This window comes from Lepidochelys olivacea (assembly GCF_965140295.1).
Source record: "Lepidochelys olivacea isolate rLepOli2 genome assembly, chromosome: 24".
In the NCBI taxonomy this organism is placed as follows: domain Eukaryota; kingdom Metazoa; phylum Chordata; order Testudines; family Cheloniidae; genus Lepidochelys; species Lepidochelys olivacea.
In genome coordinates this window covers 7629318-7695029 of record NC_140434.1, presented here as the reverse complement: position 1 = coordinate 7695029, position 65712 = coordinate 7629318, and the positions used below count along the sequence as shown (strand labels likewise).

Below are 65712 nucleotides of genomic sequence, written 5' to 3'. Positions count from 1 at the left end.
ACCTGAGCCCTGGGTTTGCCCGCCGCGTGGGGCATATTTCACCCTGAGGCCCTAATCATGCAGCCGCTTATGTACATGCTTCATTTTAAGTTAGCAATCTCAGATGGGCTAGTCGCCCAGGTACAAGCCCATGCCGCCATGTCTTGACTACTATAGTGACCTGTGCATTAGAGAAAAAATAATTTTAAAACAATAAAGCAAACAATTACTTGCATATTTACTCTCATCTAATTCAGAACTGGTAAAAGTTTTTTTCACATCTGTGATTAGACTGTGGAACTCTTTGCAACAGGAAGTCATTGGGGTTAAACCCTTCACAGGATTCAACAAGGGATTGGACATTTATATGGATAACAAGAACAGCCAGAGTTAGAATTTATGCTGACATACATTTTGGAGGAGATATTACACTTCATGTTTCATGCCTTAAGAATGTGGTCTACTGAAAACTAGGGTAAAATTACAAGCTATCACTAACCCATAAGGGTTTTCCTGGGTTTGGTGACATGCTAAGGGGCTCAATAGAGAAGCGGAAGATCAGAGTCTGTCTGCAGCCAGGTAGCTTCCTTAGAGTAAGGTGGGTTGAGTTGTTGCTCTTGGTTTTTTTGGGTCCTTGTGTGTTATCATTCTGAAATCTAAGATGTAAGGAATGTTACGTTGCAACCTTCTAGCAAGAGGAGTTCTTTGTGTTTCTTTAACTTCTGTGTGCATCTGCCAGGGGTGGCCAACCTGTGGCTCTGGAGCCTCATGCAGCTCTTCAGAAGTTAATATGCAGCTCCTTGTCTAGGCACCGACTCCGGGGCTGGAGCTTCAGGCTCCAACTTTCCAATGGGCTGGGGGGGGTGCTTGCTGCTCAACCCCTGGCTCTGCTCCCACTCCACCCCTTCCCGCCCCCTCCCCTAAGGCTGCCATGCCCTCGCTCCTCGCAGAGCCTCCTGCACACCACGAAACAGCTGATTGGTAGGTGTGAGGAGGGAGGGGGTGGTGCTGATCGGCAGGGCTGCCAGAGGACAGGAGGCGCTGGGAGCGGGGGGGGGGGGGAGTAGGGAGCTGATGGGGGGTTGCTGACGTATTACTGTGGCTCTTTGGCAATGTACATCGGTAAATTGTGGCTCCTTCTCAGGCTCAGGTTGGCCACCCCTGGCATATGTCATGAATGTAACAAAGACAATCTCTAACCACTAGGGATTAGGAAATTTCTTGCACCTTTCCGTGAAGCAGCTGGTTCTGGCCACTGTCAGAGACAGGCTACTGGGCGAGATGAGTCTGGCGACTCTAGAATACAGTGTTTCATTTCCCCCTTTGCCATGTGGTAACTTTATCAAAGTGGAGGGAGTCTGAACAAGTTACAGAGTGGTGAAAAAAAAAGTTTGCGAGGGGCAGGGGTGTATGGGTAAAACCCTTGACATCTGTCGTTCTGTGGCACTGTGTAGCTGAAAAAGGAAAAGGGGGGAGGGGGACAAAATTTCCCATTTTGAACACTTTTTGGAAACTCAAATGAAATTTGCCATCAAAAATGCCCTTTTCCAGTGAAAAAAATAATTTTTGATTAAATCCATTTTTCAGTGGGACTTTTTTTTGGGGGGGGGGGTCAAAACATGTTGACCATTTCTAGTTTATCGGGGGGAAAACCGGGACATGGTGCTTATGGGAATAAGAATGGCAGCTGGAGTGACAACAGCTAGGATGAAAATGACAAGGCAGTCTCATGCTCCAGGCCATAATTTGATCTCCATCTGAGCTGCCAGGAAGAAATGCCCTTTGTCCCACACACCCCAGTCATAGGACATCATTTTTAAAGTTCTGCACCAGGAGCCGTGGGAAAGGTGGCTTTAGCACCAGCTTCGGAACAGATTCCCATGAGCCTCCTCTTTTCTGATCCAGTTGCAAAAAGGATTTAGGGGCCGATGGCTGAGAGGTGAGGAGCCCCTTTGTTGAGAGCACTGAGACCCTTCCCAGAGAGGATCAGAACCCTTGCAAGACCAAGTCCTATCTAGGCAAGGACATTTTTATCACATCCATTTGGGAGAAGTCTCCAGTGTAATCCAGGGTCAAGCCAGGTCCCCAATGAGGGATCTGATTATATGAACTCTGCTAGATAAGCGGATTACATAAACCTTACCGGATAAGCAGAAGCAAAGGTCACTTTATCAACAGGGACAAACACCCTCTTGAGCGGCTGGGAAATTGTCACTTGCTCCTCAGAAGCATTCAGAGCATGGGTAAAGCCAGCTCTAGGGGAGCTGAGCTCGCTGTTCATTGTGCTGGCATGGACAGAACAAGAACAGCTTCCCAGCTTTCTCTGCTCTGACTTGCCATGTTTAGTCGAGCACCATTCAGAGAGCAGAGAAAAGCAGCAGCAAGAAAATCCCAGGATTATTCGGAAGCACTTGGAGGCCCCACCCAAGATTGGAGCTCCATTGTGTCACGCACTGGCAAATCCTCATGGTGAGAGGTGAGACAGGGCCTGCCCCAAAGAGTTTATAGCCTGAATGGACAAAGGAGAGGAGGAGAACCAGAAGTGCCTTTCTCAAGGTCACACAGCAGAGCTGGAATTAGAATCCAGGCCTCCCAAATTGGTGCTTTAACCACTGGACCACAGCAGATTAAACAGCCACAGCCGATCCTGATGCCCTATGTAGGAACTGCCACATCAGATCAGACCAATTGCCCACCTCAGCCTGTGTCCTACCGCCAACAATGGCCAGTACCAGCTGCTTCATAGGAAGGTGCAAGAATTCTCCTACAATGGACAATTACTGGGCCTAATCCAGCACCCACTGATGTCCATACAAAGACTCCCATTGACCTGAATGGGCACTGGATTTGGCCCAGAGAGACTGAGCCCTAAATATCTTGGTCCCGGTCCTGCATCCCTTGAAGTCAACGGGGGTTTTGGTGTGGACTTTTCTGGAGCAGGGCTGGCTCCATTATGTAGAGAGGTAAGGACACCACACCAGAACAGATGATAGGTCTGTCTGATCTGATGATATGACAATACCCAATGTTTTGGAGGAAGGCGAACAAAACCTTAATGAGGCACCTAACCAGCTGGGCAAGTCTTTACTTTGGTGAGAGGGATATTTTCATGGCCATGACTGGAAATCAGCATGGGTCTGCTTGTCACCTTGAGAGCACCTAGAAAGGACCCTCTGTGCATGGATCTCCCCTCTTCTCTGGGGAAGGGAGGTCAGCCACCTGCAAGGCACTCTCCCACTGTTCCTGGGTCCCACTCAGCCTCTGCACATGTTTCAGAGTAACAGCCATGTTAGTCTGTATTCGCAAAAAGAAAAGGAGGACTTGTGGCACCTTAGAGACTAACCAATTTATTAGAGCATAAGCTTTCGTGAGCTACAGCTCACTTCATCGGATGCATACTGTGGAAAGTGTAGAAGATCTTTTTATATACACACAAAGCATGAAAAAATACCTCCTCCCACCCCACTCTCCTGCTGGTAATAGCTTATCTAAAGTGATCACTCTCCTTACAATGTGTATGATAACCAAGGCGAGTGATCACTTTAGATAAGCTATTACCAGCAGGAGAGTGGGGTGGGGGGGAGAGAGAACCTTTTGTAGTGATAAACACCCATTTTTTCGTGGTCTGTGTGTATAAAAACCACTATTCCTACCTACATGCCTCCAGCTTTCACCCTGACCACACCACAGGATCCATCGTCTACAGCCAAGCTCTGCGATACAACCGCATTTGCTCCAACCCCTCAGACAGAGACAAACACCTACAAGATCTCTATCAAGCATTCTTACAACTACAATACCCACCTGCGGAAGTGAAGAAACAGATTGATAGAGCCAGAACAGTTCCCAGAAGTCACCTACTACAGGACAGGCCCAACAAAGAAAATAACAGAACGCCACTAGCCGTCACCTTCAGCCCCCAACTAAAACCCCTCCAATGCATTATCAAGGATCTACAACCTATCCTGAAGGACGACCCATCACTCTCACAAATCTTGGGAGACAGGCCAGTCCTTGTCTACAGACAACCCCCCAACCTGAAGCAAATACTCACCAGCAACCACATACCACACAACAGAACCACTAACCCAGGAACCTGTCCTTGCAACAAAGCCCATTGCCAACTGTGCCCACATATCTATTCAGGGGACACCATCACAGGGCCTAATATCAGCCACACTATCAGAGGCTCGTTCACCTGCACATCCACCAATGTGATATATGCCATCATGTGCCAGCAATGCCCCTTTGCCATGTACATTGGTCAAACTGGACAGTCTCTACATAAAAGAATAAATGGACACAAATCAGATGTCAAGAATTATAACATTCATAAACCAGTCAGAGAACACTTCAATCTCCCTGGTCACTCGATTACAGACATGAAAGTTGCTATATTACAACAAAAAAACTTCAAATCCAGACTCCAGCGAGAAACTGTTGAATTGGAATTCATTTGCAAATTGGATACAATTAACTTAGGTTACCTTGCATAATGACTTAGCCACTCCCAGTCTCTATTCAAGCCTGTTTCCCCTTGTTTTTTCCTACCCCCCCTCCCCCCCGCCCCTCAGACGTTCTTGTTAAACCCTGGATTTGTGCTGGAAATGGCCCACCTTGATTATCATACACATTGTAAGGAGAATGGTCACTTTAGATAAGCTATTACCAGCAGGAGAGTGGGTTTGTGTGTGTGTGGGGGGGGGGGGGGGTGAGAGAACCTGGATTTGTGCTGGAAATGGCCCAACTTGATTATCATACACATTGTAAGGAGAGGTTTCAGAGTAACAGCCATGTTAGTCTGTATTCGCAAAAAGAAAAGGAGTACTTGTGGCACCTTAGAGACTAACCAATTTATTAGAGCATAAGCTTTCGTGAGCTACAGCTCACTTCATTGGATGCATACTGTGGAAAGTGTAGAAGATCTTTTTATATACACACAAAGCATGAAAAAATACCTCCTCCCACCCCACTCTCCTGCTGGTAATAGCTTATCTAAAGTGATCACTCTCCTTACAATGTGTATGATAATCAAGTTGGGCCATTTCCAGCACAAATCCAGGTTTTCTCACCCCCCCCCCTTTTTTTTTTTTCAAAAACCACACCCACAAACTCTCTCTCCTGCTGGTAATAGCTTATCCAAAGTGACCACTCTCCTTACAATGTGTATGATAATCAAGGTGGGCCATTTCCAGCACAAATCCAGGTTTTCTCACCCCCCCCCCCACAAACTCACTTTCCTGCTGGTAATAGCTCATCCAAACTGACCACTCTCCTTACAATGTGTATGATAATCAAGGTGGGCCATTTCCAGCATAATTCCAAGTTTAACCAGAATGTCTCACGGGGGGGGGGGGGAGTAGGAAAAAACAAGGGGAAATAGGCTACCTTGCATAATGACTTAACCACTCCCAGTCTCTATTTAAGCCTAAATTAATAGTATCCAATTTGCAAATGAATTCCAATTCAGCAGTTTCTCGCTGGAGTCTGGATTTGAAGTTTTTTTGTTTTAAGATAGCGACCTTCATGTCTGTAATTGCGTGACCAGAGAGATTGAAGTGTTCTCTGACTGGTTTATGAATGTTATAATTCTTGACATCTGATTTGTGTCCATTTATTCTTTTATGTAGAGACTGTAAGGAGAGTGATCACTTTAGATAAGCTATTACCAGTGGGAGAGTGGGGTGGGAGGAGGTATTTTTTCATGCTTTGTGTGTATATAAAAAGATCTTCTACACTTTCCATAGTATGCATCCGATGAAGTGAGCTGTAGCTCACGAAAGCTTATGCTCAAATAAATTGGTTAGTGTCTAAGGTGCCACAAGTACTCCTTTCCCTCTGCACATGGGAAATGTTGGAGGGAAGGTGGAGAAAGGCAGAGGGAAGGTGAGGGGGAGTTGATGCTTCAGTGCCCCAGGCTACCGGCAGTATATCAATGTAAATGCCATCTGAATGAGGTACCAGGGCATTGGTGTATGCAGAAATCCTTGAAGCCATGCTGTCTGTGAGCTGGAAAGATCATAAGCCCTGGAGCTGATGCACTGCATAGACAGGTCTGGCTTTCTGGGATCTGCAGGTTTGTGCGTCTGATTGCATGTGTCTGGGTGCCTATGTTCTTGCACATCACTGCAAAGACCTGTGTTTGCTGCGAGTGTCTCATCCCTCTCGCACTTGCCTTCTTTTGTGTCTCAAAGATTTTAATCTTCCTGGGGGGGTGAACACCTGCTTAAGGACTTTTCAGGGTCATGCCAGAGGGCTGATCACTTTGCAGGGTTGAGCCCTTAGCCTATACAGTGCTTTGGGAGTGCAGAAGACGCTGCAGAAATGGAAGGGTTATTTCTTTTGTAGTAACCAAAGGCGGAGTTAAAAATAACCTCCCACACAAAAGCCCAGGGGGAGCCAGTTTCCCCTCCTCCCTCTGCCCCAGGCTCACATAATTTATGTTAAAAGAAAAGGAGGACTTGTGGCACCTTAGAGACCAACCAATTTATTTGAGCATAAGCTTTCCTGAGCTACAGCTCACTTCATCAGATGCATGCTCAAATAAATTGGTTCGTCTCTAAGGTGCCACAAGTACTCCTTTTCTTTTTGCGAATACAGACTAACACGGCAGCTACTCTGAAACCTATAAAAGCTAAGGCTTTATTTACAAAATTAAAAACACCCCTCCATCACGGAAGGTCTCCCCCCCCCCCATACTGCCTCACTCAAATACATCATTGCAGCAGCTGCCAGCAGCAATAGTAGCGGCCTCGCTGTCAGGGGAAAAACCTGACAAAAGAACGAAGACAAATCCCTCCAAAGCTAAACCAAAGAAATGTGCCTGAGCAGATGACAAACTCAGGCACCAGCAGCCGCCTCACCAAGGGCTGAGAACTCCCAGGCTGGAGCCCTCCACTGAGAGCAGCCTGCTACCACTGCTGGGGTGGGTGCAAAGGTTGTCACATGAATCCTTGCCTGGGACAGCTCGGTCCCTAGCTGGTGCGTGTGCGTGCACTGAGTCCCACATTGTCGGAGGGGAAGCACTCGAAGCGGGGGAAGGAAGGGCTCGGCCCCAGGTGTGGGGAGAAGCACGCCATGGGGGGGGGAAGGGCTCGGCCCCAGGTGTGGGGGAAGCACGCCGTGGGGGGGGAAGGGCTCGGCCCCAGGTGTGGGGGAAGCACGCCATGGGGGTGGGGGGGGGAAGGGCTCGGCCCCAGGTGTGGGGGAAGCACGCCATGGGGGTGGGGGGGGAAGGGCTCGGCCCCAGGTGTGGGGGAAGCACGCCATGGGGGTGGGGGGGGAAGGGCTCGGCCCCAGGTGTGGGGGAAGCACGCCATGGGGGTGGGGGGGAAGGGCTCGGCCCCAGGTGTGGGGGAAGCACGCCATGGGGGTGGGGGGGGGAAGGGCTCGGCCCCAGGTGTGGGGGAAGCACGCCATGGGGGTGGGGGGGGGGAAGGGCTCGGCCCCAGGTGTGGGGGAAGCACGCCATGGGGGTGGGGGGGGGGAAGGGCTCGGCCCCAGGTGTGGGGGAAGCACGCCATGGGGGTGGGGGGGGGGAAGGGCTCGGCCCCAGGTGTGGGGGAAGCACGCCATGGGGGTGGGGGGGGGGAAGGGCTCGGCCCCAGGTGTGGGGGAAGCACGCCATGGGGGTGGGGGGGGAAAGGGCTCGTCCCCAGGTGTGGGGGAAGCACGCCATGGGGGTAGGGGGGGAAGGGCTCGGCCCCAGGTGTGGGGAGAAGCACATGATCAACAGGTGGGGGCCATGAAGAGCTCAATCCCGGGTGGAAGGGGGGGGCTCAGCTCCAGGCTCGCGCATAGGACACCCCCCCCAGGGGGGAGGGTAAAACCCGGCTCCTGGCCCTTTAAACCCTGCCTTACGCCATCCCAGTGACGTCACCCAACTACACACCCTCACAACAAACGCGCCCTTTAAATCTTTCCCAGCAGAACGCCCCTCTCTGGCCACGCCCCTCGTGTGCGGGTGGGGGCGGAGCCTGCGGAGACAGCCTCACTTATGCTCCGGGTGACTCCGCCCTTTTCCCCTCTCTGCCCAATGGGAAAGGGTCAGGGAGCGGCTCCCGCCCCCGCTGCCCGCCCTCCCTCCGATGCTGAGCGGGCAAGCTCGGTTGCGCCGCAACGGGGCGGGTTTTCCTGCGCCGCCATCTTGGAAGTGGCGGTGGGACTGAGCGAGCGGGCCGGCGGGGGGGCGGTCCCGGGCCCATGGCAGCCGCCGCCGCCGCCAACCCGGGTGAGTGCAGGGCCCGCCCGCGCGTGGCAAGGGGGCCGGGGACCCTACGGGGGCCGGGGCAGGGGGATGAGAGAGGGGCCTGACGGAGGGGGGGGGGGTGACTGATGAGGGACCTAATGGGCAAGTCTTGGGAGAGGAGGGGAAGGGGTGACCGGGGGGGAGAGGGGAGGTAAGCTTGGGAGGGAAGGGGTGATCGGGGGAGGGGGGGAAGCTTGGGAGGGGAGACCGGGGAGCTTGGGGGGGGAGGGTGGACTGGAGGGGGCGGGCTGGGTGCCAGGGATGTTTGTGCTGAACTCAAGGTAGTGGAATTTAGAAACTCTAGGTCTGAGAGCTGGGGTTGGGGTGGGTCTCCCCTCATATTTAAACTTGGGGGGGGGAAGGCTTAGCTGGGGCCTTTAATGGGGAATACATGAGGTGGGGCTGAACCTACTCCTCTTCTCCCCCCCCCCCATGAATCCTCCCCTATTTTTTCCTTCTGCACTTCAGTTTTGTGCACCAGGTTGTGTTGTGTTGCTGGCTAGCATGTGCCTAAGCATACCCCGCTTCCCTTCAAGGTCCACATGTGCATACAGCCCAGGCTGTATGCTCCTGTGTCTCTCTTTATTCTTTATTTGTAAAATGATTGCTGGTTGGCGTGCCGTAGGTGCACTCCAGAGAATTCTAATGTTTTATTTGTGTTTTTTTTAACGGCTAATATTGGGGTGTTATTTCCAGATCTTTTATTTTGTATGTTGACTTGTTTTTGCCCTGGCAAGGCACAAAATCTACTCTTGCTAATTGCTCAAAATGTAAGGACTTTGTAATTTATAGCAATAAAAACAATATCCCATTTCATCATTTCTAAACTGATTGTCAAAACTAACAGCACACAAGGGCATGAGTGGAGTGTGTACTCTGCTTCTAGCTTTCTCTCTTTGTAAACTATAGCTCAGTGGTTTGAGCATTGGCCTGCTAAACCCAGGGTTGTGAGTTCAATCCTTGAGGGGGCCATTTAAGGATCTGGGGCAAAAATTGGGGATTGGTCCTGCTTTGAGCAGGGGGTTGGACTAGATGACCTCCTGAGGTCCCTTCCAACCCTGATATTCTATGATTCTATGATTTACAACAGGAGCTCTTTTTGTCTGAGTGTAGGGGGAAATCTGGTACTTCTGATACTTGCTGATTTAAAATGGAATCTTTCACATCTCATTGTAGATTACTGGCTAAAATCTTCTCATTTGTATTGTTGTATATCTGTCACAAGTTCCTTGATGTCAGTGAAGTTATTGTTGATTTACAGTGTTGTAACTGGTTTACAGTGTTGTAACTGAGATCAGAATTTTGGCCTCTGCTTGTGTTCCTTTGTGGTGTTTTCTGTTTATTCTCATTTGTGTCTTGAGGCTGATTAGGGGTCTTGGGCTGAGAGAGTTCAGGTTCATCTAGTACTGTTCCATAGAATTTTGAAGGATGAAATTTTCATTCTAACTAAACATAATTTGCATATAGTAACCTTTTGTGGCTTTCAAGATCAAGAAAGCATCTTGGGTCTTTAGCTTGTGGTGAGCTTGAGGCGAGGGCGCAGCACTGACGTCTAGAAATACGTGGTTGTGGTTTCACATATAAAGAACTGAAATTTTACAACAACCTTAAGCTAGAGTTGCCCATAATTGAGTCATTGGTGCTTGTGTTGCAATTCAGTCAGAATATGGCAACTGAGATTGAAATGGAGACCCCGATCATGCAAATACTTACATATGTGCTTAACTAATCAATGAGACTCCTCAAAGTAGTAAAAAGTTAAGCATGTACATGTTTGCAGGGTTGGGGCCTTATTAAAGATATTGCTCCTTTCTTGTCTGCTTGGACTGTTTTATTTTAGTGTTGAATTTTGTTTTCTCTTGCAATTTCATGAGCAAAAGAGGTGTAGTTAAATCCACGGCAATAATTTCTTGATGCAGTAAAGCTAGAGAAAAAACATTTTGTAAACCAGACTTTGTAGCACAATAACATTTCTTTGAACTACAAAGGAAATACTCAAATGAGTGTTTTTTATTGTTCACACATGACACAATGTTTATGCAACTTCATCCTGCTGAGTTGCATGATATTTAGCATTATAGAGGCACTCTTTAAACATTGCTAAATTCACATGTCAAGAACAAGTTTTCCATCTGTGGTTAATGTTTATAACTGCATGGCTGCAGTGTGACAAGCAGAGCAATAATAGCTTGGTTCTCTAAACAGGAAAAATTATTTACTCTCTGCATAAGCATTCATTATATACACAAGGATAATGTTTGTAAGATAAATTATTTATCAGCTGCTGTCCTTGCAATCTTTGACCCCCTTTTTCCCCTTTGGTCTTAAAAAGTGGACTACAAAGTTCAGGTGAGTCAGTGCATATTTCTGGGCTTAACTCAATGTCCTCCTATTAAGGAGGCTGTGAGTGTGGTGATGGGTAAAACTGTTAACAAAATATGTTGCAATTTACAACTTGTTAAAAGCACAGCAGTTTCAACATTAGGGCCCAGATCCTTAAGTTCTGCACAGGAAGACCACTGTGCCCTTGTGGACCCTCACTGACTTCACTGGAGTTCTGCAGGTGCAGGGTGTGTTTGTGCCAAACAGCTTGCAGAATCAAGTCCCAAGCCTGTTTAGTGGAAGCATTCAGTGCACGTTTCTGGGCTTAAGTCAATTTTCACATTAGCCTTGCTGTTCATAAGTTCTTATGTTTCAACCTAAGCAGCAAGCAACGTATAACGTATTGCTGAGTGGACTACTTCTTTTCATTTAAAAAGAAGTACTTCTCACATCTTAAATTTCTTCTTAAAGCACCATATCTTTCCACCAGTCAGTCCCCCAGCAGTTAATCTATGGCTCCCCCATAGTTTAAGGTTTGATTGCAATTCTCTTCAGTCATTTAAATCCTTCTTTCATTAAGCATAGTATCTTAAGGATAATTTTTAATGACATTTTGGTTGTTGGTAAGATTTTTGATTGGAATAGTGGAATAACATCCCAAGAATAAAAGGGAATAGTGAAAGGAAAAAATGCATCTCAGATGGAAGTATACAGTGAAAACTGCTTTACTCAAATCAAACTACAAGCTTAATACTTTTTTGGATTATGGGAACACTGTTAAGGTCGATAGGACAAATATTTGACCTTCTAGTTTTGTTATGAACCTCCATTCCCTGTTGTGCCTATCTGCTTTTTTGGTCTTGGCAGTAAAGTGAAAGCTACAAGGTTTATTTGTTGTTGGATTCTTGTTAATGTCACCTTCTTTTCCTAAGAGCCTTGGTAAAGCATGGGGGTGTGAACTGTGCCCTGACTCATAATAAATGCACAGCTCTTCTTTCTTTTTTTTAAAATATGCTCTGTTTTTTAAAAATACCTGAGATGCTAAAGGTGACCAAGACATTTGGAAAACATGTCACTTTTAAGGGTAATCAGATTTTTTTTTGACTGACTTACGTTCGGGTTTGCTGTGATTTCTTTCCTACCCTCCCTAAACTGGGGAGACCTATTAACATGGGCTTTATTTAAATGAAACAACACCAGTATGCAATTCCCTTCTTAAGCATAGTTATGCAAACCAGTAAAGTCAGGGACACTATCCAAACAGTAAAGCTTGCAGTTCTGTGAGTGAAAGAGAAGAATGCAATAATCAAGTCTTCTAACTAGTTAGGCCTACCGCTCTGTTGTAGCTACTATCAGATACTGATCAGCTTTTCTGTAAACTTCCTTGCTGTTTCCATACCTAGCCTATTATCAAGTTTTGGTCAAATAAGTCTTGTGCTAAAATATGCAAAACTGATACTGAACTGGCTGAATTGGCATGTGCAGAGCTCTTAAAGTACACAATTCTGAATTCAGCCATTCTGTCTTTCAAGTTTTTACTTCTGTGATATTCCACCATTTTCATGCCACCAGTTGAGGCAACCTCCTTCACAAACAGAATTGATGTGCAAATCTGGATATTCAATTTTAAATGCTAGAAGAGAAGGAAGGAACTGAAGGTCATGTTCCATCAGTTATGTTTCAGTCTCTTCCTGTTCTGGACTGAAGCTATGGTGTTTTGCGTTTGCAGTCAGTCATATTGATTAGAAATGCAAAAGATTCATAGCTTCTCTGCATTTTGTGTGTTTTTGTTCTTTTGTGGTCCTGGTTTTGGGGTGGTCATTTGATACGATGGGTGCTGAAGGCAAACATGTATTGCTTCTGGATGGAGCTGATGTTGAAGAGCTGCTGGAAAGGCTTGGAAGAAAGACTTGCATCTTATCATTTTGACTATGTTTCTCTGACGATAATGTAAAACAGATCCTGTTTGCAGGGTCATGGAAGATCTGCTCTTCCACTTTGGCAGACAAAAGTTTCTCTCAGTGACGCATTTGATCTTGCAGAAAGTTGGTTTCTTCACACTTAAGAACATGACTCTTTCCTGTCTTGCTGCTTAACTCCTGACAGTGTTTACAATTTACTTCAATAGAATAATGCTGTCACTGCTTCAGTTGATCCGTTACTTCAGACTATTCAAATGCTTGTTTCCTACCACTTCATCCGTAGGCAGCTTTAGTCAGAACTTCATACGCTGACACTTGATGATCGCTATTTTTTAGTTTCCTGTATTGGTCAGCAGCTTCCAAGTTTAATACAGTGAGAATAAGAAACTGCTTAATGAAGTTGAAGTCAGTGCTGAGGACTGAAAAGGATGAAGAAGCCAGTGGCATGCCCAACCTTCATTTCAGACATTTCTAGGTTAGCAACATTCTGAACAGTTCATAACTCCACCGTTTTCCTCTTGTGACCATTGATTCCACCCATTAGCCATGTCCTTCTTTTCAGTCTCTCCACCTGTTTCCCTTCACCTCTAGGCTCTTGGGTAGTTTTATAACTCTAATGTTCCCTAAGGCACCACAAGCCTTGATCTCATCCCTTCCCTTCTAATTTCAGTATAAAATTTGTATTCAGACTAAGGTTGGAAAAAAGACGGGAGCTTGATGCTTAACATTTGAAAGGGATTTATGTTCATATAAATATTTCCAAATGATAAAAGTTCTCATATTTTTAACACACAATTTTGAAAGAGGGTTTTTTCCCCCCAGGTGAAGGGAACAAAAATGGATTTTCCACAACGCTTTTTTTATCCCTTTAACACTTAAATATGGGACTTGTCCTTCTGTAACACTTTCTACCCTCTGATCTCAAGGCACTCTACAGACTTGGTTTTCTTAAGCCTCACAACCGTCCTCTGAGGTAGGCAAGTGTGCAGTGCGGTTTCAGTTTTTACAGATAGGGAACAGGCAAGGGGTAAAGTGACTTGCCCAAATTCATATGGTGCAGCTGTGTTAAAAAAACAACAACAAAAAAAACCCTGAAGCCCTGTTATTTTAGCTCTCAGTCCTGGCAGTGGCCCTTGGAAATGTAGTGAACGTTCAGACAGACCAGAAAGGAGCTTTGTTTAAAAAATAATAATTAAAAAAAAATTGCTGTTTTGCTCGTAAATCAGTCTTAAAAATATACCGTCATTTCCTTCCTCCGTCTTTAACCGGAAGTTCCTCCCACCTTAATAGAACAGTGACATACAGTGTCAGTTTCAGGAACTCCAGAAATGCAAATATCATGGTTTAAACCGGAAAAAATTACATGCACCATAAAGCCAACAGCTCCTTGAGCAGCCACATATGCACAAGTTTAGACAAAAAGCAAACTCCTCCTTCGAGATTTCTTCTAAACCACTTAAATTACCCTCAAACCGAGGATTAGGTTTTACTAAACAAATGAAGCAACATCAACACCATATCGCTGAGTACTATATGCTTTAGATCTCAAGAGACAGGAGAAGCTATGTATTTAAAAAAAACAAACAAACCAGATTCAAAACTATTGTGTTCCCCAAACATTTAGGCAATCAAAACATTTAAGAGCCTTATGCAGCAATAGGTGGTCTAGTCACCAGAAAGGAAGGAGGGAAAGGATGTTTTTTTACTAAAACGTAGGTCTTTCCAGACACACCGGGAACTCATCACTTTATGGGGAAAATTCTTTGAATAGGTTTTATTTTTCAAACATCCATAAAAGTTTGACAGGGAACATAGGCAAGAACCTAACTGCCCTTTGCCCTTAATCTCCTTTGCCATATTGAATTCACCTGCAGAATGGGTTTTTCATGATGACAAAGTTTTGGGGCTTTTAGTAAGCCGTCATTTTTAAAAAAAAATGAAGTACCCTCTTCTGTTGCTATAGTTTGGTATTTATATCTAGAATTCCCATGCTATTGATAAGGCTGAGAATAATAGCTCTGTGAATTGCCAGGCTCAATAGTTATTTATTCCACAGAGCAGTCGCCCTTGGTAAATTCTACAAATTGGCATAGCCTTGCTGTGATGATATGCAGCGGTATGAACCAAACTCAGGTGGGAGGTGCAAAAGAGACTAATGCAGGCTAGCAGTGTATTTTGGTGAAATGTTTTGGGAGACCTGCATGTACTGTTTAAAAAATGCTTTGGAGTATTAGGTTCTAATCTCTTTGAAATCAGATCACTTGAATTCTTGCACAAATGCATAACAAAAAATGTTTCTGACTATTAACAATGACAGTTGTTAGCATATATCTTTTTGTTGTGTGGGGAGTGATTTTTCTCACAGAATGACTTTAAAAATCCCCCAAAGCTAGTCTAGTCATGGAGTAGATAATGCATATTTCATGCCCAAAATATCTAACATAAGTGTCTTGATTGATTTGTGGCTGTGTGCTGTTCATTTTACTCCAAATGGATGGATTTTGTTATGGTTCATGACCAGATGTCTTGATTACAGTACTCTTGGCTAGCTAATGAAATTATTGTAATAATCTACTGTGATATGAAAACTTATATAGTGTGTTGTATGCTGTGTAGTATAATTGCAGCAAGAGAACAAAAAAATATGCTGACTGCAGTATCTGTAGTACTGGAAGCTGCCAGAGGCTCACTACTTTATTTGTAAAAAGAAAAAGAGTACTTGTGGCACCTTAGAGGCTAACAAATTTATTTGAGCATAAGCTTTCGTGAGCTACAGCTCACTTCATCGGATGCGGATACAGACTAACACGGCTGCTACTCTGAAACCTACTTTATTTGTATTGCAGTAGCACATAGAGCCTCTAATTGAGATCAAGGTACCATTGTGGTAGGCGCTGTACAAGCTTCTAGTAAGACAGGAGCCCCAAAGATCCTACAGTCTAAATAGGCAAGAGAGAGTGGGAAGGGAAATGGAGTACTTGTGGCACCTTAGAGAGTAACCAATTTATTTGAGCATAAGCTTTCGTGAGCTACAGCTCACTTCATCGGATGCACAGAGAGGAGGCTTGGCAGAGCCAGGAATTGGTCCTGGAATTAAATCCTGGCCCCATTGACTTCCGTGACAAAACTCCCATTGATTTCAGCTGGGCCAGGACTTCAGCTAGGTCTCTTGTGAGTTCCAGTTCAGTGTTCTATCTACTTGACTATCCAGCCTCTGTCTCCCCTGTCCCAACTGGTCTGATGAGGCAGAAGTGTTTTTTCACCTTCAGGGCATGCTGCAAGGCTCTGTTTGCCAAGGCTGTAGTTGGAGAGTCAGGCGGGATTCTTTAGTTGGAGTGAAGAGCTACTTTGGTTGCTTTCAGAGTAGCAGCCGTGTTAGTCTGTATCCAGATGAAGTGAGCTGTAGCTCACGAAAGCTTATTCTCAAATAAATTTGTTAGTCTCTAAGGTGCCACAAGTACTCCTTTTCTTTTTTTGGGGGGTGGGGGGGTGGGGGTTGCTTTGTCTAACACTGGGTTAACAGTTTAGTGAGGTTGGTTGTAAGTGAGCCTAGAGGTTGATGACACATTATAGAAATGTGAAAGATAAATACCTACCTAGTGCCCTATGTACACTACAATTCAAACCATGGTAACTAGAGCGGTACTCCAACACTTTTCTTACTAGCAGTGCACTTGCATAATTTCTGTGTAGAGCAGGCCAATCTGAACAGTGATATTAGCCATTTGACAAAGCATACTATGTGCTCCGTAAATAGGCTTGGCAGAATTAGATTTGATTTTTTTAAATAATTTCAGTGAATATCATCCGTGGGGTTTTAAAGCATTTTTTTTTTTCAATTTAAGTTTTCACTGTTGCAGGAAATTGTCAGGGGAGTCGTACAATAACTATTTAGTGATGGTAGACTTAAAACTAACTTTTTGAATCTATAACCATTACATTATAAATTGTCAACATCATATGTCAAAATACACAAACTAAATAGCTGAAATCAAACACTAAAGTTCTCAAGCAGCATTTTTCTTATTCTGCCTATCTGTAAATTTTAATGGAAATATTGTTTGGTGGTTTGCATGTGTACAGTGAAACTGACATTTACCGATTAAAACCATAATCCTTCTGAGCCCATCTATAAAATAGCTTAGGGCACAGAGCAATCCTCTTCGAGGGCTGGGGAAATCCTGCTTAGGGCCAGTGCACAGACTGCTCTCAAACCCAGTGCCTGAGCTTGCAAGTAACTGAGAACCCTCCATTCTTATGAGAGTTGAAAGTTGTTGACGTATAATAGGCTTGGCCCCATAGTTTAAACTGTGAACGAAGAACTTGAAAGCTTTTTGCTGATACATTTTAGATTGTTTTCAGGTAAGAAATCGTTGTATTCATGTCTTAAATCTTTCACGGTACCATTTTAAGCATCTTGTATTTCAGGTGTGGAACCCTTTATAGAAGTTTATTTCAATATCAAGTACCACAATCTCTGAAGACCATGACCATTTTCTCCCATAGGTCTTCTCTTTCCTCTGGTTCCCTTCTGTGTTATAACCTCCTGTAACTTATCCCAGTTAAATAACTTGCAAAAGATTTTTAGCTCCAAAAATGGTCCTAGTTAGGAGGAGTAACTTATGCCTTGTTTAGCCAAAGAACTGTTTCTAGGTGAGGTTTGTGTGATTTGCATCTTACCATAAAGTTTTCAGTCTTCCAGTTTAAAAACGAAAACACAAACCAATCCCATGCTGAACTTTTATTCGGTAATCCTTCAAATGGGTGGGCAGTAAGCAGGTTGGGTCCTTTGTTGCAATGGTTAGATGCTTTTCCCATTATGCTATCACTGTGAATGTCCTTCTCTCTCAAAACCACAAATTTAGGGGAGATTTGGTTTGCACAAGATCTTGGTTTTTCCCTCTGGTTTATTTTATTGAAACTTTATACCATGCAGGCAGCTTAGTTACTGGCTTTTTAAAAGCCAGTAATGTAATTAACATATTCATTTGGAGGTTTATATGCTTAGACACAATTCTTACTAGGGGAGTGAACCATGAATATGTTAGAATGGGGCAGGAAACATCTCATTAAATTTAATTAACTCAGCTCTGTACAAAATGTGAATAATTCCACTGGCTTTGAATTCTAACATGCATATTTTAAATCTGGCTCGTTTCTTGTGCTCAGAAGTTGCTCCAGGTTAGAATTTTTACTTTGGCTGAGAGGGTTTGCAGCAAAAACCTTAGTCTTCCCTTAATAAGAACTTACTTATACTATGCGCTCCTTTCAGTAAAAGGAAATCACTTCTCTGGCACCAAAGAAGTGTGGCACCAAAAATGGGGACAATACTGCTATGTCGAGTATGCTTCCTCCTCAATTGTTCTGCCATTCGATGGAGGCACATCGTTAATATATTTGTGTTCAGATGGAGTCAGTGCTGTTTAGCTTTGTGTTTCAGCATAAGTACTCAGTGTGAAGTTATATTGGAACTGTAGAAGCAAGCAGGGATTATTAGATAGCTTCGTTAAGGACAGACAGATCTTTCTGACTTGATCACCAGTTTGAATCCAGCCCAGATTGGTAATGACCATAGCTGCTGCTGTTCCATGTTTGGCCTATTTTGGAAATGAGTTGCTGACGATAGGTAATGAACAAGAGTGGTGACCGGTGTTAAAATTGGCAATCCCACTAGTGAGGCTGAGGATTGAATGGTTTCAGGATGTCTCCCTGGTCCAATTCAGCACAGTTACTTACATAATAAAACTCCACTCTTCTTTCCCCAATTGTATTAATCATTTTAGTAGCTCACAGCTTTCTTTTCCTCTCCCTTCTGCATACCAGAGTGGGGCCAACTAGCATTTGAAGTCAGTCTCTGCTTCCATCCATGACCACACCAAGCTCCTCCTCCTCCTTAAAAGGAGCACATCTTTTAGTTTGACGATCTGAGCTTTTGATCTTATGAAAACAGCATGTGCTTAGAGCTTGAAATATACCCTTAATACAGGCTTTGGAGAGGAGAGCTAGTTGAGAATCCAACTTGCACGTTGTATAAAGTCTACCCATTTAAATAGATTATGGACTTAACTGCTTTGGGGCTTTGATTTAATCACTTCTAATGGATAATGCGCTTCAAAATCTGAAGCATAGCGGGACTTGGCATCATTGCTTTTTCTCTCCTGCTCAGAAATGGCATCGGATGTTCCCTCTTTGGGTGCAGCAGTTGCTTCTGGGAACCCTGGACCTGGTACGCAGGCTGGAGTAGCCATTGTCCAGAGAACAAACAAGAGACGACCAGGGTAAGTTGTAATAACTAAAAACCCAGTAAGCTCTTTGAGACAGTGTCTGCTCCTTTGCAGAGCAATTTGTGTAACGTAGCAAGGAGTGGTCAGCCTTGTAATGAGGAAACTGCCTTTCCTTTGAAAGGATTTAACTACGCTGGAGCCGCCGCGACAACACAGCCACGTTAAAGTGCTGCCACGGCAGAGCTTTAACGTTGGTTGTGTAAACATACCCTTAGTCTATTTGTCTTGTTGTCTTTTATGCAAACCATATCCCCAAATGCCCTAAGTTAACATGATTCGAGTTAAAGGGTACGGTCAAAAGAAGGTGAGTTTCACGACGAAAGAGAAAAGATGTCTTCAGCCAAGGCTGGGAATGACTTGGGGGTCACTGAAGCACAGATGTAAGGAGTCTGCTCCCGAATATGGTAGCTGCAAAGGAGAAAACACTTCTGCTGGTGCAGAGGCTGAGGCTGTGGGAAGGAATAGAGAATGCCGATCCACTGGCAAGGCTCCTGCGACGCCTTTCTGCGGAGACTCTGTAGGGAGAGTTTATTGTAGCAGTAGTGCTTACACTGCAGTTTAGTTTTGCTAAAATACCTTTGCAGGTCGCAGGGGCCGGGAAAGAACACTTGAATAGTTTCTCCTAAAATGCCCATTGCTGGTAAAATCCTCTTACTTTCAAGCTGACTAAAACATTCCCCTACCAGCTTTGCTCTACGGCTCCAGCACAGGTCCCTCCCACTCTGCCTCCTGCTTGTTCCTTGCATTTTATTTACAGACTTGTATGCAGCTGAGCTGGTTCTGTATACTAGGTTCCAACTTGAAACGAAGCAAAGTGACAACTCTTTTCCCCCCTCCTATGCACACAAAAAGTGGTTACAGTCAAAATGTTGGCCCGTGTCTAACGCAGTGATGCCATCTAATATCACTAAGAATATGAACTGTACAGTTCAGACTTCCCTAACTCGTTTTGTTTTCCTTTTTTAAGGAAAACCATTTAAAATGTTTTAAGCTGGGCCTTAAAAACTTCTAAGGAAGGAGGTTCCACCACCTCCCTAGGTAACGCATTCCAGTGTTTCACCACCCTCCTAGTGAAAAAGTTTTTCCTAATATCCAACCTAAACCTCCCCCACTGCAACTTGAGACCATTACTCCTCGTTCTGTCATCTGCTACCACTGAGAACAGTCTAGATCCCTCCTCTTTGGAACCCCCTTTCAGGTAGTTGAAAGCAGCTATCAAATCCCCCCCTCATTCTTCTCTTCCGCAGACTAAACAATCCCAGTTCCCTCAGCCTCTCCTCATAAATCATGTGTTCCAGTCCCCTAATCATTTTTGTTGCCCTCTGCTGAACGTTTTCCAATTTTTCCACATCCTTCTTGTAGTGTGGGGCCCAAAACTGGACAGTACTCCAGATGAGGCCTCATCAATGTTGAATAGAGGGGAACGATCCCGTCCCTCTATCTGCTGGCAATGCCCCTACTTACACATCCCAAAATGCCATTGGCCTTCTTGGCAACAAGGGCACACTGTTGACTCATATCCAGCTTCTCGTCCACTGTAACCCCTCGGTCCTTTTCTGCAGAACTGCTGCTGAGCCATTCGGTCCCTAATCTGTAACGGTGCATGGGATTCTTCCGTCCTAAGTGCAGGACTCTGCACTTGTCCTTGTTGCATGGCGAAGGTGATCTCATGCCAAATGGCCTTCCGCACCATTGCACCCTCCATTTCTGACAAGTGCATATGGGAAGCCCCCTGTCTGAATTTCCTGGCTCTTCTCAGTGGTTACAGTAATGTCGGGTTGTTTTTAATATCAGTTTCAAACAGATTCTGCATCTTTCCAAGGTGCAGGCTGCAGGGCTGACACTGGATAACCAGCCTGAAAGGAGAAACCATCTCTGATAATGGTTGATCTTCTCCTGCTTCTGTTTTTCAGGCTTGATTTTGATGATGATGATGATGACGACGAAGGGAACAATAAATTCCTCAGGTGAGGCTGCTCTTTCCATTCATACTCATTAAAATATACAAAACTTATGGTAAAACATGAGGTGAAAACACTTTGCACGGGGAGGGCTTCCCTCCCAGCACTGGTGGGAGTGGGGTTGACCCCCTTTGGAGGAATGCACAGCAGCCCTCCTTGGGCAGGGGGATGATCTGCAGTAACACAAGGTCTGTTGGATGGGGGTGGGGAGAACACAAATGGTCAGCATCTAGGGTAAGCTAATCAAAGCAAGGAGACTCAGATAAAATGGTTTCTCTTCACACATCCCTGGTGTGCTAAAGCACTAGAGATCTCAGCATACCAGGATGCAGGAGGACAGATACTGTTCTATCATATCGAAACCCACTGGAGTGAGCCAAAGAGACAGCGTTAACTGTCTGGAAACTGGACTGGTGTATTCATTCACACCATGCAGTGGTATTTGGGTAGCTTTCAGACAAGCAGACCAGATAGTGTCCTGTCATATGTTTGGTTGCTGTCCTCTGTGTTCGGGTATTCCTGCTAGAATGCCTAAAACAAAAATGTCTGCTAGTAGCAATTCTTGATGAGCCACGACAACACTGTTACTAGCTGTACAGTAATACATCACTTGGTTATTTCAGTTGATAAGATTAAGTATGGCACTGCAGAAACATCCCTGCTGGTGTAACGAAGTGGCTAATGGGGGAAAGCAAATGTGATTTAACTCCTTTTAGATCTTTCGAAGGCGAGTTAAGCAGCTGTTCAGTGTTTCCTTTGGGAATACAAGTCCAGCCTAATAGCATGTTTCTCCTATAACAAGGTCAAACCCTTTCGCTAATGAGCAGAGTTTCTATTACTACCCTAGCAATTTGCCATTCAATCTATTGTACGGATGCTCTAGGTTAGCTTACAGCAGCCCCCTACTGCTGAGAACTCCCAGTGGCTGCAAACATCCCTGTTTATCATAATCCATATGGGAAGCCATGAAGATCTCATGTAATTAATCTGTAGTCCAGTTACATGGATTAGTTTTTTGGTTTAGACAACTCTAATGCAATTCTAGGATGCATTAGGCGAGGTATTTCCAGTAGATATGGGGAAGTGTTATTGCCAGCATACAAGGCACTGGTGAGACCTCTTCTGGAACACTGTGCTATTCTGGTCTCCCATGTTTTAGGAACATGAATTAGAACTGGAACCTGTAGCCCTTCTCTGCATGATCAGAGGAATGGAGAACTACCTGATGAGCGGAGACTTAAGGAACTTTGCTTGTTTAGCCTAACAAAATGAAGGGTGGGGGAAGGTATGATTGCTCTCTGTAAATACATCTGAGGGGTAAACACCAGGGAGGGAGAGGAGTTATTTAAATTAAGGGCCAATGTTGGCACAAGAAGAAATGGATATAAACTGGCCATCAGTAACTTTAGGTTTGACATTAGATCAAGGTTTCTGACCATTAGAGGAGTGAAGTTCTGGAGCTGTCTTTCAAGGGGAGACATGGGGTAAAAAACCCGAACTTGTTTTAAGACTGAGGGGTGCCTACAATGTCATATGGCCCATCCACGACTGCTGTTAGCAAGTATCTCCAACGGCCAGGGATGGGACACTAGAAGGCGAGAGCTCTGAGTTACTACAGAGAATTCTTTCCCAAATGTACGTCTGGTGGGTCTTGCCCACATGGTCAGGGTCTAAATGACTGCCATGTTTGGGGCCGGGAAGGAATTTCCCTCCAAGATTAGATTGGCAGAGACCCTGGGGGATTTTTTTCATCTTCCTTTGCTGCATGGGTCACGGGTCGCTTGCTGGTTTGGGTAAAAGGTGGATTCTCTGTAATTTTAAGTCTTTAAATCAAGATCTGAGGTCTTCAGTAACTCCAGCTAGAGGTTGTGGGCCTACCACAGGAGTGGGTGGGTGAGTTTCTGTGGCTTGCAATGTGCAGGAGATCAGATTAGATGATTGTGATGTTTCCTTTTGGCTTTAGAGTCTGAGTCTAATGAAGCTCAATATCCATATGTCAACTTTTCAATTTTTCCCAGGTTGCGTGGCATTTTGTTATGCAGTTTAATGCCATTTAGGCTTTGGAATGGCTAACAAGCATGACAATGGTTCCGGCTTCTTTATTTTTGTAGTGTATGTAGGATTTATCTACTGAATTCTAAGTCATTGACCTGATGAGGCTATGGGAGAAACTGCATCTTCAGAGCATAATTTAAGCCATTTTACTTACGACTTTCAGGCAGTGAGAGGTGGGTGATCTTGGTATGAGCTCACTCTTCTGCGTCACATGGAAGAAATGTAACTAATAGGCTTATTAATCTCTATGCACTTGGCAATGGGAAACAAAGCTATGACTTCACTATGTCGGGTTGTAACTTGTATTCTACGTAACTGGAGTATTTTTGTTTCAGCGTCTGGCTCTCCCACACAATTTAATCAGCTTGTTACTTTATTGTTGAAAAGGAATGACATGTAAGTATTTTAAAACATTTTTTCCTTTTCCCCCCTCCTAGATGTGATGATGATCAGATGCCAAATGATAAAGAGAGATTTGCCAGGTAAGAATTCACAGTCCTGTGGTTGATAAAACCCACAAAGTCATACTGCTTGTATCTAGGGCACCTCACCTACCTGTTAGTGCATGTAGGTGCATCCTTCTCTTTTTTTGTGTTTTTCTGAGGAAAGTCTACATCTTGCACCAGGGAAGCTAGAAATCCTGCAAAATTGCTTTAGAGCAGTTTGATTGTAAAGGTATCAAACTAATTCAGTGTCTCTCTTTTTTTGCGAATCTTCTCCTTGTTCAGCTGTCGATTAGGAGCCCCCAAATCTTGTAGAATCATAGAATATCAGGGTTGGAAGGGACCTCAGGAGATCATCTAGTCCAACCTTCTGCTCAAAGCAGGACCAATCCCCAATTTTTGCCCCAGATCCCTAAATGGCTCCCTCAAGCACTGAACTCACAACCCTGGATTTAGCAGGCCAATGCTCAAACCGCTGAGCTATCCTTCCCCCCTAAAAATTGTATTTATAAAAATACAAGTGTGCAGCATGTTTGTAACAAACTGTACTTGTACAGTGTTTCCTTTTCTGCCTGTAGTATGCTCTGGGTGTTGTCTACTTGTATATTTTGTAGAGGAATTCTGCCAAAGTGGTGTGGATAAATGGGTTGGGTTGTTTTAGAGACCAGATAGTACAATAGCATTAGTAGAGAACTCTTTGACCTTGAAGTTCGAGGGAAGTGTCTGGTAGTGTTGGTGCCGTAGCACTCTTTCCTCGACTACAGCTGAAGTCAGTGGGAGCTGAGGGCGTTGAACGTCTTGCAGGAAGCTCTCTGCACCATCTAGAATTGGGCGCTGGCTCTGTTGTATTTCTCCAGTTGCCTTGGGCGCATTGAAGGGGCACCGCAGACCTAGAATGAAGATAATTTAAGCTGATTTGAAATGTTTAGTTTAAATGTTTTTTAATGTGACTTTGTAATTTTGCTAAACGTTTGAGTTCTATGTATGTTCTGAATGCTGTCTCCAGTCCACGTCTTCATTGTGAGAGTCAATTTTGTCTTCTGATTTTGCGAAACTCTTAGCCAAAATAAGCAACTCTAGAGCATTAGCATCAGTACATGCAATGACTTGTATTAAGCAACTAAATCATTCAGCTAGAGGTGGACCTGAACCAATGAATGCCCTAGATCTAAACGCTCCTGAACTTGGAGTTAAAATACAAACTTCAGGGTGTGGGGCTCGTCTCTGGGTACAAATTATGGCCATTACTCAGTGTCAGAACTGCTTGTATTCCTTAGGAGAGAAAGCAAAGGATGTTACTTGTGTTTATAAAGAATTTCCGTTCACTAAAATCGCTGTGGGCGAAGGGCCTTGCAGTGTGGTGGGTCGTGAATCTTGAGATTCGGGGGTGCAGAGGAGGCAGGAATGGTACTGAACCTTCCATATGAAGCCCTTCTCAGGCAGTAGGACTATGTGTGTGCCAGTGTTGGGCCTCTGAAAGGGAAAAAGATTAAAAATGGTGTGCATGGGAGTGAGGCTTTGGCCCCTCACCCCTATTCAACTTCCTTGGGGAAGCGACAGTGTTCCAGCACTGGAGTTCTGTTGTCGCAGCAGCTCTGCATTTCCAGGTTTCTTTCCTAACTCCTTATTTCTGTGCGTTTACACAGGAGCGTCTTAATAACAAAAGTCTCAGCATGGAGAGCGAACACTCAACACCAGCCTCTTCAGGTCTATTAGGGGCAGATTAAGATAATGCTATGGGCTCAACCTCACTGGGCTTTTGTACTTTGAGTTAATTGCCAATTCCCTTCAGTCAATGTTAACCAACCTGCACTGGCTAACCTGTGTTAAAAAGACCTCTTTCCCTAATGTAAACCTGGCCTTTGGTGGCTTTCAAAGAATCTTAAATATAATAAAAAAGGCAGTCTTTAAGCATTATTGATGCATAATGTAGCACAGGTTCTCTTGGTATCATGTGTTGTGATATCCTAGGATTGTTCTACAGGGTCAGAACGTTAGCGCTCGAGTTGTATATACTATTTCAGTCCCTGACCCTTCCCAGGAGTTGAGTTAACTCTATAATACTCCAAGCCAGTGGTGCAGTGTTGCACATGGGGTCGTCTGGAAATTCATCTTGACCCTCTGCATGTGATCAACTTACGCCCTGAAGTATGAGATCAGGTTCTCCTTATCTTGGCATACCTAACTACAAATGTTAGCAGCGATGGACCTTCTAATTACCCAGGTTAAATCAAACAGCTACAGTCTTTAACCTCCACTCTTGTGGTTAAAAAATTAAACAAATAAAACAGTGGAGGCATTGAGGTTTAAAAGCGGCTAATGTGCAGGACCACTGTATCCAACATCATTCTGCATATCTTCAGCACTTAGTGTCTGTTCATTATTAATGTGTAAATAGATCCATTCTCTCCTGTACATGTTGACTATCAGGCAGCCAGCAAGACGGCAAGTTACTTCAAGTATAGAATAGGAGGTCTGCAAATACCTGGGTGTTACATTGATAAAGAGTAATCACACAACAGCAATCTGTGTAGAATTGGAAACTCTTTCACTACTGGTGGGATGGAAGAATGCAGTAAAGATTGGGGCTGGATAAAATATATATTTATACCACACATTTGATTGTGATACCCAGGGACTAAAGTCCTTTGTATCCGTAGAATTAACTTGCACCTATTTTGCCCATTAATCCATCTCTACTAGGACCTCTGAGCAGCTTTCATATGGCCACCATTTACCAGCAGAGTCTCTTCCCCACCCCTTCTTCCTCAAAGTATGTACTGAGTGAACCAGGGCTCGAAAGTCAAACATCAGCTGTTCAGTACAGGACTAATAACGGGTTTAAGGTCCAGTATATCACAGTTGGCCAGAAACTTAGATGCTCCACTCCAGGAACCCTAGGTATGTTTGGAAGAGCATGCTTTTTTAATGCCTGGCAAGCAGTGGGAGATGAAACATAAGATTGTAGCTCCCTGACTTATGGAGAACATTTAGTATCTGAAAACTTACAAATGTAGCTTTTGAATCATTATGTGGTACCTAAAGCAACATGGTCTGAAGGACAGAGAGGGTTGGAAAAAATACCGGCGAACTTTTCAAAGTGTTCCCCCCTCCGCCCCCCCACGACCTACTTTTCTCTAACAATGCTGTACAGGCATACATGTTGCTGTGATTATAAGGTTTCTGTAGGCCCCTTGTTTAGATGACTTGCACAGTACCTTTGTGGTTTCACTGCTCGTGCATAATGTGGTAGTCTCAAATGTCCCATCTCATCACACTGTGTCTGTGTATCTAACAGTGTTATAAAGGGCATTTGTGTCTTGGTCTCTGACTCTCTTGGCATTTGTGGGTGTCCTTGTATGCAAAGTCTGAGTGTCTTTTGTCTAGCTCACCAGTATGTTAACACTACAAATCAACAGGCTGCGTGTATTGATTAAAAATACCTTCTTTCTCATTACTTAGGGAGGTAAGTGTATTTTAATATGACTGAGAGTCAGGACTTCTGAGAGCTCTTCCCAGCTCTGCTGCTGATCTTCTGTGACCTTGGGCAAAATTATTTCTGTGCGCCCCAGTTTACCCATCTGTAAAAATGAGTGTAACACTTGCCTACCTTATAGGCTTGCTCGATGTTTTCAGAGTGCTTTGAGACACTTTGATAGAAGGTGCTAGATGAGTGTATAAAGCAATCCATTTAATGACCTCCTTGTTTTGTGATCTGTTTTTATTATAGAACAGATGTATCTATAGGTTGGGTTTCCTAATACATCTTCCCATTTTTTCATTTCTTTAAACTTTTTTCCATTTTTAGCTTAGTTCACTAATTTTATTTTTAGGTCTGATGATGAGCAGAGTTCAGCGGATAAGGAAAGACTTGCCAGGTAGGTAGGAGAATGAAGTTTTCAAGCATGGCAAAGCAGAGTACTTCCTCTCCTTGATGTTTCTGCGGGCATCCCTACTTTGTTTTTTCCTTATCTGCTGCAATAAAGGACTTGAAACTGGACAGACTTCTGGAAATCTGTGCAAAAGTGAAACTTCAAGCTGTATTCTCCTTGTGAAAACATCTTGCAATACCCTCAAAAGAATTTGTTTGCATCCAAACCCAGGCAGCATGAAGACTGCAGGGCAGAACGTGGCTGGGCCAGTGCTTTCACAGATTACTGTAGCTCTGCTAACTTCAGCCTTGGCAAGTAAAACCTCTCCTGCTGGACTGAGAGATGCTAGGTGCAAGAATACTCAGTTTGTAAGCTCCTGCCATGTTGCGATGGTGCCTTTTACCACTGTATAAATAGATATCATAATTGCATTGGCCAGACTTCTTCTAAACACAGTACCATGCCAAATGCTGGTTTGGTATATGGCAAAACAGAATGGGCACTGTGCTGTAAAAGAGTTAAGATTTTTTTTAAAAAATCTATGTTCTTGAGCAATCACTTCTCTTAAGTAATACACAGAATGATTACATGGGTTTGCATGTTTAGAGTTTGTCAAGGTTCTGGTTGGCTTATTACATGCTGTCTAAGAAGCAGACACCCCTTCTGGAAGTGCAGCATTTCATAGTTGAAATATTTCTGACCAGATAAGAAAGATGTTCAGTGGCTTAAAGGAGGACCCCTAAGTGTGTCTATGGCGAAAGAGGGACTCTTTAGCTGCTTGTGTAGACTGTAGAATGCAGTACTTCCAGGAGTCCTTGTTCTTCTTTAAACAGTGACCCCACAATCTCTCGTTACGGCTGTCTTGCAAAATCCTTCTTGTTGGGAAGAGGCTTTTGCAATGGGGCAAGTAAAATATCATTAGTTGATCTCCTCCCCCCCCCCCCCCCATTATTCTGACAGAAAGGGTAGGTGAGTAACACATGTCTGGGCAGGTAAATTTTCATTGCAGCTATGGAAGGCTGAATTAAAGGTGAATGGGATAGTCAAAGCACTGTGCCGAACGCTATTCCCCTTTCAGCAAAAGGCAAGTCCCTATTAAACAGCTGCATAAGCCTACGGTGACACTCTATTTTTATTTTTTTTTTCCCTTTTTCATCTATTGTATTTAGTTCCTTTTTACTGTTTCTTCCACTTGCTGTCATCCATCCAGTTTCATCTCCCATCGTGTGATTCCTTGCATCTGATCCACTCTCTTTGCACCGCTAACCAATCTTTCCTATAGGAAACCTGGCATTATGTTCTGGTTTGAAAAATCCACCTTCATAACCCAACTAAATTACGCTTGGTCCATAAATGCAACATGTGAACACATGCTAGCCTCTACCCTGCGGGGGCCAATAGGGAATGTCCCTCAGGAGCAGACGGATTCCTGAGAGGCATGTTAAATCCACTAGTGGGATCAAATCAAGGAGCATTAGTTGTAATGCATCTCTAGGAATCTGTACCGCCGCATTGGCGGTAAGGTGGTGGGACACGAGGTACAGGTATATGTGTCACAGGTAAGGATGGTGGGCCGCTTGTAGAGTTCACTTTGTTTTATACTAGAGATGAAATTGCCTCTCAAAAAAATTAGCAAGCCATAGTGCCTAATAGTCATATATCTGAAACTCCAGCAGTGGACAGAAATTACATTTACAACCACTCTACAGCCTCTTTATGTGTCCAGCATGGTGAAAAAGGTGCCTTAGTGTAACTGAGAATCAGGCCTGTAGAGTTCACTTATTTCAAAGGCGAATCACCACAGTAACTGTGTGGAAACCTATATTACCATTGTGGGTTACTGGTTTTTTGCAGAGCTGTGCTCTTGAACAGCTGTAGAGAGCTTCCTGTGTTGAAGTAGCTTAGCCCTAACTTACTGTCCTTTGCAAGACTTCTTGAATAAATATAATTTAGAGCAAGGTGCTCTTGTGTTTGGCAAAGATGTCCTGGCTCTAGCTTCTCTCCCTTGCACTTGTTTTTCCCGTGTTCTTTCATGCATGCCCAGCATGGGAGGCTTTTGCAGCCCTTCTAACTTCTGAAGACCCTGGCGCATCTTTCAGTTTTTCGCTCCGGCCTGGCGGGAACCCAGGAAGGGTTGACCTGGCAAAAGAGCTGAGCCGTTTGGCTCTTCTAACCTCTCCCCATCTGCTTTCCCAGGGAGAATCACAGCGAGATAGAGCGCAGGCGTAGGAACAAGATGACCGCCTACATCACGGAGCTGTCAGACATGGTACCCACCTGCAGCGCCCTGGCTCGCAAGCCTGACAAGCTGACTATCTTGCGTATGGCTGTCTCTCACATGAAGTCCTTGCGGGGCACTGGCAACACCTCCACCGATGGCACCTACAAACCCTCCTTTCTCACTGATCAGGTCTCTGCTTTTTTTGCTTCTAAGGAAAGATTGAAAGAGCTCAATGTGTAGCTCAGCCAGAGGGCGATTAATGTTGGGGAGACCTAAGAGCTTAAAGGTAGCTGGTGGGTGATGACTGTCTCGCCACTGGGTTAAGAACGTGTCTGTTCTGTATGCAGGAACTCAAACACTTGATTCTAGAAGCAGCCGATGGCTTTCTGTTCATAGTGTCTTGTGAGACCGGAAGGGTGGTATACGTCTCGGACTCGGTGACTCCCGTCCTGAACCAGCCGCAGTCCGAATGGTTCAGCAGCACCCTGTATGACCAGGTTCATCCTGATGACGTGGACAAACTGAGGGAGCAGCTCTCCACTTCGGAGAACGCTCTGACAGGTAAAGCAGCTTGCTGTGGAAACTCTGCCATGCTGACAATTCCCAGAATTTGTAGTGCGCCCATTGGTCTGGCGTGTGGGTGATTCTGTGAGGCTAGAACTGGGTCGTTAACATTCCTGATAAGAGGAACAGACCACCCTGGGCCTCTAACAAAGATCCTGAGGATGCATCAGAAGATGCGTATAGGCTGAATTTCCATTGTTCTCCTTGTTCGTGGTGCCAAATCTGTTACCAGGAGGGGGATGCTACTACTCCCCTGTTAAAGCATTGAATCCCTCACTCCATCCTCAAATATGCATGAACATGTGACAGACACTACCTTGCTATCTGAGAAGTGGATGGGATGCCAAGGAACCCTTGAACAATGTGCCTTGATCTGCTCAAGCCGTTTGAGTGATGAGGCCTTTCCTTTTACCCCTCGAGCATCAGGGCTGACCATAATGCTGTCAGCTTCTGGAGCAGGGGACCAGCTTCTGCAGGAAGATGCAGATCAAGAGCCAGTCTTTAGTTTCAGTGTCACGAGGGAATTATCCACTGCTGTGTCCTATTTTAAAGCTGGTTAAGTAATAGCTGCTGCTTAGGAAATTACGTGGTGCCTGGTGCGCTGTCTGGTGTATCCTGGTGATACTGAGTGACGATCCCAGAAGTTGTCCTGCAAAACAGCGTCACTTTGCTTGTCTTTTTCCCCCTCAGGTCGAATCCTTGATCTAAAGACTGGGACAGTCAAGAAGGAAGGCCAGCAATCCATGAGAATGTGCATGGGCTCAAGGAGATCTTTCATATGTCGAATGAGGTAATACGGGGAATCCGATAGGAGATCTGGTTGCATGAGCCCCTGGCTAAACCTGTGAACTGGCTGCTTAACAAATATCGGAGCAGTTAAGCTTTTCTTTGGCTCTTTCAGCCTTCTCAGGTTCGATGAGATGGAAGGTCGCTCTGTAAAACCTGATTTCCGAATGGGGTTCAGCTCTAAAACAGACTCTTACTTTTCCCACCCTGTGTTAAGGGGATTGTACAGCTCTCCGAGATATAACCACAGGCAGCTCAGGAACTCCAGGCTCTGTTCAAGCTCTGCCATTGACTTGCTCTGACCTTGGGCAGGTCACCTAGCCCTCTGCTTCAGTAAAGTAGGGCTAGTTACCCACAAGGGGTGGTAGCGATGTCCGCTTCTCCTGCTGATGTAGCACTGGCTACACCGAAAATTAAGCCGGTGTCATGGTATTGCTCAGGGGTGTGGATTTTTCACACTCTCCAGTGACATTGTTATACTGACGTAAGTTTGTAGTGTAGACCAGGGCTCAATTCATGTTTATAAAGCTTTGTGGAATCTTGAATAAAAGGGCAAAGTGTCTTATTTACAGTCTTTATTGTTGGGGTTTAAACTTTTTCCCCCCTCTTGACTGGTCCAGGTGTGGCAACAGCTCAGTGGATCCAGTCTCCATGAATAGGCTCAGCTTCATGAGGAACCGATGCAGGTAAACTGCAGGGATCACATTTAAAGATGATATGTATGAGTCTCACACCACAATGAGTAACAAAGTGTAAAAAAAAAAAAAGTACCTTAGAGCGGTGTGGGATGCGTGGTCCATAACGTATATGTGAGATGGTATAGCGCAGCCTATTTGAGTGCTTCAGTACAGAGAGACCTTAACAATGCTACTTTCCACAAGACCCTGTTAATGTGCAGATTCAAGCTTCAAACCATAATTCTATGCAGTGTATAGATTAAAGCTCCAGCGGTAGAGCACAGGTTGAGATTCTGTTCCCTTAGGTTTTAATATATTTTGAAGACCATACTTTTAAAGGACATTAAGGCAGGCTCAGATGTCTTCAGTCCCTGGAAATTACAGCACATGAAATAGCTCATTCAGCATGCATCTGACCTTAAGAACATAAGACCGACCATACTGGGTCAGACAAGTGGTCTGTCTAGCCCAGAGTCCTGTCTTCTGACAGTGGCTGGAGCCAGATGCTCCAGAGAGAATGAATAGGACAGGGCAGATCTTCAGTGATCTATCCCCTGGCATCCAGTCCCAGCTTCCGGCATTCAGAGTCTTAGGCTTGGTCTGCACTACAGAGTTACAGAGTAGCAGCTGTGTTTGTCTGTATTCGCAAAAAGAAAAGGAGTACTAGTGGCACCTTAGAGACTAACCAATTTAGTCACGAAAGCTTATGCTCAAATAAATTGGTTAGTCTCTAAGGTGCCACTAGTACTCCTTTTCTTCTTACTACAGAGTTAGGTCAATATAAGGCAGTTTAGGTTGACGTAACTCTGTGTCTATGTTACGACGTCACTCCCGCCGATGTAAGTCACCCACTACCCCAATCTAATACCTCCACCTCCATAAGAAACATAGCACTTAGGGTGATGTAGTTAGGGCAGTGCAGTGTCTGTGTAGACACTGCATTATGTACATCACCTTTTGGCAGTCAGCCCCATGTGTGGCTCACAGCTCGGAACCCCTCACCCCCCCCCCACGCCCTGGGGCTGACAGCCCGAGCTGTTTGGGACACCCAGCGCATGGGGTTGCATCCCTGACCATCTTGGCTAACAGCCATCGATGGATCTAAATTAGGTGTCATTGGGCATGTAGGCTCAGGGACTGCACTCCCTCCCTGTAGACCCTTCATTTCAGTTACTTAAAGAATCCAAAATGAATTGAGCCTCTTAAACATATAAAGAATAATCTTAATTGTTTTGTCTTCTCTAGGAGTGGCTTGGGTGCAGTGAAAGATGGGGAGCCCCATTACGTGGTGGTGCACTGCACGGGGTATATAAAAGCCTGGCCCCCAGCGGGTAAGGAATTATGCCAGCTCCTTGAAATATTCAAGTTACCAAATCTGCTCTTAAGCCAGTGTGTGTTACTAGCATGTTCTTGTGTCCCTTCTGTGCATGCACCTCGCTTTCAGACCACCCATGTCTCTAAGCAGGGATGTTTGGAGACACATTTCAAAATCCATAGAGAACTAAAAAGGGTGCCGAACTCTGCTGAATCAGTTCCTATAGGTCTGGGGTTTTATAGAAGGATGGGACGTTCCTGATGGTCGGGCGAGCAGGTCTCGCTTTCAGAACACGGTCCGCTAGAGAATCTGGGGCTGAAACTAGACTCCTTTCCTTTGACTTTCATATAACACTTCGAGTAAGTTGAAAACTGCACAGGCATTGACCGTATTTTTAACCTGTCAGTCCCTTTTGACTAAGAGAAAGTGATTGGCAACAAGATAACAGTAAGGCGTGAAATATTGAAATCAGAGCTGCTTCTCTTGCTGCTTCCTCTGTGGAATTAGGGGCTTCTGGTTCGCTTGTCATGCTGTAATTTCTTAAACATTCTCTCATCTTTTGTCTCAGGTGTCTCATTGCCAGACGATGACCCAGATGCTGGCCAGGGGAGCAAATTTTGTCTTGTGGCCATTGGCAGACTACAGGTGAGTAGAAACTTTGTCATTCAGTGGGAATGTGGTGATGCTGAGAATTAAACCACTTTCCTACTTTCTCTCCAAGGTCCTTGACCAGTATATTCTCTCCATACAGCCTGTCTGTGTTCCTTCCCGCTCAACCGTGTCATCTGTGGGTCTAGATAAAGCAAACACAAAAAATCTCTCGAGAATAAAACTGTCCACAGCTCTGGTTTGCAAAGCCTACAGAAACTTAGCTATGGATTTCCCACAAGCCCAGCACAGCACTCTGAAACCTGCCAGGTGCATTCTGGGAACTGACATGCCAGCAAGTGCACTGAATGCCCCATCTGGCTTCACAATTCCTACCCTCTATCTCATGCTGGCATTTCAACTCATGGGGGTGTTGTGAGTGTCACTGCCCTTTGGAAATGTGCAAATGGCTGTATAAATATTTAATTAGCTTTTGAATTGGGTATGGATTTACTTGGGCTCAGATGCAGCTTTATTCCACCTTTCTGACATACCTTATTAAACAGGAATGTCTCTATCTGCCACCTGTACCTCTCTAAGCAGCGATGCCTGCTTCATGGTTCAGTGGGAGAAAATTCTGTTCAACCAGGCTAAGCACCTATTGTATATGTTGGCTAGGAGGGCACGCTTGCACTTCTGAGTGGCTTTCTGTAAAGCTGAAACCGAATCTAATGGTGCAAAATCTGTCTTGCTTTTCAGGTCACTAGCTCACCCAACTGCACAGACCTGAACAGCATTTGTCAGCCAACTGAGTTCATCTCCCGACACAACACCGAAGGCATTTTCACTTTCGTAGATCACCGCTGCGTGGGTACAGTTGGCTACCAACCACAGGTGAGAAACGGTAGACGCTTCCCAGTGTAGAGTGCTGCAATTCAAACCGGCTTCCCCTCCTCCTCGCTCCACATGTCATGGCTTTGGTTGTCTGATAGAACTGAGCTAAAACAAATTAGTGCTTAAGTATTGACCCAGCCATCAATTTCAGCTCCACTAGTTGCTTAGAAAACAGATGAAAGGTGACAAATCTGAGGAGCTGTCCCAGATTGAGGTGTCAATAGAGGGAAGTTTTGAAACACATCAGTACATTAAACAGTAATAAGTCACCAGGACCAGGTGGTATTCACCCAAGCATTCTAAAGGAGCTAAAATATGAAATTGCAGAACTACTGAGTGTGGTATGTCCCCTATCACTTAAATCAATTTCAGTACCAAACGACTGGAGGATCGCTAATGTGACACCAATTTTTAAAAAAGGCTCCAGGGGTGATCCTGTCAGATACAGGCCAGTAAGACTAATTTCAATACCAGGCAAATTGGCTGAAACTATAGTAAAGAACAGAATTATCGAACACCTAGATAAACACGATTTGTTGGGGAAGAGTCAACACAGCTCTTCTAAAGGGAAATCATGCCTCACCAGTCTACTGGAATTTCTTTGAGGGTGTCAACAAAGATGTGGACAAGGGTGATCCAGTGGGTATAATGTACTTGGACTTTCGGAAAGTCTTTGACAAGGTCCCTTACCAAAGGCTCGTAAGCAAAGTAAGCAGTCATGGGATAAGAGGGAAGGTCCTCTCATGGATCAGTAACAGGTTAAAAGACAGGAAACAATGGTTAGGAATAAATGGTCCGTTTTCAGATTGGAGAGAGGTAAATAGCGGTGTCCCCAGGAATCTGTACTGCGATCAGTGGTGTTCATGTTCATAAATGATCTGGAAAAAGGGGTAAACAGGGAGGTGGCAAAGTTTGCAGATGATACAAATTTACTCAAGATAGTTAAGTCCAAAGCAGACTGTGAAGAGATACAAAGGATCTTACAAAACTGGGTGACTGGGCAACAGAACAGTAGATGAAATTCAGTGTTGATAAATGCAAAATAGTGCATATTGGAAAACATAATCCAACTGTACATACAAAATGGAGTCTAAATTAGCTGTTACCACTCGAGATCTTGGAGTTGTGGATAGTTCTCTGAAAACATCCGCTTTGTGTGCAGCGTCAGTTAAAGTGAACAATGTCGGGAACCATTAGGAGAGGGATAGATAATAAGACAGTAAATATCATAATGCCACTCTAAATCCCTGGTGTCATAAATATAAAGGGAAGGGTAACCACTTTTCTGTATACAGTGCTATAAAATCCCTCCTGGCCAGAGGCAACATCCTGTAAAGGGTTAAGAAGCTCAGCTAACCTGGCTGGCACCTGACCCAAAGGACCAATAAGGGGATAAGATACTTTCAAATCTTGAGGGGGGGACAGGTTTTTGTTTGTGCTCTTTGTTTATGTGGTGGTCTCTCTTGGGACTGAGAGAGGCCAGACAGAAATCCATCTTCTCCAACCCATCCTAATCCAAGTCTCCAATATTGCAACCAGCATAGGTAAGCCAGACAAGGCGGATTAGTTTATCTTTTATTTTATGTGAATTTCCCCTGTGTTAAGAGGGAGGTTTATTCCTGTTTTCTGTAACTTTAAGGTTTTGCCCAGAGGGGGATCCTCTGTGTTTTGAATCTGAATACCCTGTAAAGTATTTTCCATCTTGATTTTACAGAGATGATTTTTCCCTTTCTTTTTTTAATAAAACCCTTCTTTTAAGAACCTGAGTGATTTTTCCATTGCTCCAAGATCCAGGGGTTTGGGTCTTTGATGATTTTGTAACCAATTTTTAACCTAAGCTGGTAAGAATAAGCTTAGGGGGTCTTTCATGCGGGTCCCCACATCTGTACCCTAGAGTTCAGAGTGGGGAAGGAACCCTGACACATGATATGCCCACACCTTGAATGCTGTGTGCAGTTCTGGTCATCCCATCTCAAAAAATATATATTAGAAACGGGAAAACTACGGAGAAGGGCAACAAAAATGATGCCAGGGTGTGGAACAGCTTCTGTATGAGGCGAGATTAAAAAGACTGGGACTGTTCATCTTGAAAAAGAGGCGACCAAAGCGGGATAGGACGGAGGTCTGTAAAATCATGACCGGTGTGGAGGAAGTGAAGAAGGAAGTGTTATTGACCTCTTTGTGTAACACAAGAACTGGGGTCACCCGATGAAATTAATAGGCAGCAGATTTAAAACAAAGGAAGTATTTCTTCACACAACGTGCAGTCAACCTGTGGAACTCATTGCCAGGGGATGTTGTGAAGGCCAAAACTATAACAATTCAAAAGAAGAATTAGGAGGATAGGTCCATCAATGGTTATTAGCCAAGACTGTCAAGGATACAATCCCATGCTCTGGGTGTCCCTAAGCCTCTGACTGCCAGAGTCTGAGACTACCAGGGGATGGATCCCTCAGTAATATGTTCTGTTCATTCCCTTTGAAGCATTTGACATTGGCCATTGTCAGAAGACAGGACTCTGGGCTAGATGGAGCATTGGGATGACCCAGCATGGCCATTTCTGATGTTCTTGTGTAACACAGATCAGTGGAGGGAGGTGGATCTGGCATATATTTAGAGCAAATTTGATTAAGGCAAGGTCTTTGACTCCACTTTTGAGTTACAAATTAAACATCAGGGTCAACTGCTGTGGTGCTGTGTTTTGTAAAAGTGCATCAATTCCTAAAATAGGTGGGTGTCCTGATGTTTTTGTCCCAGAGAGTTGTATGTGAGAGTTGTAAGCATTAGTCGAAAGTGGAGCTATTCGAGCAGGCCAAAAGCAGGGAATTTGCTTATTAAGTGCAGACTTTTTTATTCCTTTCCTCTTCAAAATTAGGAACTCTTGGGGAAAGACATTGTGGATTTCTGCCACCTGGAAGACCAGCAGCTTTTGCGAGACAGCTTTCAGCAGGTAATATATTTAGCCACCGTGGCTGCTTACAACTTGATATGCATCCAGGTTGTAAACCAATATTCCTATTGGCCGTCTGCTGTGCAGTGGAACTAAACTGGTTTAGATTTTTATCAAGGCAGGAATCACACCTTACTGGCCTTAAATTTCTCAGTTACTGAGTAGCATACATTTGAATAGATTATTAAACACAGGAGAACTTGCTAACATGCAAAATGAAACTAGGTGGGTTTGTGTGTCTAATTTATTTTTGGATTCCTCCTTTTGCTGCTAGTTGTCTGAGACCAGAGATGTGAGTACAAAGTCTTGACATCAAGGCCACGCTTCAGTGGCTGTGTTCTAACACCAGTTCATCTGCCTTGCCATGCGTAAGGTGTCCAAACTTTAAATGGATGCGGCTTGCTGGCCCTCTTGATGTTGTTACTCTCTCCTCTGAGGGCGCTTGACTTGGCAGGGCAGGAAAGACTCCACTACTGATGATTCTGAAAAGCGGCTCCTCGTTCATTTGACCCAATAGTAAGAATTATAAACAGCGGACAATCTTTGGTTGCTGGAGAAATGAACTTTTTTGTTGTTGTTTTTCATATATTCCATTGCTGCAAAAAGCATTAATTGAAGGCATAAGAAAATGCTACATTCCACTCCCATATCATCATCCTGGGAAGTCAGACCATTGGAGGAATATTAAGAGTTGAAAAGAATAGAGTAGTTGTATTTTGACAGGGAAGCAAGGTACGATATTATAGCCTTTTGACAAAGAATGCCATAGTCAGCTGCTAGCAGGGTGGGTGTTTGCTTATAAACAACACTGTTCTCAAACGTCTTTTTATCAGGTATTACTGATGGCGTTAAATTTTTCTAGGTGGTGAAGTTAAAAGGCCAGGTTCTGTCAGTCATGTTCCGATTCCGGTCCAAAAACCGTGAATGGCTCTGGATGAGAACCAGCTCCTTTACCTTCCAGAACCCCTACTCAGATGAGATTGAGTACATCATCTGTACCAACACCAACGTTAAGTATGTACATGGCAATGGCTTTCAATCCATGAGCACTTTCAGCGATAGCATATGCACTTTGCCTGATCTAGTGCCTCCCAGTATGACCAGCTACACAGACCGGATGCTTTACGAGCTCGGGTTCTTCCACCATCACCCCCTCTTTCTCCCCCCTCACCCCCCCCAAGCTTCTGTGCTTTCTTAAAAAAATCACTCACTACACTGGGCAGTATCCTGACAGTGGTGTAGTGCGTGCTATGAAATGCTTTTAATATGCATAACATGGAATTCTTTTGGATGCTCAGTTGGGAGTTTAGGGAGCTGTCAAAATTCAGTTGTTTAACTCCTTAACTTGCTGGTGGTGCATGGACTCTTCAGGCTGTTTATCTGCATTTGGAGTGTTAATACTAGGACGGTGTATTTTAATGTAGCACTTGGCTTCCATGGCAGCAGGATGAGGCATGGATAGGTTGGGGCCCGGATTTGCTTGAATGTGAGCAGGAAAATCCTCAGCTGACACTAGAAAGTAAATATTGACTTTGGTGTTGTCTGCTTGCTTCAGTAGCTCATCCTAGAGTCAGGAAAGAATCTCCCCTAATTGTGACACTGCAGTAAAAATTGTGCTCTCTGTTACTATCTTCACAACCCACCACCCGTTCCCTTCTTGGCCATCATGGCATGGCAATTCTGTGCCATAGTTGGCTCTCTGTTGTGGGTAGTCAAGGGATGCTGCCTCTTCCTAGGGGGAGCACGAGGCTCTTTATACAGGCCGGGCACTTGAGATCCTGAGAGGGAACGTTCGAGTCTGGCAGGCACGTATCTTGTAGTTGCAGAGCTAGTATTAGCCTTAAAGGACATCTGCCCAGCTGGACAAGAGGCAAGCCAGGCCAGCTGAGTTGGATGTTCAGGGTCCCTTCTGGACCTTTCTCAATCACGCTGTACAGTCAGCAGTACACCGTATCCACGCACCAGTAGGAGAAACCCAGTCTAATCAGACTCCCTTAAAAAGATTCAGAGCAATATTAATCCGGTCCCTCTAGGGGCTTCCCTTTGGTTCTAGACCACCAAGGTATGAGCACAGGGTAAGGATCCAAGAATCTGTATTTTAATCATGCATCTGATGTGCACTTAGCTTTTCCTGGCATTAGAGGCATCTCTTTGACTGTATTCTCTCCTCCTCTTATTCAGTCCACATAAATCCATTCCCATTTCCATACTCCAGCTTCCAAATATACCACGCAAGTTCAGACCAGAAAAGCACAGCTGTGCATCAGATAGCATATGGTGCACTCCAGCTGCCTGGCTCTTCGCTAAGTGCACTGTGCTTAGTTTTATTTTTCACAGACCCAAGTACTCTCTGCTGGGCAGAAACAACAGCGTTTAAAACACATGTTGAGAGAGACCAGATTTTTCTACCTTACGGGAAAGCTTGTTAAAGTTGAGTTACATTCCCCTATACAGACTTCACGACTAGACAGAAGCGGAGCCCAGAGGCTGTTTCTAGGGTTTATATTAGGGTTAACAGTGGCCCCTTACTGAGAGCATCCTGCTCGATCCATGATTTATTTACTGACTCAAATGGTAAGTCATGTATGCTTTAGGCCAGACAATCTTGGGAGTGCTGATTATTTGAGATGTATGTAAGACTGGTGAGGCTTCCAGTGTACACAAATTTAATAGCTTTTCTTCCTGCTGCGTATCTTGGGGGGACTAGTGCCCTTTGGATCATAGATGTGTATCCCATTAGATGTCTGATCTAAAGGGCGTTGAAGTTAGAGGATCATTCCATTGACTTCATTGGGCTTGTGCAAAGACGAGGCTCTTGGACTCACGACTGAACCAAAAAAGGCAAATTTTAAAGGACAGTAACTGACATGTGCACCGTTCCTTTTCTCTCTCCCTTTTTTTTAAACAACACTAAGGAACTCAAGCCAGGAATCTCGGCCTGCTGTGTCTAACTCGATGCAGCGGCCACAGCAAGGACAGAACGTCAGCCTTCCCCTGGACATGGGCACAACTCAGCTGGCGTCAAGGTGAATGGATTCTACTGTGCCTTTAACTTTGGTCATCTTCCCTCTCTTCCCTTACCTGGCCACCTTATTTTTATAGGCCTGTCAGTTCTCTCTTCTCACCCCTACTTTGCTCTTTGCCAGAGGAGCAGACACTCTAGGGTTAAATGACTGAGTCAAGAGCTCCAAAATATTTATTACAGCAATCAGCTGACCTAGTTAAGTAGCAAGGCTAATGTTGAACTGGCAATTAATTTTTAAATGAGCGGAAAAGAAGAATAGCTGATCTGCTGGAGTCCAGTGGGCCAGGCAGGAGATTGATTGCTTACAAGAGAGTTGAATGGTTGATGCTGTGAGCCTCTGTCGCAGAAACTTCCTTTTGCAGGGTGGCGTCTTAATCGGGTCATGCTGGAAAATATTGGGTTTTGATGGGGGTTGAGCGTAGGCAGAATCTCCAGTAACTCTGTAGCAATCCTCCTTGCTTGTGTAGAGACACTCGAGTTCCTGGCTACCAGTGGGTCAGGGCTTAGTTAGCTCGGTTGTTTTTAGCAGACCCAGTTCTTATTACATTTACGTTCTACTTTAGGCAGCAGCAGCCACAACAGACTGAGATGGAAGTGGTCCCAGGAAGAGAGAGTCTGTCTGGTTACGACCACTCGCAGGTAAATCAGCAGGGATCTTGATGGTCTTTGTTCTGTGTGTTGTGATCTGTCCCTGACTGTAGATGAAAACTGGCCCATATAGCAGTAACTTGAGAGCCCCGCGTGGGAGTCTGAGTTGCTGGGTTTCACTGGAGCCCATGTTGTGACTTTCTGAGAAGAGAGAGTTGGGCCTGCCACCTGCCCTGCATGAGTCGTGCCCTCATCTCTCCATCAGGTGTGCTGGTACAGCCTCTCCTGCAGGGCAGGGCAAAGCTGCTTCCAGAATTCTGAGCCCACTGGTGCTCAGTCCCTCTGCTTGGGGTGCCCATGTCCCCCAAGAACTGCCTCGTGCACCCCCCCCCATTCTTGAGCTGTTGTCAATACACTCAGCACCATCAGTCTGGAACAATTCAAGTGGATATTGAGACTGCGCTAAAGCACCTTGCAGACCAAGGTTTATGTAAAAAGCCAGGCAACAAATGCCGTCTGCTCTTTATCATAGACAGTAGGTTCCTAAGTGGCTTCCTCTGTAACCTCAGAGACATCTCTGTTTTGCCTACTGGTTGCTTGTGCTTATATCTCCCTCCTGTGATCCAGGTTGCTGTCCAGCCTGTTACTGCTGCTGGCCCAGAACGCAGCAAACCCCTGGAAAAAGCGGAGGCTCTGTTTAGTCAGGAGAGGGACCCGCGGTTCAGTGAAATCTACTCCAATATCAATACAGGTAGGGATTGTGCTGTGCAGAGGTTGCTGAGTTAGCCTGGACGTTCAGTTGACTCTGTTTCTCGAGCTCAGTCCTGGCTCAGTATCATCACCTGTTCTGTTTAAATGAATCTAGTGCTAGGGACAGGTGCTGAAGTGGCAGTGGAGAGGGAAGTCCCTTCTCTTGCAGAACAGGAATGTCTCAGGCACCCCACTCACCCACCAGTCTGCCTCTAAGCTTTTCCCCCTGATTGCTGCCTTCCCACCAGTGCCTGCCTGACTGCAGTCAGCATCTTGGCAATGTTTTGGGGGAGGGCGGCAAGGGCAGTCTTTTGACCTACACCTTGGACCAAGTTTCCCAAGTGTGGGATCTCCTCATAACCCCTTCTGCCTATCCCCAGAGAGCAGATTTGTTTTCTGTGACTCAGAACAGACAACCGTGAACGTCCTAAGCCCCAAAAAGATCTTAAGGCAAAGCTTATTAGAAAATTGAGAGGAAATCAAATTAAATAAGCTGTTATGGAACCATCTGCAGTCTGAGTCTGGGTAATGTCTGTAACAAGACTGTCCCTTATCTAGCCAAGCTGTTTAAGCCAAAGAATCAAACTTGACGTGGAGAGCTCAGGTGTTTAGCTCCCTTGCTAACAGCCTTTGTCTTGGCCTCCCTCCATCTGCATTGCCTTGTCACAGGCTCTAACCTGTTTGCCTTTCTTTCACAGATCAGAGCAAAGCCCTTCCTGCCAGCACAGTGCCGGCCAATCAGCCACTCTTCCCCCAGGGAAACACTTTCACTCCTGCGCGGCCCGCTGAAAGTTTCAGGTGAAGTTGGTGTGCTGGATGGGGTCGGGTTGCTGTGAATTGTATCTTTCTCTTTGTATTCTGTCTATCCAGGCTTAGTTTTCTGGAGGGGCAACAGAAGAAACGACGGGTGACAGTGCTTTGTGGTGTCTTGCCACTGCTGAAAGATAAGTGGACCGTAATAACCATCCAGAATGAGCACACTCTGTTGCCCTAAAGGGGACTCTCCCATGCACCAGAACTGACTGTTTGTTGCAAGCGGTGGATCATATCACAATGAAATATGCCTGCCGTTCTTAAAATGCAAGTTTAAACCAAACCCCTAGGAAATATTTGCATGTGCCAGGGTGTCCCTAGTACTCAGACACCATTGTCTTTTAGTTCATTGAAACCATTTGGTTCTGCATGTTTGCTTATATTAATTGCCTGCCAGACAGTAGCTAGACACTGGTGGAAATATTACTACAAATGGACAGACAGCAGAGGCAGAAGTGCATGCTCTGTCACATCCTCTCCAAGTTTAGGCTAGCCTCTTGTTTTGTAATTGAGGTATCTAAGTTGTGTGGGGACTGTGGATTATCTGCAGATGCATAGTACCTGTCTGCCTATGCTTGTAATGCCTCGTAAGGCACGTCTAATGGTAATGGTTAAATCTGGGCTAACTCTTTAAAGCATGTTCTCTTCTATTCTAGGAGCAGTAGCATGGTACCCCCCGTCAACATCATCCAGCAGCAGCCTGCTTCAGCAGGCCAGATTTTAGCTCAGATTTCTCGCCACTCCAGCACCACTCCAGTCACTGCAACCAACTGGGTGTCGGCGACACGACCGTCCTTCACGGCACGGGTAATATTTCCTAGAAGGCCCAGGAGCCTTCTCCCGAGGGATACAGGTTTGCCGCACACATGCGCCCCTCGCTGTCCTGAGAATTGCTCTTTTGTTAGCTGCGTGTAGCAATAAAGTGCTCCGACGGGGTTGCCTTCTGAATAGCAGAGTGATGGAGAAATTTCTCTGGCAAGTGGAGTAGGTCGTACTGGATGCATTCAACAACTCCAGTTTGACAGCGATCGCCGTCTCTTAATACAGGAACTCCCCGCTTAACGTGGTCGTTCTGTTCCTGAAAAATGCGACTTTAAGCGAAACGATGTTAAGGGAATCCAGTTTCCCCATAAGACTTAATGTAAATGGGGGGGAGGGCGGGTGTTAGGTTCCAGGGAAATTTTTTTCACCAGACAAAAGACTATATATATTTTAAACAAACAATTTAATACTGTACACAGTGATGATGATTGTGAAGCTTGGTTGAGGTGGAGGAGTCAGAGAGTGGGATATTTCCCAGGGAATGCCTTACTGCTAAATGACGAACTAGCAATTGGCTGAGCCCTCAAGGGTTAGCGCTCTCTCACTCTACAAGGCAGCAGGAAAGGAGGGAGGGCAGACAGAGACACACACCCTGTGTGTGTTTGAGAGATGGAGATGTGCATTTCCCCTTTAAGTATGAAGAGGTGTCGGAAGTACACTGCCTTGTTAATTGACTACAGCTGCTGCCAAAGGCAGCAGCTCTCTTGGTCAGTGTGTCCACTCTGCTCTATGGAAGATGGGGTAAGCGGGGTGCAGGAGCAGAGGGGAGGGGGGACACCCTGACATTAGCCCCCCTCTTCTTCCCCTCCCCCCACACAGCAAGCAGGAGTCTTGGGGAGCAGCTCCAAGGCAGAGGGCAGGAGCAGCACATGGCAGTGGGGGGAGCAACAGCTGAACTGCTGGCGATTGATAGCCTGCTGAGCAGCTGCTGCATAGGGAACTTAGGGGAGCGGGGAGCTGATGTGGGGGCTGCCGGTCCACCCTGGTTCCAACCACCCACCAGCTAGCTCCACCAGGCTGCTCTTCCTGCAAGCAGTGGACAAAGCAGGAGGCTGCCAAATGATGTTAGAAGGGAGCATTGCACAACTTTAAGTGAGCATGTTCCCTAACTGATCAGCAACGTAACAGTGTTAACCGGGACGACTTTAAGTGAGGGGTTCCTGTAGCTGAAATCCCAGCAGCTGCTTGTGTGAATTGGTCCAGATCCATTTCTAAGGAGTCAAGTGTTCAACCTCCACCCTGAAAACAATTGCTCCATCATTGCACCGAACTGGGGCCCCTCTGGCACAATCAGCAGTAAGAGTAAAGCTCGTCTGGGCAGGAGACAGAACTTCATCGGGGTCGGTCCCAGACGGGAATGAACCCCCGAGGAACGAAGGTCCATCCTAAACCTCCCCCTCATTTTCTGCTCCAAGGGCAAGGTGCTCTTCTGTGACCTGGCCTTTCCTGTTAGATAAATGCATAGCGACAGGTATATTTATAAAAACCAGAAGAAACCCCCTATTAAACCAAGGCACTTCACTGTACATCCTTCTCCCTTTGGGGAGAGAACAAATATGTGACAGGTGTGTAGTCCTGTTTAATGCATGGCTGGAAGGCGCTCAGGTACTAGAGAGAGTTCCTCCAGGTGCAGGGCTGGGGCAGATTGGCAGGGAGAAGCTTGCAATGCACATGCTGTACCTTCTTCATAGATAGGGAACATCGGTCACCAGAGCTGGGTCAGTCCAGCAACCTGCGCCGTTTTCAGATTAAGAGCAGAGTAAATACAGCGTTTACTTCTCTCTTGTTGCTGTTCTAGCAAGTGACTTCCCAGACCGCAAAGACTCGGTCTCCTTCATTTGGAATGGGGAGTTTCCAAGGCACCCCTTCCTCTTTCAGCCCAATGTCAACACCTGGTTCCACAGCTTCCCCAGGTGGGGCTGCTTATCCACCCCTCGCCAACCGCAGCACTGGCTTTGGTAAGTGTCGTTTGTGTCACATAGGGAATATAGGTAGGATCTTGCTGGGGAGGTGGGACCAGGATAAAAATCTTCTTTAAAAAGAGGCTTGGATTTGAGCTTCAAGATAGGGGTAGGGCCAAATTTGGGCCGGGTGTGGGCAGATGCATCTCCCCATGTCCTTGGTCTGTTTTTTGTAAAAATGTCATGAATGCTCTACTAGTGTTACTTCTAAACCTGAATTCCAGCTTCTCCTTTCCCCTAGCTGCCCTACTGAACAAGGGATGATTCAAACCAGACACACTCCATACAGTTGCAGCATTGGGGGGGGCAGATGGAAGGGACTCCTAAAAATTCAGAGGTTGGTTAGAGTGGGAAGGCACCTCTCGAATCCCATTGTCCTGACCTTGCCAGAAATTCAGTTCAGAGCTGGTTGGACAATATCAGGGATGGATCCTTCATATTATTGCAGGATCAGATTACCCTTGCTGCTACGTGGCTGGGCACTGAAAGTCCTCCCCACGTTGTTTGCCATACTAAATTGTCCGCCTGAAGCAATGCCATTGACCAGCCAGGTCTTGTATTTACTGACCCTTTAAAGGCACTTGGGTAGAGACTCTTCTGTGGACGCCACTCGCTGACCTTGTTCCTCTGTTGAACAGCCACTGAAACCGGGCAGACCCCAGCCCAGTTCCAGACACGGACAGCGGAAGGAGTTGGCATGTGGCCTCAGTGGCCAGGACAACACCTCGGGCGAAGTTCTGGGGAGCAGCACGTCCAGCAGCAGCCGAGCCAGCCTGAGGTCTTCCCAGTAAGATGGCATTTTCGTAACCCATTGAGGGAGGGCTGTAAATCCTGCGGGAACGTATGGGGTCGGTTTACAAAAGCGCAGGAAGTTGGCTAGAGTGCAAGCACCTTGGCCAGCATGATGTGAAAGCCGTAATAAGCTCACATAGGGCTGGATTGCCGGGGAGGAACTGGTCAAGGGATCTGGAGCTGGTCACTTCTATTAGGTAACTGGTTTGAATCTGGCTGAGTTTGGGATCCCAGCGGGGCCTGTCTTGTTCCAGTGGACAGGAGTCCACTTCACCCAGCACCACCAGAATTGGCTTGAATCATCAGTCTCGGAGGTACAAAAGTGGCCGCAGACTGACCTCCCCTCTGAGGCGTTTTGTCCATAAGTGAGCTAAGGCCTCCTGGCGGGGTGCTGTGCAGAGCTTGTACTGCTGCCTGGGCTGGGCCTGCTGTGTGGAGAGAGGGAACAGCTGGGTTTTCAAAACAAAATACAGCCCCATAATGACTGTTCCGCAGGATTCCTCTGTATCGTGCCCTCCACAGGGTCCAGGTGTCCGCTTCAGCCCCCAGGGGCGTGTGGCTACAGTTAGTCACTGATCGTATGAGAAATACAGCTGGTATCTAGACTCTGAAAGGCAGTTGGAATGTGTCTGCAGGAATCTTTAGCTTGTAAGCTCTTTGGGGAAGGGAGTATCTGTTCTGTTTTTGTACAGCTCCTAGCACAATGGGGCCCTAGTCCATGATGGGGGCTCCAGCTCCTACATGCGACTACAGGACAGATACAAAACTTATTTTGTTCTTACAGGACATGCTGTCGATGCTGGGAGACCAGGGATCCAATTACAACAATGAAGAATTCCCAGACTTAAATATGTTCCCTACCTTTTCAGAATAAAAACAAAACAAAACTGAAACCCCCTCACAAATTTTATATAAATATCTATGTGTAAAGGAAAAAGCACCTACATCTCTTTTCTCAGACTCCTGAACTTTCTAAACACTTCCTACTTTCTGGAGGTGGAAACTTCCAACCAAGAATCCAGAATGGACAGCTTGTCCCGAAGGAGGAGGCAGGGTCTTTGCAGTGCTGCCAGCCCTGCGTGGAAGATGCGTGGGATTGTTCATCAGACGGCTTCAGGACTCATGAAGCATTGGAGAGTGCAGGAGAGAAACTCCCACAGACTGCGGGATGCATGCAAGAGGCTTACTCTGTTCACTGGGTTGGGAGGAGAGGCTCCTGGCTCCTTCAGCAAGCACCTCCCAAAGCTCACAAGGTGCTTTTTAAAAATTTCAGTCTTCTATCCTGTGACTTTTTAAAGACTTGTTGTAACTGTGCTGAAATGTTGGAACCTTTTCTCAAATGTTACCCTAGGATCGAGTTATAAAGGGTTAACACTTGCTGGGGATTACAAATCCTTCTTGGTTCACCCAGCCTTTCTCATTGGGACTGCAGGTCACCTCAGCAAGGAAGCTTTTGTCTCATCTCTGGAGAGGAAAGAGTCAGGTTATTACTGGCTCCCCGGCTTGTGATCGGGTTGTGTTTGGTGAGAAGCTTCCATGTTCACGGGAGCTTAGCTTTGGAAGAACATGTTTGTTTGAAATCCCATCTCTCTTCCATAAACAGTGCAATTAATATGGGTATTTTAGTTAGCATGACCTATAAACTTGGATTTTTCATTCACTTAAAGATGGGAAAATAATGAGCCATAAAGTGTTAAATAATCATATGTAGCTTTTCTTTCTAGATGCACCGGTCCACAACTGATGGCTTCAGTGCTGCCATAAACCAGTGTTAAACGGGTTTTCAGTGAGTGTCTCTCTCAAGAATAACATGGCACTTTTAGTGCAACTTTTACCATTTTTATCTCCTTTCCCACAACCTCCATTTCTGAGTTGTAGGCCCAGCTCCTGTTGGAAACAGACTCTTCTGCCTGTCTAGCTTCTGGGTGAGGGATCTGGTAAATAGCCAAGAGTTGGGCTCTTCACTCAGCTATCAGAGTGGCAATCTCCAGTCTGATGTTCACTGATCCCTTAAATAACTTCTTACTGCCAGGTGCTGATCTATTGCCAAAATACAAAATGGAGGAAAGCGAGACAGGTATTTAACTTAAAGATTCAAGCCTTGTGTTTGAATTTTCTGGCACCTTCCCTGGAAAATTTGTGGCAAACTTCACACTCCCTACTGGCCCTGTTTTTCAAAAAGTGATGGTGAATCCAGTACCCATGTCAAGAGTTTGCTGCTTGGATTCAGTAGGTGGGTCGGTCTGTCATTGGGTTCAACACTTGGAAACCAACTCTCCAACGCTGTGGTAGAAAAACAGAATCTTTCCTGAAAAGGGAAATCTGTTTTTCTTCAGGATTAAATCTGTTGGAAGCTGGTCTTGTTGCTTTAAAGCATGTATGCTGCGCCATGTTAAATGAGATTAGGGATGCTGACCTCCTGGGGTGACCATCCTTCAGCCAGTAAGGTCAGAGCTGGACAAATAATGGAATTTCCGCTGGTTAGCAATTTTGCAAAAGTAAAGAAGAAATTTGGCTGGGTTAAATTTACGATTTCATTTTGATTGTGAGCATTTTCAAGCTGCTGGGTTTTTTAAAAAAAATCAAAGGAAATTTTGAAACAAAGTTCTTTCAAACATTTCAACATTTTACATAAAATCAAGTAAGACTCTTGAGTTTTGTTATAAACAAAACAGAACTGAACATAAATTCAAAGTGTTTCATTGGTGCAGGATCTGCGTTTTTCCACAGTTTTGTGCAAAAAATTTTGCCTAGCTCTAATGGCAAGATTGTCAAAAGGAAGGGTGTGGTCTTTGTCTGGACTAGTAGATCTTGAAGCAGGTAGGGGTGTAGCAGTGTTGAGGAGGACCCTTTGCCAGCTCGCATATACCCTTCAAAGAGCAGATTTCCCAGATTTGTAGGACATGTGACCTCTGTCTGTGGAAGTATTGGGGCAAAACACATTTGTGTGAATAACTGTTGTAAAGTGCGATGAGACGTTTCAATATTTTCTGAACCCTGCCAGAGATGATACTGACACTAGGATTAGAAGAACCAAACCTATACTGTATTCTCATGCTTTCGTTGTTAAAACGAATGTTTGGACACTAGTGACCTTGGTCAAATCTTCAAAAACTCTGAAGTCCTGTCTCAAAAGTGATTCAAACGATCGCTTTTAAAAATGGGACTTGAACTCCTAAATCACTTATGAGCTTTTGAAAATTTTACCCATATACTTCATCTGCTCTCTGCTGGGTGGATTATCAGGGTGTTGAGCTGAGCTAACAGCAGTAACTGCATTTGGCTCTTCTCTTCAGCTCTGGCCGTTCACCATGTTCCAAATAATGTTATCACTAGCTCTTTGGCTGTTGAGCCATGGGGTTTTCTCAGGCTTAGAGCAAATCTGTTTTGTAAAGTTGTAATGTGTTAACGCTCCCAGGTATTTGTACTCAGTATGGCAGTGTCTGCTTGTGAGTTAACTTGTATTAACAGGATGGCAGAAGCATGTGTGTGAGAATGACTAGAACTCTGTGACGTCTCCCGAATGGTAGCGCTGTATTCACTTGACCAGTCTCAAAAGGAGAAGGCAGCTTTGGCCTTGAAAACAGAACGAACCTGTTGTTACAAACGCTCTGAAACTATGTGGCCATAAGGGAAACCCCTGTTTCTACAGAAACCATGTACTGTATGCACACTATTGTAACGTGACATTGAAGAGAAACGCAACCTTTTTCATTCTACTGCTCAAATCTTGCCGGGGGCTTGCGGGGCTGAGGGGGAGACCACGTAATAAGGTCAGTTGCTTGGCTTTGTTTTTGCAGTCAGTTCTCTCTCGTGGTGCTCTGATTTCCCATCTCTGTGGCAGAGAACAGGGCACATGCATGGTCAGATGAGCTCCTGCTAGCTGGGTAATGACCTTCTCCACCATCACATTCGTAACTCGTAGGTGCTCATATTTGTTTCTTTCTTAGCTGGGCTGCTACCAGCAAGGGGAGAACTTGGCTCTTAAACAGAGATGATGGTCCTTGCCAAGGGAAATTTGCCACCATGATGGCTTGAGCTCCACCAGCCCTGACCTGGGGGGGACCATTTCCCCCAAGAGGTAGTGTGCCCCCCCCCCCCTTGTTGCTCAGTTGTAGGATGTGCATTGTCTACAGGGGAAAAAGGGCACACTTCACCAACTCAGTGCTGTTGTGTGAGACAAGAGTCCCAGAACCTACCCCTGGCTCTTAGCTCACCGCACCTTAATGCAGTGGGATTCAGGCAGCCCCCTCGCCACCCACTGGACCGGAGATTCCTAAACTTTTCTTACTGGCTACCCTCTTCCAGATCTACCAGCTGCCTGTAAACCCCTGCCCTTCTCAACACTGATAATTTGTGCTTAACACTACCTGCCTTGAGCCATCTGTCTATATTTCACTGTTATGTACAGATATAATGCAAAGTATACAACCGAAACCCCCCCCCCTAAATTCTGAGTTCAGTTAAATTGGACAATTGCTGAGCAACTGAACCCGCGCTGTACCGTGATTGGAGGTGAGGGCTCTGTACGTCAGCGTGTCTGTGTTCTCACTGATACGTCTTGAAGTTAAATTAACTACCGTATTTTATATAACAAATTCTCAGAGTTTTAAAGCTTCATCTGAGTATCCTGGTATGAAAATGCAATAAATAAAATCCACTGTTACACAGTTTCTCCCACGTACCCCTAGAGATGTCTTACGTACTCCCAGAGGTACGTGTAACACACTTGGGGAACCCCTGCTCCTGACAAACTTTGGTGGTGGGCTTAATTAGGTGTTCCAATACTCAGGTCCATATAAATAGTTTATAGTCTGTAAACCCCAGATTTAAAGGACCCAGTAGGGAGGATTCAGGAGCTCTGGTCGGGCGGCCAGCCATAACTGGTGGGAAGCCCCTCTCCTCTTAGTGCTCAGACTTCATGGGGTTTGATCCTGCATTCCTTGGAATTAAATCAGTGCAGGGATGAGGCTTTTAAGAGCCTGATCCTGTGAAATCTTACATCCCATGGGAGTGGCCGGTTGTGCTCACCCTCCTGTGGAATGACACCGCGACCCTACACCTGTAGTACACCCCACGTGCCTGTAGATTACACCACGACCTAACTGAAGTGTCACCTGCTAGCTCAGCTTAGAAACCAAACAACAGCTCTGGTTTTGCCATGCAGGTGAAAAGGGCTTGCATGAAATTATCGTTGGTTCTTTTCCTTCCCTGCTACTCTGGATGCAAAGGAGGCAGAAAGTCTTATGAAAACAAAAAATCCGGTAGCCGAACTGAGAAAGGTTGACGTTCATTCAAGTCCCGTTTTTGATAATCAAATATGTTTGAATGTGAGTATTTTACTGAACAGTTTGGTTGGGGAGGGGTGGGGGACGTTCTTCTAAACGTTCGTTCTTTTTTAAATGTTCTGTACTGAAGGCTTTGTGTTGTGACAGAGGTTGCAAATAATTATATGTAGCAGAGATTTTACAAGAAGATATTTTTTTTTTCCTTTTTAAAAGTGCCGTCTGTCTCTTTTCTGCTGGATGTCTTTTTACAGGCGTTCCACTGGCCTGACTAAACCCATTAGGCGTGCAAGACCTCCCTTGGGTGTGCTAATGGCCTTGGGTCTAATTGTGCCCTGCAGTCTGACGAGCCTCCAACCCGACTTTTTCTTTTTTTCTTCCCAGTCCTTCTCCCTAGCTCTTGTGTGGGGAGATTAGCAGCGTGGTTCTCTTGAGTGGCCTAACGGGGAGAGATTTTGAAAGGCTCAAATGGGGCAGTTTCATGCCCAGCTCCCGTTGAAAAGGAGCGGGAGTTGGTGCCAGATTCCTCTAAATTGGAATTGTTGGAGAGACCTAAGGGAAAAATTTTTGAAAGTGCCTCAGGCTCCTGAGTGCCTAAGTCAATTTAGAAAAGAGGGACTTCAGGCTCCTAAGTCATTTAGATGCTCTTGAAAAATTCACCCTAAATCCCCACCCCTGTGTTCTTGCTCAGGAGATTCAACTCCCCCATGTGTTAAAGCCCTCCAGATCCCAGTGGTGACTAGCTGTCTGCTATCCTGCATTGGTTTGGGGAGCAGAATAGCCCCACCCCCCAAACTGTGGCTGTTTAAACAAGTGCTGCTTTTGCGTGTGCCAGTCTGTGTTTCTAGCCATCTCATTGAGCACCTTGGGGGTGTGCCCTGTTCCGGAGATGTTCAGAAATGATCTGACCAGTGTGCTGGGTCTGAGGAGATAAGTAATAGTGCTGTATTTCCCGCTGCCCAGAATCTTGATATTCCATAATCTCTGGCTTCTATCAACAGTTGAACATCTCAGTTCTTTTTCAAATGTGCATCCCCCTCGTCTTCTCCCTGCTGTCATAGCTTGAATCAAAGCCAGGCTTTTTATCAGTGACCAGCAAGTTCATTCCAATCTCCGATCCTTCCTAGCCAGCACCGTCTCTTCCTGCTGGGGCGGATTAAGAAGCAGAGCGGGCCCACTACTCAAGCATCGGCAGGGCTGTTGCAGGTAACCTATCATTGGCACCGATGCTAACACAGAGCTGAACTCCCGCCATCTTGACCCACCCCACCAGCATCTCCTGACCTCCCTAGTAATGCTGTGGAAGCTAAGAACAACTTCATGGGTGGAGGAGGAAGTTTTCTGCATAACAGACGGTGTAACATTGCTCTGTTTGGGCAACTTGGCCTCGTCCAGTACAATCAAGAAAGATAATTTGGGGTGTTGGAGGGATTCCTTAAAAAAAAAAAAATTGGAAGTTTCCTTTAGGCTGTTCTAGCAGCATAGTAAGGAAGAAGGGGTCATGCCCAAGGTCTGAGTCCTGCCTTCCCAGCCAGCCAAAGAGTAGTGGGGGTGGGGGGGGAGATGGTTCTAGGTGTTGAAGCCTTGAGTACATGTGGCCTGCCTAGACCTGGGACGAGGAGTTGAGCGTGGGAAGGAACAGGGAAATTGCTGCTCGGGAGTCGAACCCTCCTCCCAGCAGACCCAACAATCCTGCGCCCCATTCCTTGTGCGGGTGGCCGGAGGAAGTTGTGTCCTCTGCAAAGTGCAGGAAAGAAGGAGGAGAAGGGCCCAGGTGGAGGGAGAGACCTGCCTGGAAAATGATGCTCTGCCTGCTGGCTCGGTAATGTGACTAAGGTGCACAGCTCTTGCTCGGGCAGCAGGCAGGCATGTTGTTTTCAGAGGCTCACGCTGCATTAACGTGTTTTACGGAACTTTTCAGCAGCTGCTCCAGCTTTTCGCTGTTCCTAGCAACCGAAATTGTACTGGCTGGACAGCTCGGGGGTTTGCTGCTGAGCATGAAATGGGAGCCTTTCACCTCCAGGCAAGCTGGATCCAACACCTGTTTAGCCTCCGCCTGTGGCTCCTGGCACATGCTCTGGTGGCCAGCTGTCCATCACAAATGGTGCCTCTTCTCCACATCTTACTCAGAGAAGGCATGGAGATTGAGCTCCTTATGACCTGTGGAGGGTGCAGGGGGCCCTTCCAGCACATGCTTTGGGAGAGGGACGCTCGCAAAGCCACCTTGTATACAATTTCCGGAACCCATCTAGTCCTGAAACTCGCTGCACTGCTCTGAGCATCTTCCTGAAACGCCCCTTCAGCAGCAATCTGCTCTGAGGAGGAGCCTCCTGTGGGCGCCGAATTGGGGTAAGTACAGGGCAGCCTGAGGAACACAAGAACAGCACTGAGGAGTCGACCGTGTGGATGTGAAACACAGGGCTCTCCTGGGAGCTGAGCGCACACGATGCGCTATCCGTAGTATCCTAGAGTGAGAAGGGACCACAAGGGTCATCCAGGCTAACCCCCTGCCAAGATGCAGGGTTTGTTGTGTCTAAAGGATCCAAGACAGATAGCTCCAGCCTCCTTTTGAAAACCTCCAGTGAAGGAGCTTCCACCACCTCCCTAGGGGTCTGTTCTTACTGTTAGGAAGCTTTTCCTGAGATTTAATCTAAATCTGCTGTAGTTCGTACCCATTGCCTCTTGTCCTGCCCTCCGTGGCAAAAGAGAAACTTTTCTCCATCCTTTTTTATAGCAGCCTTTCAATTATCTGAAGACTATTGTATCCCCCCCACTTAATCTCCTCTTTTTTTCCAAACTAAACATACCCAGTTCCTTCAGCCTTTGCTCAGTTGACGCTTGCATTCCATCCCTTGGATCATCTTTGTCGCTTGCCTCTGGATCCTTTCCAGTTTCTCTACATCCTTTCTATACATCGGTAACCAAAAGTGGACACACTCCTCCAGCTGAGGCCTCGCCAGCACCGAGTAGAGCGGCATGGTCACCTCCCGTGACTTGCGTGTGATGCCTCTGTTAAAGCAACCTACAACTGCTTTTGTTGCTTTTGCAACAGCATCGGATTGACGACTCACGTGGCGGATGTGCTCCACCACAACTCCCAGGTCCTTCTCAGCAGTGCCGCTGCCAAGCCAGTTATCCCCCCAGTCTGTATTTGTGCATTTGGTTTTTCTTCCCTAAGAGAAAAGCACCTTGTCTTTGTCTTTGTCGAATTTCATTTTGTTGTGTCTAACTGCCCAGTTCTCCAATTTATCAAGATCCCTTTGCATTTTAGCTCTATCCAAAATATTGGCAGCCTCTCCTAGCTTTGTGTCATCTGCAAATTTGATCGGTCTGCTCTCTACTCCTTCATCCAAGCCGTTGTTAAACACCAGACCCAGAACAGGTCCCTGTGGAACCCCACTTGAGACCTTATTCCATTAACTCTTTAACTATCTTGTGCCGGGGCAAGATTTCCTCCCAGCGCTTGGCTTGGCAACTTGAAATTCACACCAGCTGATCGACTGCTCATGTTCTTGTAGCTTCTCAAGGGGTTTGAGGTCTGCATTTCTGGGTGCCCAACCTGAGACACCCAACCTGAGACACCCACCTACCTCAAGCTCCTGTTGGCTTCAGTCAGAGGAGCTGGTGCCGAGCGCCCTCTGAAAATCCCAGCCCAGGGGTCTCAAATGGGACATCCAAAAATCAGAGACCCCTTTTGAAAATGTCCCAAAGGTGCAGGGTGAGGATAGTTCCTCCCCATCCCAACTTGGCCTAAATAAACATGTTATAAATATTTGACCCTAACATGTAGGAAGGCAGGACTAGTGGATAGACTAGCAGACTGGGGTGCAGGAGTGGTTGGGTTCAGCCCCTGGCCTTGGCCACAGCCTCCTGGTGGGACCTGGGGCAGATCACTTCATCTGTTCTGTACCTTCATTCCCTAGCTGTAAAGGGGGTTAGTATTCCTCTACCTTCCAGGGCTAGTTGCGAGGGTAAAAATCTATGAATGTTTGATGCTCAGGAACTGCGCTCCCAAGGGCTGTAGAATTATCTGAGCCCCACTGAGCTAGGCCCTGTACAGACATGGAGTAAGAGATGGTTCTTACCCCAGGGTCTACAATGGACCAAGACAAAGGAAGGGTCAGTCTCCCCCGTGCACAGGTGGGGAACTGAAGCCCAGAGACACACTCAAGGTCGCATTGTGAATCCGTAGTGGAGCTGGGAATAGAACACCACTGCAGAGCATTAATCACAAGCCCGACCTTCCCCTACCACCCAGCACAGTCCCCAGTTCCTTATCTCTGGGAAAGTGCTCAGGGATTTATGGCTGCAAAGTGCTGTTTCTGGCCAATGCTTGTGACTGTGTTTATAAAAGAGAGGGGAGGTGGGGGGCCAGCTCATCCTTCCTTTCTTGCTCTCGCAAGCAGCAGGCCTAATAGATGCAGCAAAGCAGATGCATCTGGCCATGCCATTAATCCCGTCCGGTGCGGCTGTGGGCGGAGTGCCCTGAAGAAAGATGCCTTTCCTAAGAGGAGAGAGGGGTTGCCAAGCTGGAAAGCATGTGTCTGGCAAGCTAATGATTCCCCAGCCCCTTTCATCTCCTGTTCTTATTGGTGTTTGAAGTGGCTTGAAAGCCAGAGTCTGAAATAAAAGGGGAACAGGAATGCTCTAAGCCTGGGCTCATTCTTTCCCTTTGAAGTCTCCTCCTCCTCCTCTGATGCGAGGTGGCAGCTTCATTCTGCTGCAGCCTAGAGAAGACCCCACCATCCTGTCTCTCCTGCATCCTGTAGCTTCCTTCCCCTTTAACTGCCCTGCTCTGCTGTCTCCAAGGTTTAAATCCCGCTCAATTCTTGAGCGGTGGTGTGGTCCAGTGGGTGCGGTGCTAGGCTGGCACTCAGGAAACCTGGCTTCTAATCCTCTGAGCTGGCTGGCCTTGGGAAAGTCACTTCCCCTCTGTGCCTCAATTCCCCTCCCAGATTGTAAACTGGGGGGCAGGGAGAGTTTCTCACTGTTTTGTCCAGGGCCTACAGCAACGGGGCACTGATACCCTACTGTAATACCAAATGATCACTGTCCTCTTCCATCTGGGTCAGCTGTTGTGTATCCACCAACCAATCAAAACAATTCCCAGGCCCTGATGTCACTGACAGATGTTACCAATTGTAGGTGGCACCTCTCCCAGCCACCAACGCAGCCGACATCTGGCTCATGATCTTCGCAAGCGTTTTAAAAGGGCCTGTTGCCTGAAGATCCATCTGCTGCCATGGTTGGAAGAAATGGACCAAGTGGTTGCAGCAGCTTGCTGAGTTAAGTAACAAGCTATTACAATTGACTCTTTAAGGAGCTGCCGGAGCCAACCCCCTGGGGGGATACAAAGTGACCAACTTTTCCATGGACGGTGGGAGATGGCAGCAGTTCGGGCGTATTGAAAAAGGTGAAGTGTGCAATTCTTTATGCAGAATGGTGAGCTCTTTCCTGCTGCAGCTCTTGAATGGCGTGGTAAAGGCGCACGCCTCTCATGCTCTTTGCAGATGGGGAACTGAGTCACATGGGCCAAGACTTGGCTATAGTCACCCAGTGAGGCAGCAGCTACCTATGATGTAATGCAGGCCTCGTGCAGCTCAGCCTTCCGTTCAACCATATTCCCTCCCCGGCTTGGGAATAGACTCCAGGAGTCCTGACTTGATGCCTGTAGCCACGAGGCCACACTTCCTTTTCAGTGGTGCAGGAGTTGAATAAACAGACCTCAAAGGGCTAAAACTCCCCCTCTTGCCACCCAGCTTCAGAAACCAAATCGACCAAGTCTCAGCTCTTTCCAGTTGTGGCCACTAATCAAAGCAAGGTCCTCCATTCTGCCCCGCTCTCTAGTGGGTGACGCTCCCAGTACCCTGGCTCATTCACCGCATGGCCATTGTTCTGCAGCGGTGTCAGGTGAGCAGACGGGCAGCTGTCCAAGTGATCTCATACGAAACCACCCGCTGCAGCTGCAGGGTTTAAGCCGATTTCTAGCTAGCAGAGACCTAATGCCGGGAGCAGATTATCCCCCGGCTGTCCATGGTGGGGGTTCTCTAACACCTTCCTCTGCAGCATCGAGTGCTGGCCACCTCCAGAGACATGGCACTGGGCTACATGGGCCTCGGGTCTGATTCAGTCTGGCAATTCCTCCTCCAGCGTACGCTTTGCTCCCGGCTAAAGACAGCGTGCTTGGAACCCAGCTGCTGGGCTCTGCCCGCCGCGCGCGCCGGAATGCACTTCAGCTCACGCTCTTAACTGGGTCGCCCCCTGCACGAGTTAGAGTTGGCCTCTCAGCTTCCAGCGCTGCCCCTGTGTGGGAGAGGAGTGGCGGCTGCAGAGGGAGCTGAGAGCCCTCTCCTGTGTAGCCCAGCCCCCTCCCCCGTGGAATGGAAGCCCAGGCTGATGTGGGGGATTGGAGCTAGTCACAGATGGGGCAGAAATAATTTTACCATCAGCATTAACCGCTGGGCAGCCTGTCAGTAACCGGCGTGAGCTCACGTCCGAAGCCGCTGGTTCCTGGAGCATTATTTCACAACCCCCCCCTCCAGTGCAGCAATCAGGGCCTGATGGCCCCCCAGGCCCTGCTGTGCTGGGGATTGGGGGGTCAGCACCTGAGCAAACAGAATAGTGCAGGCGGCTGGAGCTGGGGACTGGGGGGATATTCTTTATCGACAGGCAGCACCAGCTACGTCCAGGCGCTGCCCTGACACAGTCCCTGTCCCAAATAGCTCCCAGGCTGAATAGAGACAGAGTTGGGAAAAGGAAGGATTGTTCTCCCCATATTACGGAGGGGAAACCCAAGGCTCAGAGATGAAGTGACATGACCAGGGTCACTCAGGACTGAATCCAGAGTTCTAGGTCAAAGCTCTCACCGCAAGCCCTTTCCTCCTGGGCATGATGCCGGCTCCCGCCACTCGCTCTCTTGGGGTAGAGCTGCTGGCAGGAATCCTGTGTGGTCGGCTGACATCCATGCTCCAGGACTGGGCGTCATTGTGGGGGGTTTGCCAGCAGTGTCTTTCTGCTGCCCTGTTGTCAGTATTCCCGTAAATCAGGATTTCTTCCCTGCAGGCTGCTCCCTCCCCTCCTGCTGCTTAATTGTTTGCAGAATCCTTAGAGCTGGGTCTGGATGTGATTAAACTGGGAACTTTGTGATCGTGAGTTATTTCTGTTTACGTCCTTTCTAAAATATCACATGCTCCCCCTGATGTGGCAAGAACTCCACAGGCAGGATTTGGGGGGGTGGGGAAGAAAGGGGGGGGATGCAGGCAGAGACACCCATCCTCCGCTTCAGAGAGTCGAAGTCTAAAATCCGTTCCCCTTGCAGGGGTGCGTTCGTCAGTCACAACCCTGACGGTAAAATACAGGAGTCCTGACTCCCAGTCCCCTGCTCTGGCCACTAGACCTCAGTCCCCACTCCCAGAGCTGGGAATGGAACCCAGGAGTTCTGGCTTCTGGTGTTTCCCTGCTCTAATCACTGAGCCACATTCCTATGAAAAGCATTAGGGGGAAATTTACCTTCCTTGGTATGAAATACTCCCCTGTTTTCAGCATGACGATACCAGGAAAATGGGATTTTACCTGCCTGTCAAAATGTGAAACCACGTGGCGTAGCGGATAGAGCACGACTGGCACTCAGGAGACCTGGGTTCTATTCCTGGCTCTGTCCCTGACCTACTGGGTGACCTTGGGCAAGTCATGTCACTGCACTGTGCCTGTTTCCCCATCTGTAAAATGGGGGATAACGATACTTTAGAAAGCACTTTGAGATCTAGGGATGACAAGTGCTGTATAAGAGTTAGGGAATGTTCCCACCCCCAATCATTCAGGAGTTAAGGCCCCCACATATCATGAAATTGGCTTAAAAATCACAAGATTTTTAAAATAAAATTTTAGTTCTTTAAGTTGCCCTTTTGCCTTTATGGGTCACACTTGCAAGCTTTTCACTGCAACTACAAGGGCTGGAAACCTGCTTTAAAAATAACACCCTCTGCCCCAAGATTCCCATAAAACACCAGGACTCCAGGAGCTGGGGCTTTAAGAAAAATGCCAGCTATTGCGGGGCTTGTGATAAAATTATGTGGCTTGGCAATGCTAATGATCTTGGATTCAGGAGCATGTAGGATGACCTCAGGGGCTGACCTGATTGGAGAATTCTTAATTCTTTGATGTATTTCCTCTTGGCCCCATATCTGTGCTTCTCTCTGCCTAGCTTGTTCCCAATAGGATGCTGCCTGCACCTTTTGCTTTGTTCATCATGGGGCTTGTCCCTTACCACGTTGGAGGCTCTGCTTCGGACGAGAGATGCCCAGAGGTTTTAGCACCTCCTGGGTCACCGTCAGGAATGAATGCTACAAAGTAGAGACGACCTGCGATTCTGCCTGGCTCGGAAGTGACCTCTAGTGACCCCTGGTACATACTGCAGCTTGTTCTTTGTCATTTTCAGCGTCTGTGCCTTTATTGCACTGGTATTAATTATTTGTAATCCTGGAGAACTTTGGAGCCTCAGTCACAGACCAGGACCCCCCAGTGCAAGGCGCTGAACAAACAGCATAAAAAGCCGGTCCCTGCCCCAAAGAGCTTGCAACAGAACAAGAGACGACGGATGGATCAGACGGACAAAACCGCCGAGACAATATTGCTCAACATGAGGGGCCGCGTAACCCTTGTCAAGACGTTTTGGTCTGGGGCATGGCCAAGGAGTGTTTTGAAGAGGCATTGGAAAGAAGACCATGAGGCCATTTTGTGGATGTTTAGAGAAGGGGGAGCCAGCTGTGGGATGTGAGGCGCTGGGTGATGTGGTCAGAGCTATGGGCTAGGAAAACCATCTTTGCGGCACCATTCGGACGAGATCTGAGCGGGGCCAGACTGCCGTTGTCCAGGCCAGAGAGACAGATGTTGCCGCAGTCGAGGAGCGAGATGCCAGCCTGGACAAGAGTTTTAGCTGCGTGGGTGACTAGGAAAGGCTGTAGCTTGGAGCAGTTACACGGAGAGAAGCAGCAAGGTTTAAAGGCAGCCAGGATCTGAGGACCCAGAGAGAGGTCTGAGTCAAAAATGCCCCTCAGGTTGTTGGCCTGTGTGATCAGCAGAATGCTGGGGTTGTCCACCGAGAATAAGACAGGAGGTAGTGGGCAGGGCTGGGGAAGGGATTAAGAGCTCCGTTTTAGCCATGTTGAGCTGGAGCTCGGGCTAGACATCCCGGAGGAGACGTCAGAGGGACGGACCACACTTTTTTGGGGGCAGAGAGCTAGATCTGAGCATGCCCAACAGAGAAGAGAAGGAGCCCAAGGGCAGAGCCCATATAACCCCTGCAGAAAGCTGGGGTAGGGGAGGATCCTCCACAGGACACTAGAAAGGAGCGATTAGAGAAATAGGAGGTAAGCCAGGAGAGAACAGTGTCACTGAAGCTGAGGGAAGGGAGATTTCCAGAAGACGAGCGCACAGACAATGGTGTGACAGGCCCGGGTGCAGAAGTGGTGGTTTTTTGCACATTCCGCATCGCACGCTAGAATGCTATGGCCTGCAATCCTGGCTGGCTCGGAAGTGACCTCTGAGGGGAGAGCGCGAGATGGGACGGGGTCCCTGGGGCAAACGCAGGGGTTAGAGGAGGTGAGCAGAGGAGAAACTTCTGTAGCTGTGACTGGAGAAGGAGGCAAGAGTTGGGGGCGGTGGGGGGGAGGGAAGGGCACCTGGTGTGGTGGTGTCAGACTGGTGCAGAGGGGGAAGTGGAAGCAGGCCGGGGGAGGAGTGGGCACGGAGGGAAGGGTTTGAGGAATGAGTCAAAGCTGGCTGATGGTGGTGTTGTGGGGTTCAGTTCAGTGGGAGAAGTAGGAAGTGGTTATTTAGGAAGGAGGAGAGCAGGGGGATGGGCAGTGGCAGGAATCTGCCTGCAGCTTGGAGCAGCTCCCCTTGCTCATCAGGGTCGTTTTGATCCCTTCAGCCCCAAGCCCCTGGCTGGGGCTGTGCAGAGCTCTGCCTCCCTGATGTGCCGTTCCCATCCGCTGACTCCCCACATGCATTGATTGAATGTGTCATGCTCCCTCCTAGCCCCAGGGCCCAGCCAGCTCCCCTCTGATTCCTGTTCCTGCTGCAGACTGAAGGGGGCCTGGGCTTGCCAGGAGCCAGGTGTAGGGGTCAGGTGGGGGGGAGGGGCGCAGAGCTCCCAGGATCGGGTCTGCTGTCAGAGGTGGGGGAGGGGGAGGCGCCCAGACTGTGGAGAGCAGGAGGCAGAGCCAAGGGGAGAGAATCAGCCAGCCTCTCACTGGCCCATCCAAAGTGGCTGGTAGGGAATTGGCTCGTGTGGTGAACGAGAGGAACCCCCTTGGGGTGGGGGAGCCGGGGAAGCAGCAGCCGAAAGCCAGACCCTGAAGAGGCGGGAATGAAGCAGAGCCTCGTGACTGCTGGCCTGGTGCTGAGCCAGCTCAAACGCCTGGCACCAGGAATGCAGCTCTTCAGCTGAGTCCCTTACACTGTGGTGAGCCTCCGTCAGGGCATGTTACAGAGGGAGGGAGGGCGGGCAGGAGCTTCCGGAACAACCCCAGCTCCTTGTGTGGCTTCAGGTTCCTTCCATGCCTCTGTGCCTCAGTTTCCCCACCTGTAAGGTGGGCATCACAGCAAGCAGCCTCTGGTGCAGAGGCTGAGGCCTGGCTGGGAAACCCCAGGGATCTGGGTCCAGTCGCAAGAGGCTCTAGCTGGGGTCTATAGGAGTAAAGACCCCAACTTCCAGGAGTTTAGTGTCCAGCTCCCTTAGGCAGGGATTTCCCCGGCAGCCAAAGATCCTGCAAGCTGACACCACACTCCAGTTTGCTGGCAAAGGCCAGATGGTGCTGAGAGTGTCAGGGCCAAGGTGCTGCCACCCTAAGGGGTTGATAAAATGGGCAGTGCAGCAGCACCCTTCATTCTGCTTTTGGCTTCTGGGGGCCATTTTTGGTCTGGCCCGGATCTGGATAAACAGCTCCTGCTCCTACAGGAGTCAGGCCCCCGTGACTCGGTCACAAGCTGCTAGCTCACTCGCGACGGCTCTCTGGGGAGTCGTGCGCGTCGGGGCCGCGGCCCTTGGCAGAGATGACTCTCTGCGTTTGCAGTGACCCCTTTACTCGGGCTGATTCATGCTGCTTCCATGCAGCTCTTTCCTAGCCTCTGCACGAGCGCCAGGAATGTTCCTCCTGGCAGCTAGACGCAAACAGCCCCATCCAGCGACGATGGGAGGGGAGAGCCGGTCACGGGACGGGAGAGCTGGTCACGGGATCTGCCATCACATGAGTCTCTGCTCTCCATGGGAATAGCTGTGACCTACCAACTGGAATCGGAGAAAGTGATCCTCCCCACCCCTCCCACACAGGCTTAATAACACACACACACACACACACACACCCTAAAGATCCCAGCTGAGATCAGTGCCGGGAGCTTCCCAGACACAGCAAGAGACAGGCCCTGCCCCAAGGAGCTCCCCATGAAAAAATGGCTGTTGGCATACCAACTGTCTGATAGGGCAACACCTGGTTTTTCATGTTCTCTGTGTATATTTTCCACTCCATGCATCTGATGAAGTGGGTTCTAGCCCACGGAAGCTGATGCCCAAATAAATGTTAGTCTCTAAGGTGCCCCAAGGACTCCTTGTTCTTTGTTTTGCTGATACAGACTAACATGGGGCTACCGCTCTGAAACCTGTTCCCATTTTAGACACACTCATAGTCTCCAAGGCCAGAGGAGCCCATTAGATCACCTACTCTGATCTCCTATATAACCCCGGCTGGAGAATTCTCACCCGTTTCCCCTGTAATGCGCCGGCTAATTTGTGTGTGATGAAACCATCATTCTGATGGGGAGTTGAGGGCCAGAGAGAGGACGTGACTTGCCTTTTTTTCTCTCTTTCATTTTAACTTCTTTCCACGCAGGCCCTGTATCAAAGTGAGCCAGGGCTGAACATGGCTCTCTCCTGCAATGATGAATGTCACTGTGCCGCTGGCCAGACAGGTTTGCTAGAGAGGGATGAGACGTGATCCCAGAGCCACTTAGTCTGGGGAACAAGACTGAGGCCTGTCCTGGGTTTGTATCCTTGAGGGGATGGCACATTCAGCTGTCCCTAGTTAAATGGGCAGAGGGATGTTAACGGATCTTCATACTTTGTTCTTTACCTTCCCTGGGCCATAAGAGACACTGTCTCTTTACACTTTCTAAAATGTCCATATTGGGACTCGAGGGTCTCTGTGTCCAGAGCTGGGAATTGAACCCAGGCGTCCGGAGGCCCACCACAGGGCTGCCCTAGAGGTGAAAGGTGCAGGCAAGGCCATGCCCCACCGAGCCCCGACCTCAGGACTCGGGTTTCACTCTGCGAGCCAGACTGTTGGTTTCATTTCCCTTTATTTGTTTTGATTTCAGTGCTACTTTCAAAATTCACCGTTCCTTTTCAGTGGTAGCAGCCGGACTTCTTGTCTTGCGCGTTATTGGAAACATGAGCCTTTCACCCTGTGTGGAACTGTTTTATGTAAAATGTGGACTGCCCTTGTAATGGAAAACCTTTCGCCCCAAGCACGTACACGAGAGAAGTGCCGAAGAGAAGACAGGTGCTCAGAAATTTGGGTACCCTGTTTAGTACTCAGAAGAAGGCTCCCCACCCAGCAAGCCAGAATCTTGAGCCAAAATTCTCTGACTATTAACTCGATCCTGAATAAATACTGAGTAATGTAACTGTGTAACTTTGCCTTATGAAAGGTTTGTGTGGTTTTTTTAAACGACCTGTACAAAGCTCTGGGTGCCCTGGCCTACAATCCCTGGAACAAGCCAGCAGCATTCAACTGTTGATTTGAGTAGTATTGCTAGAGGGCTGGCCACGGTGGCATTTATGTGAAACACAAAAATCCAGGACAAGTGCCTTGAGACAAGACGGCGTTGCTTCGTTGGCTGGGCTGGGCGCAGAAGCTCAGGAGTTCTCGTTCGGACACCGATTGGTATTGTGGTCAATGGAGATTTGGCTAATGACTGAGATGGGCCCCTTCTCCATGCCTCAGATTCTCCCTCTCTAAGATGGGGAGGATGGGGCTTGCTTTAAAGGGCTGCCGTGTGGCTGGATTACCTAATCCAATGCATTGCAGCTCCCTCTGGCAACGTCAACGCTCCCAGCCTCCAATACACGGCTGGGGGGCTGTAGGCTGCTGCCAGGAGGGGGAACCGCTGCTGGGGTGAGGAGCCATGAGGGAGAGGATCGGACGGGACCTCTGTCCATGAACAGCCTCCCCAAAGAGGCACTAAGGGGAGCGCCGGGTGCAGAGAGGAGAATAGAACTAGGGGAGCTGTGCAATATGGTTACTTGTAATATGCTGTTCAGCCACTAGATGTCTCCATCTGCAATACAGTGCTCCAGGCAAGTTGTCGGTCCCTGGCAAACCAGGGAGATAAAGTTGGAACGCAAGCTGCGTGGAGGCTTGTTTGTGTGCATGCGTGGTTGCGTTCCTTTAAACAATGCCTCCGGGTGAGAGGGACTGAAGTTTCGTATGTGAGGGCAGGGAGATGAAAACGTGTGTGTGTGTATGGAGGGAGTTTAAACCAAAATACCCTGCTTCCTAGCATCTTCCTGTGAAGAGTCCCAGCAGGCCCTACGTTAACTGGAATGGCTAATGCAGGGCTCTTGTCTTGTCTCCAAAACATGCCCTGGTCACTGCTCTGTTTTTACAGTGTAAGTCCTTTGGGGCAGGGTCCCAGATCTCCCTGTGTGTCAGTCCCACATCCTAGCTTGATTGAGGCCTCTGAGCACTAGCTACACTAGGAATAAATACTGGTTTCAGAGGAGCAGCCGGGTTAGTCTGTATCCGCAAAAAGAACAGGAGGACTTGGGGCACCTTAGAGACTCACTTTGCTGTAGCTCACGAAAGCTCATGCTCAAATAAATTGGTGAGTCTCTAAGGTGCCACGAGACCTCCTTTTCTTCTTAGGAATAAATAATAATGTAACCAAACTTGTGGCCTGGTGTGTAAGAACTGGGCTCTGCTTGCAGGCATGGAAGGGGAGAGACAGGAGACGGGCCTGGGGTAATAAGCCACTCCACTTGCTTTCTCCTTTGACGAGTAGTGCCGAGAACAGCACCCCTTGCTGGGCTGCAGGAGGCAGCCGTTTTCAGCGCTGTTTCTCCCTACCTGTTTTTTGTCTAACAGCCAAGGCTGCTTCCTTGTTGCAAGTCACCTGCTTTCCTCCATGCCTTGCCAAGGGCAGGGCTGCTTCATGAACTGCTGACGCTGCAGCGCTGCGTGTGCATCAGGCCAGAAGCACCTTTACCCAGAGAGCAGGAGTCAGCCTTTCCGGTCTGCTGAGTGCCGTCCTCCAACCTGAGCTGCTGCTCCAAGCAGGGAGAGGAACCCTTTGTCTGCCGGTGAGCACGTTCCCATGCTGCAGGGGCGTTGCTCCTCCACTCCCATGTCCTGGCGGGTGTCGGTGGTTTTAATTATTTGTATTATTAAAGCACCTGATTACGACCAGGACTCTGTCGGTGCTGGACAAACACAGACCAAAGACAGTCCCTGCCCCAAAGAGCTTCCAATCGCAATAGCAGGGAATCTGCTCCCCAAGGGGTGGGTTCTTCTGTGGGTCGGGGGAGCCAATGTTGCTCTG

At 47.0% G+C, this 65712-nt stretch overlaps 1 protein-coding gene across 2 annotated transcripts; it reads left to right on the top strand.

The window, feature by feature from the left end:
• The first annotated feature begins 8111 nt into the window (after positions 1-8111).
• Positions 8112-46909, top strand: ARNT (aryl hydrocarbon receptor nuclear translocator). 2 transcript variants are annotated; one of them, XM_084613859.1, is made up of 22 exons: positions 8112-8209; positions 18638-18749; positions 20669-20722; positions 23209-23253; positions 27048-27092; positions 29283-29496; positions 29655-29868; positions 30562-30661; positions 31278-31343; positions 32580-32665; positions 33218-33294; positions 33997-34131; positions 37007-37081; positions 37944-38095; positions 39997-40107; positions 40670-40745; positions 41322-41445; positions 42143-42242; positions 42914-43064; positions 44878-45037; positions 45679-45827; positions 46617-46909. In XM_084613859.1, the coding sequence occupies exons 1-22, from the start codon at positions 8182-8184 to the stop codon at positions 46704-46706; spliced, it is 2364 nt and encodes a 787-aa protein (XP_084469985.1). In that variant the 5' UTR covers positions 8112-8181; the 3' UTR covers positions 46707-46909. The 2 variants fall into 2 exon arrangements, with proteins under 2 accessions (XP_084469985.1, XP_084469986.1); XM_084613860.1 differs by lacking the exon at positions 27048-27092.
• The last annotated feature ends 18803 nt before the right edge of the window (positions 46910-65712 follow it).

Coding starts and splice junctions, on each gene's coding strand:
- ARNT (XM_084613859.1), top strand. CDS start 8,182: ATGGCAGCCGCCGCCGCCGCCAACCCGG. Junction 18,750..20,668: donor ACAAACAAGAGACGACCAGG/GTAAGTTGTAAT, acceptor TCTGTTTTTCAG/GCTTGATTTTGATGATGATG. Junction 33,295..33,996: donor TGGCCATTGGCAGACTACAG/GTGAGTAGAAAC, acceptor CTTGCTTTTCAG/GTCACTAGCTCACCCAACTG.